The sequence below is a fragment of the Carassius gibelio genome, chromosome A7, assembly GCF_023724105.1.
Source record: "Carassius gibelio isolate Cgi1373 ecotype wild population from Czech Republic chromosome A7, carGib1.2-hapl.c, whole genome shotgun sequence".
Lineage (NCBI taxonomy): Eukaryota > Metazoa > Chordata > Actinopteri > Cypriniformes > Cyprinidae > Carassius > Carassius gibelio.
The window spans coordinates 4007983-4080071 of NC_068377.1; the positions used below are offsets into that span (position 1 = coordinate 4007983).

General features: G+C 39.3%; 1 protein-coding gene across 7 annotated transcripts; it reads left to right on the forward strand.

Annotated features, from left to right (window-relative positions):
* Positions 1 to 8344: 8344 nt before the first annotated feature.
* On the forward strand, positions 8345 to 46867 carry LOC128016460 (peroxisome proliferator-activated receptor gamma coactivator 1-alpha-like). 7 transcript variants are annotated; one of them, XR_008184180.1, is made up of 14 exons: positions 8347 to 8531; positions 11677 to 11856; positions 25166 to 25360; positions 26381 to 26539; positions 27189 to 27525; positions 29188 to 29233; positions 29419 to 29492; positions 32465 to 33488; positions 34571 to 34663; positions 35474 to 35594; positions 39600 to 39721; positions 40994 to 41145; positions 41309 to 41444; positions 45285 to 45427. XR_008184180.1 is itself a non-coding variant. In XM_052600971.1 (13 exons), the coding sequence occupies exons 1-13, from the start codon at positions 8484 to 8486 to the stop codon at positions 45386 to 45388; spliced, it is 3447 nt and encodes a 1148-aa protein (XP_052456931.1). In that variant the 5' UTR covers positions 8345 to 8483; the 3' UTR covers positions 45389 to 46867. The 7 variants fall into 7 exon arrangements, 6 of the variants coding, with proteins under 6 accessions (XP_052456931.1, XP_052456933.1, XP_052456932.1 ...); XM_052600971.1 differs by lacking the exon at positions 41309 to 41444 and having other exon boundaries at positions 8345 to 8531; positions 26381 to 26503; positions 27189 to 28353; positions 45285 to 46867; XM_052600973.1 differs by lacking the exon at positions 41309 to 41444 and having other exon boundaries at positions 25169 to 25360; positions 45285 to 46867.
* Positions 46868 to 72089: the final 25222 nt, after the last annotated feature.

Genomic DNA, 72089 nt, shown 5'->3' on the forward strand with positions numbered 1-72089 from the left:
AAATGTATGACTTAAAGGAACGGGACAGAGTCGGGAGCGAGCGAGTGAATGAGTTATAAGATGAACTACTTATTGCATTTCAAAGGAGCGAGAACTTACAGATTAGTTCTACACCCATCAGCTTTGAACTGCATCAAATAAAACAGACTAGATTTGAAATTTTTGGAAGAAAATATTAGTACTTGGCCATGCAAAATGCATTACTAGGGTACTATATGGTTGCTAAAGTGTTTCAAGAGGATTTAGCAGGTAATTAATTGTCTTGAAACATTTTTGCACTTTAAAAGTGTTTCGGTAATACTTTATAATAAGGTTTCTGTGTTTAATATAGTACAATGCTCATTGGTAATGTCAGTTAATGCACTGACAGTAACAAATGGCATTGATGTTAACAAATCAGACCTTCTTGTAAAGTGCTACCATTGTTTTCTGTGTTCGCTACTCATTGGAACTGTTTTTGCGTATCTCTGCTGAACATATATCATCTTTCCTCGTGTCTAGATGATGTGCCAATTACTCTCTAATTACATGCGTCATCTGGCTGATAAATGCTGTTTACCGTACTGACAAGCCTCCCGGTGGTCGCCGCAGTCTCTGGAGAGAGGGATGAAGTGATGGACCTCCACAAAGAGGACACAGAGAATTGGAGATCAAGCAGGGACTGTTTCTGAATATAGCTTTTACCAAGCCAATGACTGCTTTATAGAGTTTGATACTGTTTTATGGGCTGGGTATTAAATATTCACAGTTCATAGGCATGCAGCTTTATCTGAAAAGCCTAAATTAGGAACATAGGTGCCTGCTTTTTGACTTCTTTCATTAAAAATGGCCATTAACTGTCATCACTATTTAAAATAAAACATTTCACTCTAAATCCTCCCTTACCATATCTAAAAAATATATATCCATTTTGCTGACAAGAATCAGCAAACTTACTACTTTCTACTTTCTAGGTAGATGATAGATCTAGGTATCAAATGTCACTGTTATTGGATCACAGAAGTGCTGTATTAAGAACATTTCCTGGGTTTATCTGTTCACTTGAGCTCTCTTCATTTCGCCAGCTCAAAAAATTCAATGAAAACTACTAGCATTGAATCACTAAACCATCTCTACCTTAATTACACAGGAATTGTAGAGCTGGCACTTTACTGCATGACTGCTTTTAAGGCCAGCTGGACGCCACACTTTCCTCCACTACTTTAATGTACCAAACTATCCTCCAAAGACTTCATGTATCACAACATTAGTGTCATGATCCTGCCCTCGTGTCCTTGATTTTTCCTAGTCTTGAGGCAGGATCATGACAGACCCTTGTTTTGTGTACAAGCGCATGGCCTTGTCTTTGGGCCATGTGCTTGTGTTGTCTCGTTCCCTTGCCCCGCCCCCCTTGTTATCCTAGTCGTGTCGTGATTGCCCTATCTGTGTCACCTGTCGTGTCTTAATTGTTCCCCCTATTTAGATCTCCTAGTGTGCTCTGTCTTGCGTCGGTTCATTGTGTTACTTACGTGTTTCTCAGATGTGTTCCACACTTGTGACTGTGATTGTATCCTGTATACCGTGAGTGTTTGTTTATAGTTAGTGTTTAGTGTCTTTTTCTGGTCAGCCCTGTCTTGTTTGGTTATTTAGTCCTTACCCTAGTCCTGTTTTCCCCCTCGTGGGTTTTTGTTTTCCCTTTTTGTATTTAATAAACCCTTTTGTGTTGAATCCTGTCTGCACTTGAGTTCCTCCCTTGCAAACCCTGACAATTAGTGGCTTGTCTGAGAGATACTTTGTTAACCAAGGCATGGGAACTGCTGTGTAGAACGAAACTAAAGTTAAAGTTAGCACATCTCACTATGAAAATGTTGTGGTTAACCACTCTGGGAAAGATTTAACATTAACCACAGGCTCATGTAGTAATTCATACATGCATTCTTCTAGAATGGTTCGTGTTTTTAACACTGTTACTTGAAATCACAACAATTGACCATCTAATAAATCTGTTTGTAACATATTTTTCATGATAATGACTTCTAGACTGAAAATGTTTTGGGTTGAGAATTTGTTTGAAATGCCCCAAAAACCTGCATATGTACTTTTATATACTTGTTTTTATATACTTTTATTTTGTTATCATTAAGAGTACACTCATTTTTATGTGTTTACTAACATATTAAAGTACATGCAAAATATTTGATTATCATTTTATCTGCAGTGTGTTATTCAAACGTTAATAAATTTAAATGTACTAAATTGCAACTGCATCAATACAAATATGTAATAAAAAATGCATGTAAATACATGACACACAGTATTGACCTAAAAACGATATGTTTCCATAAATGCATACACTTGAACCATATTTCAAAGACAATGAATTGGACATATAAAGATGTACTTAAGTCCTACGTAAGTGAGCAAGTTTTTGTTTTCCAATCCTTTTCTGTGATGGATGCACACAGAACGGTTTGAGAGTCAGGGACCATGGGACCATGTCAGTGCAAAAGCAGCATCAATGTTTTGGTTTCGAATCTTCCTTAACTCTATCAATCCACTGTTTGGCTCTGATGCCGTCTGTTCTTATATATCTGTCATGATTCTGCCCTCGTGTCCTTGATTTTCTTCTAGTCTTGAGGCAGGATCATGACAGGCCCGTGTTGTGTGTGCAAGCACATGGCCTGGTCGTTGGGCCATGTGCTTGTGTTGTCTCGTTCCCTTGCCCCGCCCCCTTGTTATCATAGTTTTGTCGTGATTGCCTTACCTGTGCCACCTGTTGTGTCTTCATTAGTCTTCCTATTTATATCCCCTTGTGTTCACTATCCTGTGCGGTTCGTTGTTTCTTTGTGTTATATTGTTACTCTTTGTTGCACATAGAAGAAGACGTTGTGGTACCTGTGATCGTTTATCTGTAGTTGGTGTTCTTGTGTTAAGAGTCTTTGTTTATTGTGTCAACCCAGTCTTGTTAAGTCATTTTTCCCCCTCGTGGGTTTTGTTTTCCCCTTTGTCTGTAATAAACCCTCTGTGCAGTGATTCCTGTCTGCGATTGAGTTCCTCCCTCACCTCCACATAACACCATCAGTCTCTCCGTTGTGACCATCTATGAATTCATGTCATTTTATGTCTCCGTGATCTATGTATGCATATTAAGAAGCAGTAAATCTGCATGTCTTCACTCATAGCCCAGGTAAGATGAGGCAATTTGGGAAAAGGAAATTCCCACTGTAAGGGGAAAAAAAAAAAGCGATGATGATACACTCTTTTTTTATGATGCCGTAAGGGCTTTTACCTGTATGCAAGCCAACAACTCACATGTGATTTTTCCTATCCCCTCTTGTGCTCTAAGAGCAATTAGACTGTCCACATTTCAGTAACATTTCTAAAACCTGCTACCTGTGCACCTCCCCTCCCCCATTTTTCACCATGTCATGATACAATTTTAACGTGGAGTTTCTTGCAGGCGCACCACTCAAATAGTGACCCAATTCTTCCCAAGCATGCCGAAGCTGTTAAGAGACCAAGAGGCAAACTCATCTTCTCTTACAAAGGGAGTTTGAGTTCTAATCATATCAGAACTACATAAGAACGCCTCCATTAACTCCTCCGTTTAAAAAGTATGACTGTTTTGATGTCATGGCTTCAATCAGTTTAATTAGACTTATTCTAGAACCGTCCTTTGAATTCTGTCATGATAAAGTCATAAAAATATCTCCCCCACATGCGAATGCATGTCATTCAGAGCTTGTAAACACATCCCTGCTAGTGCTCGACTTCTTGCCAGACTCATGTTTTTCTCCATGCATCTTTCATGACTGCATAGTGATTCTAACGAGTCATAATAACTGCCTCAGATGGGGGAGTATTTTTCCTCTGACAAGAGAATGAGACAGTTTTATTTATTTATTTATTTTTTTGTGCTTGACCATGGTATTTTTGTGCATGGGAGGCTTCGTTCCGTCAAGGTTTCTCTTTGAAAAAAATATCACAGGGCTTTCCCACTGACCGCATACTTCTCTCTTGAGTTATGTCCTTGGTGTGGATATGCTGTTGTGTCCCGCCATTGTTATTTCCAATTTCACAGTCGAGTCCTGGCTAGCACGCCCCAGCCTCGCCATGCCATTTACAGCAATAATACACACCGGGCCCTCCAAGGTAGCAATCGGCCACACTTCAAACTTCCTGTGAAATGGCTGAATTCGTCAATAGAAAGCCTTTTGTTCTGATAGACTAGGCTGAATAACTTTCTTTGTTTCCTCTCTCAAGATGACTTCCTTTCAGAGGAACTGTCTTCCATTTACTGCTTTTATTTTGGGTTTTATTGTATACTTGGTACGTTGTGCGGTGAGGTGATGCATCTTAAGTGTTAAGTGGATTTCAGAGGACCTATTATCTCTCAGGTTGCTTTCATCTGGTGTTCTTATTTTGCAGAGGAGATCTAATGATGAGTACTATAAAAAACTGGAGTAAAAAAAAAAAAAAAAAAAAAAAACCTAGTCATGTAGTCATTTGTTGCTTCTAGACATCCTTGACTACCAGATATGAAAATAACAGCAATGCATTGTGTATCTATCATCTATCTGTGTCTACAAGCAGATATGAATATTAGAGCATATTTTAATTCAGAAGCATTGTTGTAAAACCAAATAATACTATATTTGAAGAAAATAGTATGATGCACACATTTGTTTTTTCTCCATGTTTAAATAAAATTTGAAATACTATGTATATATATGTATATATGTATACACACACACACACACAGGAAGTATCAAAAAAATAATAATAATAGCTTTGCAAAATAAGCACAGATGCCTTCAAACTGCAAGGTAAGCTCCCAGGGCTTTGCCCCAAATCTGCCTCCAAGTCCACGTTTATAAATGTTTTACAGAGCTGGTGTGTCTAAGCCATATCCAACATAGCTATAAATGTACATTCCGATGCAGTATACCAAAAGAATAATAAAACAGTGATTTAAAGTGTGCTTGGAAGTAAAGCTTTTAATTTCATGTTATTACAAAGTGCACTTTTTAAAAGGCATATAGTCATGAAATTGTGAAATCTCTCTTTTTCAGTCTTGAAGTACAGTTAGGTGGCCTTTTATTTCATTAATATACTATCTGCAAGTATTATATATATATATATATATATATATATATATATATATATATATATATATATATATATATATATATATATATATATATATATATATATATATATATATTTAAAGTGCACTACAAACGGACATTTAATACTATTAAGGCCACTTCTTTTTTTCACTACTATACTGTATTGGATTATTTGAATGTGGCTGTTTGGCATTTGTTCATTGACAGTTTGGCCATTAATTTATGTTCAAAATGTGATGTTCATTTACACATTTCATGCCACCATGAAGGGTTGTATGCTAGTTCTATCTGGAAAAGAACATCATCTCTCGGAAACGTTCAGCTGCCAGCACAAGGAAGAAAATGAAAACAAATCAAAATCCATTTAAAAAGAACTCACAACAGAGCCATATTTTTAGCTCGCAATTTCTTAATTCTCATAAAGAGAGCGATCAGATAAAGCTTGCAGCTTGTCTGTGTGAGTAAGAGAGAGAGAGATTGAGATAGAGAAAGAGAGAGAGAGAGAGAGAGAGGGAGGAAGCAGAAAGCAAAGGGACAGAGAGGGAGTCACGTGCCTTTACTACCATACAATGAGCAACCAACTATTTTCATCCCTCCAGCTCCAGCCTTAGATACAATGGCATCAGTGTGTCATCTTTGTGTTGCATTAGTATTGTGTTTACGCTACCATGTAAGAACCATCTGAGATAAGAGTGGTCGCCTGTGGATAGAGCACATGCCTTACACTGACATGGGATCAGCTTCCTGAAATACATAAGACACACAGAATATAGCCTTATATTTGCACTATTGGTTATGTATATTATACTACAATATCATGAACGCCTAGCAAAGCACTATTTGTTCATACCTCACCAAGCACATATTTTGCACTCTTTTCCTCAATGTTTTGGTCATGAAGACTGAAGGAGCAGCTGATACACAGTGGGCTTTCAGCTCTCAAAAGTGGGCGGTCATGAGTGGTCGAGCTGTGTTTTGCTTTGACTGTCTACAAACCTCATGTTTTGGTTTTCTCTGTCCGTGTTGCGTATACATGAACTGTTGACACTGTACACCTCGTCACCTGCTTTTCCCTGGCATCTGAGGGAGGAAGAAAATCAGTCGTGAGCGCATTACACACTATCTTTCAGCCGTTATGACTCTCCAGAGCAGTCAAGCCGATGATGTTGCTTCGTTTGCGATGCCTCGATGTATGGGAGCATTATTTGAGAGTATAAATCGTGTGAAGGGAGAGGGCTGGGGGTGCTAAATGTGACACGACATCGAATGAGCTTGAAATGAAGCCAGTCTCCACTCAGTCAGCACACACACACACACATACCATGAAACATTTGAGCTCACACCAACCTCCACGCACACTCCTGACCGGGAGAATTCGAGTAAAGAAAACGCCTCAGGCTATAGATTCAGAGTATTCTATGAACCACCACAGTCCTCACCACTTATCGACCGTGTTCTCATATAGCCAGCCCATTTATCCTGTCTTTATTTACATTATTTTCCGTTCGCATTGCTCTGAGATGAACGATACCGCCACACATATATGTTAAAGGGGTCATATGATGCGATTTAAATTTTTCCTTTCTATTTGGAGTGTTACAAGCTCTTGGTGCATGAAGAAGATCTGTAAAGTTGCGAAGACTAAAGTTTCAAATCCAAAGATATATTCTTTATTAAAATTAAGACTTTTCCACGCCCTCCTACAATGGCTCGTTCTAACACGCCCCCACATCTCTACGTCACTATGTGGGAAGATTTGCATAACGCCACCCAAATGTTTACGCAAAGAAAGAAGTTCTAAATATTTATATTTAAATAATTGTCCAATGATGATTCAAACGCGAGTTTTGAGCAGTGTAGAGGAGGCTTGTTGTTTGTTGTTTCTCCGATCACAAATGGAGACATGGTTTTATGTTTAAGCTGCGCAATACGCAACACAACGCTTAAAAAGACAGTATACGTCATTATAATCAGTAATTATGTCCCCACTTGATGCAACAAATGCTTCGTTTGTAATGGGTTTTATTGGTTTTGTCTCTTGTGTCTGATGTCCGGATCGCAAACGAATCTTTCTATTTAACCGGATCTTCTTAGCGGTTGAACCAAATCAAATGTGAAGGCTGTTTGCAAGAGAGAGAAAAAAAATAAATAAAATAAAATAAATAATAATAATAATAATATTATATATATATATATATATATATATATATATATATATATATATATATATATATATATATATATATATATATATATATATATATATATACATATATATATATAATAAAAGGAAAAAAAAATATATATATATATATATATATATATATATATATATATATATATATATATATATATATATATATATATATATAATAAAAGGTATATATAAAATAGCATATTTGATGGGTAAGAAATCCCTTCAGTTTTGTAAATCAACCCTCTGACTGCAATGACACATATTAGTATCTAAACAGAGAGGATTTTTTATTTATTTATTTATTTCTGTTAATATTTAGATTTTCTAACTACAGCGATGAGCTAATTGTGTCAGTTCATTCTGAATAGAGTCCCGGATGCTATTTTACTATTTTCCTTATGTTACACGTTTATGTTAAACTAATAACTGTTGCTGTCATTGGTGTCTAACTGTTGCTGTCATTGGTGTCTAATGTAGTTCACATTAGACACCAATGACAGCAACAGTTATTAGTTTTCGTTTCGAGTCGATTATGAAAGAAACAGTAGCGTTGTCAGTAGCCTCTCCAAATGATTCACAGTGTTTCTGATCTAACCTGTGCCATACAATCAGGAATCGAACTGAGCTGGGCGCGCGTTATACGTTTGATTTACTAAAAAATAACTGGCTCACAAGAGTCATTCGTTCGGGAATCGATCTACTTTGGTCACTGTATGTTCGGCGCTGTACATTCAGTAGCGGTCTTGCTGCGCTGCTGGAAAGTCAGAGCACTTTAACACGGACTCCAGTCCGCCTCGGAGGAACAATCCACGCATAATGCAACAGAAAGGCATGAGACTTATATTTACTGTATAAAGCAAAACGCAAAACGGGTTCTTGGTTCCCAACCCTAGCCGAGACTAGAGGCATGTTGAGAGAGGAGCGCGTGGTTTTATAGTTAGGAAAGATTTACTATGCGCGTGCCAGACTCCGCCTCCCTTAGAGTACGTCATTGGCGAGTAACAGCCAAGGGGAGTCACTCCCCTGCCTACTTTTAATAGCTTTGTCATGTGATGGAAAGCAGTTGTAAGACAGGTGCCCTCGGTTCATTGTCAGTGAGGGGCGTCCGGGAACGAGTGGATTTTCTCTTTTGCCCGTGATTTCTATTTTATTTTTTCGTGCCGTCATTCAGGGGCTGGATGGCGTGGGACAGGTGTAATCAAGATTCGGTGTGGAGAGAACTAGAGGTGAGAACTGATGTGCAACTTATTTTTTTTCCAAGGCTGGGACACTTTTTTTTTTGAGGAGATTGATCGTTCCCGTTATGTGAAATTCGACCGATCCTGTAAGATGCGCGAAGACACTGAGGCTCTGAATGCACGGGAATACACCGGGTGGTGATAAAGTCTAATTTGTTGGCAGAAATTGTATGTGCAGCAGTGGTTTATCTGGTGATAGCGTGCGGCTTCTCTCGAGCTGTGTCGGAGTTGAACAGTGCCAGTCTACTTAGGATGTCTTGTCGTGGGAAATAGTGTTGACGTGCCCGTGGATGGAGTGCGCTCGCTCGCTGTAAACGCAGGTGATGATGAGACAGGTATCTGCTTCAGCGAGAGCCTAGTGCCACTGCCGATGTGCTGGAATTACTATGTTCTCGCGTCAGGTATTGTACATTGCAACTTTCCTATTAGGCTAGAGCACAGATACAGTCTCGAAGAAGGCTATTTGCATGCAAGCGGAGCGCGTGCTGGATTTATTATTGGACAGTAGGCTATGTGCTGTAAAATCGGGGTCCAGCAAAGAAAAGCTGCTGATCCTCGTTTACTTTTTTATTTATCAAGACCTCATCGCAAGGTTAAGCGCTGCTCCATAATGAAATAGCTACATCAATAACGAATGCATAGCTGTGCATGAAGCTTATCCTTTTTTTTAGTGCGAAGCATTGCGATTCGAGACATTTTGGTTTATTTAAGCGTTTTACGTGTTCGTTCGGCGAAATGTAAGATATGGATATCATACACTCAGTGCTATCTATCTATCTATCTATCTATCTATCTATCTATCTATCTATCTATCTATCTATCTATCTATCTCGTCGCGTATTGGTTTATTGCAGTCTTAACCATTTCAGATATTCATAAATCAGCGTGCTTACCTGAAACTTTTATTCACCAGGCTATATAGAAAACACATCTCTGCACTGTATTGGCACCTGTCTAGGTTGCAAGGTAGCCTATGCACGTGCTCTATTGTTACATTCCTTTTAAAAGATTAGTTAAGTGTCTCAGTCAGAGCATAAATCCATCTAAACACAATCAGCAAATTGCTTCTCGGTTCCAATTCTAATCATAGCATTTCCAGGTGACCACAAGTCTCTCTCTCTCTCTCTCCCTCCCTCTCTGCATGTGCTCGTGATAAAGCTTGTCCATATTTTTGAGTGGAAAAGGGAAGGCTTTTTCGACAAGATGCCGAGGCAGAAGCATTTGATGCATGTGATTTTATCGTTTGCTTACCACTGGTTTGCCGGCGTCTATAAATCTGTGACAGCGGAAGGACGGGATTTGTGTCATAAATAGATCTAAACTAAATCAGACACCGATGATCAAGTTTGACGCGCGAGAGTCTTCTTTGATTTATTTTGCTGCTCGGCACAAACTGTGTCGTGCTGCCCTCGAGCAAAGTCTCGCCTTTTCATTTTGATTTCTTATTGCGACGTTACATTTCTGTCAGTAGGCTAGTACAGAGAAAAGAGCAGAGTAATAGGATTTGGGAAGCGGTATTAAGAGTTGTAGTAACATTTTGTACAATATTTGTATTGCTTTTTCACAAAACGCATCACTCTGCAGCACTCTCCGCCGTTTGTCAAAACTCTGTCCACCTGTGCGCACAGTCTCTCCGCGAGCTGCTGTTGGTTTAGCCTCCGCTTCGCCTCTTATTTTACTCACAACATACTCGGTGATATGAAGTACAGTCTCTGACCAACCAGAGGGCGTGGCTGTGGCGCTCTTCCCCACGACGGACCGCCCCTCCCCTCCCTCGGCCAATCACAGAATTGTTTGTTTTCCGGTTGGTTATGTTTTTGGAAATGCAGCAGACGCCATGTACACAGCTGAACACGCACTCTGGTTAGATTTATGTTCACTTCATTTGGTCGTTTGGATAGTATTTTTAATGTTTAATAACCAAACCACCCAGATGAGTATTAGTTATTCCATTTATTTGTGTAAATATTATATTTTGCATGCTAGACACAAAGGTATCAAACACGTAGCAAAGTAACACCCCTTATGAATCAAATGAAGGAAGAGTTATTGGTTACATCAGACACACACAGGTGGACAGGTGCAGAGATTTGAGAAGTGATAGGGCATGATGTGGATCAGTTTGACTATGTATACTGCTAAACTGATAGCATTAAATGTTTTAAGTGTTTGGGAAGCTCAAATATTTGGATTATTATTTTTTTTTTATTATTATTATTTAAATGTAATGTTTTGCTTTCTGTATTTTTCATAGTTCATTGTAGCCTTCAAACAGATATGCTCAAGGAACACTGTGGGAGTACCTGCTACCAAATATCCCTTTTAAAAATGATCCCATCTTGAATACCAGACTGCCTCAAATGCCATGGTGCCAAAGGTTTCATTTTCATAATATGTCAGATTTATTAATGATAATTAAAACAAGCCTATGTTGCTGCAGGAAGCTAAGCATGTTATGTGTATTATAATGCATACTGTTTTAAAGCCTGACAAAGCATTATTAGCCAAGTTGTACATGTCATTGGATTTTTAAAAATGAAAAGCGATGGGTGAAAAAATATGGACTTCGGCTTAAAAAAAAATGGAATGGAAAAAGTTGAAAATATACAGGTTTGAGAATGAAACGGTTGTTTTCCAGTATATCAGTGGCTTTGTTATCTCACATATATCTAAATCAAATTTATCTCACATTGATTTGACATCATTTGTTTGCATTAAATACATGGGTTTGCAAGCTTATTCCAGTAACATGTCTATATGGATACCACTGTCCAGATACAAGGTGTTGTAAAACCTGACCAGCATTGAATGATTTAATATCCATTGATCCCACCATTAGCCATTTGAAACCATTTATAGTTAGCGTTTGAGATCACACAGCTGCTGCAAAGTTAGAGTGGATAGTAAAGGTAAACAAATGGTCACACAAGGTGAATTCCATTGAACTAATTCTACTCAAACTGGTCCTGCGATAAGATTACACCAGGCCATCATAAATTAAGAGAATAGTGTGTGTTAAGCCCTGCAATATATGGCTTTTTAGGAATCTGAGCACTCATTTTTACAGAAACACTGAATGAAGATGGTTAAGATTTTAACAAATACGTGCTCAATGATCTCCTCTCTCTTTCAGTGTGCTGCCTTGGTTGGTGAAGACCAGCCTCTTTGCCCGGACCTGCCTGAGCTTGACCTCTCAGAGCTGGATGTCAGTGACCTCGATGCAGATATTTTTCTGGGAGGACTCAAGTGGTACAGCGACCAATCAGAAATCATTTCCAGTCAGTACGGCAATGAAACATCGAACCTGTTTGAGGTAAAGAGGGTCATGCAATGTTTTCTTATCTGATTGTGTATGCTTGTATATTGTAAAATTAGATATGATTCCAGCCTCATGCAGTTTATTGCGCAAGTGAGGAATTCTTCACAAGCTGGGATAGTCAATCAGTGCAGTTTATTAGTTCAAAACTTTACTCAATGGGAATGAGCATTTATCCACGCTGTCTGATAACTGGGGTGAGGTTTAATGATAAGCACCCAACCTTTGTCCAATACTTAAGATCAGTGTTTGTACCTTTTACTACAATCTTGGGTCCGAAGCGCTAAAATTTATGGCTGTTTATATGCACTTGTCTCCTGATGTTCCAGAGTAATGATCAGTAATAAAAGAAAGCAACAGTGTCCAATCACTTTTTCTGCTCCTTTGGTTCCAGAAGTAATTTTCCCATTCATTTTTCCCATTGGAATAAAAAAAACCTTGGATTTGAAGCAAAAAAGTATTTGAAAATCAGTACAAGACTGTACTTCATGGCTGCAATGAGGGAAAGAAAGATCATGCCGTGACGCATGACACAAATTAAAAAACATGGAGCAATATTCAACAATATCTTGCATTTATTGCAAAGTCTGTAGTTTTTTTTTTTTTTTTTTTCTTTTTTCATCAGGCATTTCACTGTTAAATACTGTCAATTTAAAAATAAAGCTGACTGGGGCTTCAACAAAATACATATACAATTGATTAAAAGCCTCATAACTCACAGTAGGTCTCTCTTTAATGGCTTTTAATTACTGTTTAAAATCAATTATAATATGGAGAAGATGAATGGCATTTTTACTTGTTCACTCTATGGTGGTAATGATACCATAAAATCAGTCCAAATCTGATCCACTGAACTCAATTAAACTACTGTTTTCATTTATTATGCAACTAGTCTTCATCCTCACCTTGATCTATTGGGTCCGCTTTTAACCAGCTAGTTCCTGCCCGCGGTTGTCATGTTGAAAAAGGGAAGAGGTAAAACTTTAAACCTGTTGCAATCGCGCTTCTCCGTCACTGAAAAAGGAAACAAAGTCCAGAGGAAAAGAAATGAGGCGGCTGACACAAAGCAGCCCTGGCTCTGGCTAGTTCATTAAAGCTTATCTGTGCAGATAGAGAAGGGAAATGATAATGCTGCATTGCTCTGAGTGCTGGCAAATATTGTGCAGGGTCCGTTGCACGATTTTGGGTTTTGTGCCACAGTGTGATAGTGAGTTTTCGAAGGACTGTGTGAGACGCTTACCTAGACCTTGTGGTGGGAGCATGATTGTATAGGGCCAGCAATTATGGGTGGCAAAATGAATACTGTGTGTGGGTGTGTGTTAATTAACATGTCAACACTTTACATGTATCACTGCTCATGTGATAGGAGTGTATTTGAGATTCCTTTAGATATAGAAGGTTTCAGAATGTTATTGTGGACCCTGATTTAAAATTTCAGTTAAAGCACAATGTGCTAAAGCAGCTGATCCTAGTTCAGTGTCAATAGTGATGAATGTGTGTATTATATATGCATTTCCAATACAGGCCTATGTGGGTCAGTACAATGGCCAAGAGCAGCGTGAAGACAGGTTAATGAATGGCCAGGTCTTGTGTAAAGTTAGCTGGCAGGACTTTTTCTTCCTCCCGCTGCACTCATTCAAACCCCTGGTAATGTTTTCTTAACCTGTCTGACTGCAGTTTAGTTAAAGGGTGGCCTGGCGAGTCCTGTGATGTCACACAAAAGGAGGCCACACAGTGCTGATTAGGGTCTGAGAGAGCTTAGCTTTTTTAACAGTTTTGCATTATGTGTTTTTAAGCATTTTTTATTTGTATCAATACATCATAAAAACTTTAAAAACCCACGTTTAACAGTCATATTTTTTATTTTTTACGTAGTTTATTGAACCATTGCACAAAACACAAACATATATACATATTCTGGTATTTATATGGTCAAAAAGTAAGATGAAATTCTGATAGCTTGTCAAAGAAATGTACAGTATAACATACTACTAACATAAAATGCATATAAATATCATTTGTCACTCTATATTTTAACAGTATGCCGTAGTATGATATTTAATGCTTAGTTCTGTGACCAGTTTCAAAACATATAATGCAATGCATTATGCAACACAATGAGAGATAAAATAAACGTTCCTCAAAAGCGTGATGATCATATTTGATACAGTTTAACATGATTTTTCTGGAAAATTATGTATGGATAATCAAGTGTATCCAGGTCTCTTCAGTCCAGTAAGTGTCCATCTTGAAATATTACTTCTAATTATACTCTACAAAGTTTATAAAAACAGTATGAACCATCAATCAGATGACAGAAGGCATGCAATAGATTGCGTACAAAAAGAGTGATAATTTAGAGCCCTTTGATGCAGGCTTAAAAACAGAAAATTACAGCCGCATACACGCACACACACACAAAAGCACCATCAAATAAGCCATGTATATTTTGATATGCACAACAGACATGCTCGTAAGTGTCATGAAGCTTTTCTCGCAAATATGATTCATTATTTCACGTCTTAGGCTTTCCTGACATCTTGTACATGAAGTTCCATTATTGCAGGGCCGTGTGGGGCAAGCCAGCAGGCAGATGAGACAGCGATTGCAGCGGGAAGGGAACGTGACGCTTATGCCTTTCAGTGGCAGTTCAGCCCTAGTTATCAAGCCCATCTCAGGGACTAAAATGGATCTCTGGAGGTGGGGGCCGACAGGCAGCTCGCTCTGCCCCAGGGAGAGGGCCTGACAGCACGGTCAGCCTGTCACCAGCAGCCCCTCTCTGGGGAACAGGGCCTTGGGGAGGGAGGTTAGAAGCACTCAGACATGTAAAACCATGTTTTGAGTCAAATAGATTTGCTCTTTTAGGCATCGGTTGAAAGTGTAGGGCTTTTCTACATTTGCATTGAGCTGCTTGTATTCCCTACATAAAACATTTACTTCTCATGCACAGTGATAAGTGTTAATCTGCGCAGGAGTTTATCATACAGGATGTTACATTTCTTGCCTGTCATGCAAGTAAGACAGCATTTTTAAAACAATCCATTGGAAGCCTTCATTTTTAGGCTGATATAATAAATACCGTAGCTTGTGCTTACAAAAAAAGTGTATTGTGTTCAATTAGACATGGGAGTAGAGTGGCGCTAAAGGTTTTTTTTTTTTTCTCTCTCTCTGATTGTTGAAGATTTCTCTGCAGGATCATAAGTAATTTAGTTTTTAATCTAGAATTTTGATGTTAAATACAAAATAAGTTGAAATAAGGCTGACTGAGACTTTATCAAAAATGTGCCATTGATTAAAAGCCTCATAACTCACAGTTGGTCTCTTATTAATGGCTTTTAATTATCATTTAAAATAAATTCCACTATGGAGAAAATTAATGCTATTTTTACATTTACAGTCTATGGTGGCATGGAAATGGTAGAATTTCCCAGTGGACAAATCAGTCCAAATCTGACCCACTGAACTCACCAGTGCTGTTTTAGTTTATTATAACTAAATCTACATCCTCACCTTGATCTAAAGGGTCCAAAAAATTAATGTAGAGGCACGTATTTACAGTAAGCCTATGTTGTTTTTATTATTGATTATAAATATATAAAAAAACATAGTTTCTATTAAGTTATGCTACACATTTTAAGGTCCACCTTTGTCCATACATGGCATTACTACGATACCATATTCAAAACACTATGTAAGTGAATGAGCAAAGATAGCAGAACTGAAGAAGAATATAACAGTTTCCACTTAGGCATTATGTTGGCTAGATTGGCAAGTGAAAAATTTTGTTAATTGTGTAATATTCATATTTTAACATGTATTTGTTGGCAAAATAACTTAGAATTTTCAGCCATCAATTCAGTGTAATTCTGCCCTAAACTCCAGCAGTTATGAACCTATAACATGGCATAGAGATCTTAAGCAGAGGTCTAGTCCTGATGTAGTCCTGATCGCTCTCTCACTTGATAAACAGGTGACCGGAGTGTGACATGCTGTCTTTTGGATGGCCTTTAGCTCTGAATCCAGGCTAGAGTTCTTGCTGTTCTCTCCACTGCATGGACAATGTGTGGAATGGAACGCTCCCTGACTCCAAGTGATTGCCGCAGCCTTTCATTTTAAGGGCACTTGACACCTAGTCAAAATAACTTGCTGCTAAAGACTGTACTGTATTAGGTCAGCCAGGGCTGTTCGGTCGGGTTGTGTGATGTTTATATCCAAACATGAAACTCTGCTGCCAGCGAGTGTTTGGAGTTACAACTTGTTCATGGAGTAAAAGCACTGGCTGTGCTTTGGAAGGTGACTGCAGTTACCGATGACCGGTCAAAACTTTGACCAGACTTTGACCTAGCTGTTGGAGATGAGCCAAAGTGTGGGTCGGATATCTAAGTGTGAAATAAATTGCTGAAATAAATCACTCACACACCCAAGTACACACATTCTCACTTACACATAAGCCCATCCATGTAAACAGGTCCTATTTGCTTCTTGCTCGTCTAGTAATTGGTAAGTCTATCAAACAGTCAAAGAGAAATCGAGATCAGATCGGCCAAATGTACTCTTAGGTCTCTTAGAAGACAGAAAAACGTTCAAGAGCACATCCACGCCGAGACACACGCACATGGTGTTAACGGTAACTGCTGATGGCATCTCATTTTTCATTTGCAAATTTATGCTGACATTTGAAAGCACACCATCAGTTTAGCTGCACAAGTTCAGCTGGGCCAAGCATATTATCATTTTGTGCTGTATAATGTGATTTCCTCAAGTGAACATTCACACGCACTTGCACACGCACACACACTCGATACTTTGACTTTTCTCCTGGCCGTGCATCTCAAAGCGCAGACAGTTTTCATGTTGTCACGCATCAAAAGCATCCTTAAAGCTGCTGCTGTCATTTTTTTGTCAAGTCTTATTTATCATTAGTATTCATTAATATTTTGAATCAGCTTTTATTTGGATATTTTTAGTTTTCATTTTTGAAAAGCTTTCCGTGTTCTGCATTATCTGCGGGTACTAACACAATTAATATTTTCAATTGATTTTTTTCAGCTACGAACAAATGATTGTAATAGTTTGAGGATTAGTTAAGAATAGCAATAGTGTTTTTTGTCATTGATGTTTGCTGTATTATGTTTATCCACCTGAAACCTAAATTATTTAGCTATTCTGTTGCTTCAGAGTGAACCTGAATGCTTAAGTGAATTTTCTTGGTTGTATCTCTCATGTTGCATGAGCTGAAGGTATATTTAGCTGTATGTCACGACTCCATCCTGGTCCCAGAGGACCTCTTTCCTGCAGAGTTTAGCTCCAACCTCCTCCAACACATCTGCCTGGAGGGTTACAGTAATCCTGACGACCTTGATTAGCTAGTTACGGTGTGTTTAATTAGGGTTGGAGCTGAGCACTGCAGGTTAGTTGCCTGCCAGGAACAGGACTAGACACCTATGTAGTAGGTAGTACAGTATTTATGTATTTTTGTCCATGAGAGTAGTAGCATTGGTGCCGCCATTGGTCAGTGCAGATAATTGCTTAGAGCTGTTTCGTCACAATTTTAAAGTCTGTTCCTCATATGCAGCGCATCAAAAGGAGTTGGGCAATTTCACAGCCGTACCAGGGTGCCCTCTTAGTTGCAATAGTCTCGAAATGTGACAGAGCCCTGTCATTTATAGGGAACCTCTGAAGTTTTGGTGTTGAAGCTTGTCAAACTACCGTAGAGAGAGTCTGAAATCCAGCAGGCATAACCAAATATGTTCACTTTGCAATGAAACGAGCAGAAAAAAGCAAAGGAGTGAGGGGAAAGAAGACGGAGGGTAACATCACTTGCAGTTTGAAAATAGTCCCCGCAGGGCATGCTTGGAGAAGCACAAGTTAACATAAAGCTTGTTGCATTCTCTTGCATTTTGCTTTTTTCTCAGGCTCTGGTTTCCTGTCCTGTATTCATTTCTTTCTCTGTCCACACAGCCATTTTGTTATTCCTTCATGCTTGCTTTCCCCTCCCTTGCTGCCTAAAGCGGTGGTTGCATGTGAGATCTTTCTTTGGGGGCCTGTAGCCTCAGCTGATCTTGATACTTCACCACCTGATGCTCATCACAGAACCAATTTAACACCCCACACACCCCTGCAGGGGAGAGAGTAGAATTGAAGTCTGTGCTAGAGAAAGAGTAGGAAATAATATTATAATTCATTTATGTGCCTGTTATTGGTATTTATTGAAGTAAAAGGCCTTGTTTGTTTGTTAGTATTCAAAATTTCAGCATGCTTTTTTTATATAGTTTTTTTAGTTTTCATTTGGGGGAAAAAGAAAATAACATTTTGGTAAATAAATGTGGTTAACAGTATAGAGCTGTTCAGCGTGTCTGGTTCACAGGTGATAAACCAGTTGTATTATATGTTTTATCCAATCAAATGTTCCTACTCTAGCTTCATTTTTGGTGTGTAGATATTGCTAACATGTTTAAATCTTGTGGTTTATTGGCATCATCCACCAAAAATCTGAAAATCTGTTAGCTAACTTAAAGGCTTTTGGCCCTCTAAAACTATTTCAGCAAAACCTAAAATAAAATATTTTCATGTTTCCTACAAATATTTTTCAGTTCCCGAACTTTCTGTGCACCACTAATCACACTCATTACAAATGTGTTGATAAAGTGAAAAAAGCACAGAAAAGTCAGCAAACTCTTCCTCCCTAAATATATCTCATTCTAAGCACAGACAGAGTTGAATATGAAATTAACCTTGTTTTAGAGCAATGCTTGATTGACAGATGAGTAGGTGGCCTTTACTGTTGTCTGAGGCATATGAGGGCAGATTAGCATTTACACTACAAACACAATGTGGTCACTCGGAGTGAACCGATACCATGCTATTCTTTGAGGTACCATGTAAATTCCTTTGTATAAGAAGTACCAAAAAGTATTATCTGATGCTGTACCATGTTACAGCCAAAACAATTCTGGCTGTCATCATTATGTTATAGATAATTAGATCCCACTTTATCTTAAGTGGCCTTAACGACTATGTACTTACATCAAAAAAATAAGTACAATATACTTATTGTGTTCATACTGTATTGCAAAATACTTTTGCTGCTATTGAGGTGGGATACATGTACGGTTAGGGACAGGTTTGGTGGTATGGTTTATGGGATGGGTCAGTAGTGTAATATAAATGTAATTACAGAAATTAATTTCAGATGTAATTACATGCAGGTATTTTCTTAAAAAAAAAGTACAATGTAAAAACATGTACACAATAAGTGCATTGTACCAAACCAAATTCAAATGTAAGTACATAGTAGTTAAGGCCACTTAATATAAAGTGGGACCGATAATTCTTTACCAAGACTTTACATCTGCTTACAAATATGATCAAATTTCTTCAGTCTTGTCTTTACCTTAAGATTTGACCTTAACACATATATCCCGTGTTTTGTGTGGCATGTTGGTACTGTTCAAATGGCTGTAACAAGGTTTAGCTTCCTTTGCTCTGGGACACAGTGTGTTCTGCCAGTTCAGTGTCAGCTGACAGCCTCTACCCAGAACTGAAGCACCACAGGTGGTCACACATGAGACCGTTTTTCCATGTCTGAGGGCAAGTTACACATGGGCTTTTCCTTGGACATGGTGGACATCCCTTAAATCATATTTTATGAGTCTAGCTGATAGTGCCCTGATCTGGTGTTGTTGTAAATAATTTAACGTGAACAGTACAACCAGTACTACTCTGGGATTTAATGATGGATTATATAATGCTTGTATGTTCATGCTTTGAACATAACATTATTGACTGTATTGATGTGTGCGGGCATCCAAACACACAGAGGCGCGCAGACGGTACAGTATTTTTCACATTTTGAAAAGCGTGTCACCAGTTGTAAGTGCGGGATAACCATTGTAGGCTATTTTTAGTCTGGGACGTTAATCTCTTCTAAGAGCCTTTTAGGGCCTGTCTCTTTCTAACCTGGCCGGAAACGCTAAGCCAATAAGCCCCAGGCGTCTGGCTCAACTCTGGGCCGGGAGAGAAAGTGAGTCCCGGTACAGGCGATTCCTGGATTATTTAATACTTCATCATGGCAGGGAGGGGGAGTTTGGATCTCTGAATTCCAGGAACGCTGGCTCTTTTAGGGCTTATGCACTGCAGGGTACAGAGTGTTTCGGATGTAGCTTAGTGGCATCACACTGCATGATTTTATGGAGGAGGTAAATTAACAAACAAATGCTACTTTTCTGCAATGAAGAATGAGCTGATTGGGTGCATTGCGGGAGATAAATTTGTTGCATGCTCAGACTTGCATGAGCATTTTCAATAGTTCTGTCTGCCAGGTAAAATGAAATGATGTAACATATATTCCCAAAGTTTTGATTGAGGATCAGTTTTCCAGTTGCAGACAGTCTCATTCCTCCTTACATCTATAGTTCATCCTGCATTTCCATGATATATTTATCATTAATATTAAGTGTGAGCATACGTTTGAGAGTGATGCATCATTGTCACTTTTAGATTTAAAGTGGTAAAAAGATGTAGATGAAAGTGAAAAAAGGCTCTTTATAACACACACACACACACACACACACACACACACACACACACACACACACACACACACACACACACACACACACACACATATATATATATATATATATATATATATATATATATAGCCTCAAAAGGATAAGGGGAAAAAAAAGCATCATGGGAATAATTGTCTCACAAAGTCAAGGTCTGGTTGATCTTCCCTCACCTACAGGAGATGGAAGTCAAGGTAAAAGATAATGCATTTATTTAGTAATCAGCCAATAGCTTTTATCCAGTGGGGTGAAAGCAATGCTGTGGGTTCTGATAGGATCATTTGCTTTCAGGTGTTTTGCTGGCTACTGTACTCAGCATTGAGTGTAAATTGAATAGCATGACCTTTTGCAGCCAAATCAAATTGACTGTATTTCCACACACATTTGATGGTTTCAATTACCATATTATTATTATTTTTTTTTATATTGGATGCTGTAACCTCACTCGTTCCTCATGGAAACTCGTCTGAGAGCAGGTGTTTGCAAAAAAATGTACACGCATGTGGTCATGCAGTCTGTAAGCAATTTTTTGCCCTTTGCCTTCATACAGACGCAACTGACCCTTGTGCAGTTAACAAACATTTTAGTATTAAAAAAGTACTGTAGTTTCGTCTTTCTCCTTTGTTGTTGCTCCGATGCCGATGATGATGTGTCCCACTGCTGAAATTAGGGTGACAAATGATGGGCCGGTGTGCCAGTGTGCTGCTCATAAGCCTGCAGGCAGCTGAAAGGTCAGAGGGGGATCAGGAGGATAACAAAGCACTTTTAACAAGAGAAAAGGGTGACTTTACACGCTTAAACACCAGCTTTATATGTCCATGTTTTATTGTGTCCACATATATGGCAGTTCCTGCTGCACTGGACTCTTTTCCTTTCATCTGCCTCCTCCTGCTTACTTGTATTTTCTAGCACATCATAGCATGATCACCATCCCGAATATGTTTATTTTCACAAAAGTTTGCCTACCTCTGCAGATTTGCCACCTCAGACTTAAGCGAAGTTCTGCTTTCATGCACGTTCCAGAAAGGAATAACGATGTGTGTTTTTCTTTTCTCCGCTGCATTAAAATATTTAGACTCCAGCTCTTTAGGAATCCGAGCACCCTAGTGTCAGCATTATTGGGTGAGTTTCTAAAATAAGCAGTGCATCAATATGTCTGAGCACCGAAAACGAAGTTTATTCTAATTGCATTAGAAAGAGAGCTGTGGGCCATCTGTTGCAACACAGCTAAAAAACAGCATGCAAACTCCTCTGTCTCTCTCTGTGTTCAGTGCATCCATTTAGATAATGTCAGTTTGCTGCAAGCCTTTTATTTTTCACTTTCAGCTTTTTCACTTTGTGTAAGAGAGCAATTATTTCTAGGTAGATTTTTTGGTTTGTTTGTTTTTTTGGGTGGGGCACTTACAAGCACATATTAATTTATCAGTATTATATTTTAATCTCCCTCTTCATTATGCATTAATCTGGTTATTTGCATGCAAAAACAACTTGTACTTGTTGCTGATGAGTTTGATTGCTGCCTGTTCAAGCTTCTGGTCCAGACAGAGTCGGGGGGTGGTAATGTTGGTCTGGGCTATGAAAAGTTAATCTTTGCCATACTCTGTTTCTCCGTGATCATTGCCTCCGGAGCAGGCATGCCTCGGTGCCCAGCTTGCAGGATCATTTGCGAGGGAAATGGGGTTTGAAATAGTGCTGGTGATTCCACTGACAGAATCCTATTTTTGAGTATGACATATGACTGCTGTGCCATGTACGTATGCTGTGACATGATCTAAAATGTATTTGTTGACATGTGTTCTCTCTCTTCCCACCCAGAATACCATGACCAGGCACAGACAGCACAGTGTAGAATATTACTTGGATTTGTTAGCTATGGAAACAGATTCTAATGACACAATATACTAATGAGAAAACACCTTTCGTTCTGTGTGTGTGTCCTATAAACCTTCATGTTTCTGAATGTTTCTGAATTTTCAGATGAGGCTTTGCTCTTGACAACTTGCTTTTCAAGTTAAAATGTACCGTTTTTCTTAATTACAATTCTGCAGTCTCTATTCAAATTCAGGAGTTGTATTAAAATGTAAAAGACATGCTCAATTCAATTCTGAATGGTTTGCAAACGTTGCTTGTGTCACAGCTAGAAGTAAAATTATAGACAAATAATGAATGGAGCAAAACCATTTTAGAGCTGTGAACAGTCAAAATGAATATTTTTTCCCTGTCAGATGAAAAAAAAAAAATTTTTTTGGTTTCAGAGAGAACAAAAAGAGAAAGAAAAACATATCGATCTTCACTTTAACCTTTCCCCACACATTCTAGGTCATTTAATGTCTTCTATGTCGATGGTGCAAGACTTTGGTTGTAAAATGCACTCTGAGTAATTGACTTTCTAGGTTTTATTACTGCAGAGTTTTCGCTCTTCGATACGGTGGAGATGCTAGGCCACAGAAATGATCAAAATCCAAAACTCACAATTTACTATTTTTATATTTGTTCGTTACCTGTGGGGTATTCGCACAGATCTTCAAAAAATATCGGACCGATTTTTTTTCTAGCCGCAAAATTGGAGTAAAAGAAAAGGACAGGAATACAATGGCTTAGGCAGAACACAACAAAAGAGTTAAAGCAAGGACGATTTCAAAGCCTGTCTGATAACAAAAGAGCGTACCTTATAATGAATGACTGGTGAAGGCTGGTGCGCCTCTGAAGTACTGGGGGAGGGAGGGGAGCTAGATAGAGAGTGACTGCCGAGATCTTGCCAGTGTGTTTTATGGCTAATTGAAGCATTTGTGGTAAAACAGCCATGAATGGCACCCTTTAGAATTAGAGCAGGTTAATATATTGTGATCCCACAATTAGCCCACGATTCTTAAGAACTGTTTAATTAAGTGGGGTCCATTAAGTGGAATGGAAAGGTCCTATCTATTTTTCTTTTCTTCTTACCCAGACTGTTTCTCTTTAGATTCAATCGATGGCTGCGGACACGGTTCTAAAAAATCCAGTCACTCTGGTACTGGGCTGGATGTAGTTTGCTAGTGTTGGTTGGTTACGCTTTGAATTATGTGCCTGAATGGAGGACAAAGGTTATTGGGTCTGTTTAGTAGAATACAGAGAGATAACCAATGTTGAAAGAGGAGTGCCGTTTTTGGCAGAACTTTTGATTGTCGTATTAACCTCGGAGTACATTCTTTCATGCTAGAAAAGGTCTGACTGTTAGTTCACACTATAATGAGTAGTTTTACTAACCATTAGTCCTTATTTGGGTACATGCTGAACTGTTTCCGAAAATAAAATCACCAAATGAATAAAAGCTTTCCTCTAGAAATCAAACGATGAACTTCTATGGGAAGTTATCCTAAATAAGCAAGATTATAATTAGCTCGAAGGAAATGCTTATTGTTATTGCCCTCTGTTTTAGTGGCTGCCTGGGTTTTTATGAAGTTGCAGAAGACAAATTGCAGGGAGACAGCAAAAGCACAGCTCACAGAAAGGGCATTATCAGCCAACCAGATTAAGTCACATGCTGTGATTTCATTCTAGCCGCTTTACGTCAGAACTCAGGTGCCCCTGCGAATGTTTTGTTATCTCTCGGAAATATGCACTGTTATCAATTCCAGGGCAGAATTAGGAAACATGTCCCAAGGAGGGTATTATGAACTCAACGAAGCTGGGCTTAGCATTTTCCTTCCTGTCAGTGGCTAATCAAATGTTAGCACTATCAGTACTGCAATCTCTTAAATGGAGTGAGATAAGTAAAATAGCCTTGTTCTGATGTCTCAAAAGCAGCTCCTGTGAGCAAATGAACATGATGGTGTGAAGTCGAGAGAAACTATTAATAGAAAAGGGATCAATCGGGGTGATTGTTGCACATGGGACCGGAGGCTAAGCACTGCAACACTTCTATCTAAAGAGGACAGTCCCCCTGCAGCCACCACAATCTTGCCCGAATGCTATCAGCAAGCGATTCTAATCCTATGGTGTGCATAAAAGGATTTGTTCTTGTTGGCTTGCATGCACCACGTCCCCCCAGCAATTTGGTGTTTATATTCTGCAATTTCTAAGTCCCGTGGGCTTTGGTGCTGGAACTTCCAGTGCCTGCGACTTTTCCACAGCCACCGCTCCATAGATAGTGCCCCTCCTGCGTTACCATCTGCAGAAGAGACAGAGACGGGAACATCAAAGAGTTTAGCATTCAGCATTTGATTCTGTAATCAAACTTCATATGCTCAAAAAAAAAAAAAAACTGCATCTATTTCAGTTCACAATAAGGCTCCTTATCTGTGGATTGCCAGCTTGAATTTGGTTGATGAGCCATTTGAGACATCTGAGTTAGGGATTGGAAGAACTTAACTTCCCTCGTATTGTTTCTTACCTCTTTGTCACTACTTCCCTGGGTAGTTGCTATGTGTCAGCTCAGTTAATGGGTTTCTTATGGGAGATATTATTTTGGTCCAGTAAGCTGCATGTTTAATGTATGACTGACAGTGCTGACTCTTGTGGCTTAGGCCATTTGTATTAGAAAGATAATTTGTTGTAAAAAAAATAAAGAAATAAAAGTATATGCTGCAAAAATAAAATAAAATAATAATAATAATAATAAATCAAATCTACCCTCTATTAGCAATTATGGAGCACTGCTCCACCCAGCCTGAAAACAGACTAAATGTCCTCCAAACTAAAATGTCCTATTTTCTTCCACTGTTCTTTCTCTTTCCCATTTGTTTTCACCCCTTAAGAAGATAGATGAGGAAAATGAGGCCAACTTGCTGGCAGTGCTCACAGAAACCCTGGACAGTATCCCAGTGGATGAAGACGGGTTGCCTTCGTTCGAGGCCCTGGCAGATGGGGACATGACCAATGCCAGTGATCAGAGCTGTCCTTCCACCCCAGACGGCTCACCACGCACCCCAGAGCCAGAGGAGCCTTCCCTGGTAAGAGACCCTCACAGTCCATGCATTCCTTGTGCCCAATCCTATTTTGCCATGAAGCATGGCCCTCTCATTCAGTTTCCTTCCTTCGCTCTTTCTTAATCCCACTGTGTTTCACTTTGCTCCCTCTGTCTGGTCTTCGCTATCACCAGATAAGGGGATGCTGCAGGCCTGTCACCAAAAATGGGTACAGACTTGCCAGACAGCAGCTCTGGCTCCTATTGATGTCTGAGCACAAAAACATTGCCACAGTGCTCTTGAAACAGCAAAACTAATTAGATCAGTCTTCCCAAGGTGCTAATTGCATTGTTGATTACTGCAAAATGGAACACTGTGAAGCTGAAGCAATGGAAAATATGCTGAAAGAACTAGATTTAATGAAGTATACTATTTTAATTAGCATTTTGTTTAATAAACCATCAGTAAACAGCAAAAGTTGAAAGCCACCTTGCATTTATTTTGTAACGTTAACACCGGGCTCCAGAACATTCTGAGCATCACAGAAAAGGTGTTGCACCTGCTCTGCTTGACATTCTGCAACACTATTACTCTAGTATATCTCATTCATAGCCTGCAAAATTAAATAATTAAAGTTTAATGTTGAAGCATAGAAATAGTCATATATTATTTTTATTTATTTATTTATTTTAATTTTTTTTTTTTTTTTTTTTTTTTTTTTTTTAACATCAAAATGTTACTACTATTATCGAATAAATGAGTTGGTTAACTTACAGAGAGAATCCTATGAACAATGCAGGCAAAAATTTGCTTACAAGAGACCATATTCACAAACAGCAAAGAGTGCTAACAATGCCAATATCATGGGTTTGATTCCCAGGAAATGCATGCAATGATAGACTGTATAGCTTGGATGCAATGCATGTCACTTTGAATAAAGCATCTGCCAAATGCATAAATGCGATGCAAATGTAAGTGTTGTTTGGAGATTGTTTGCATTATTTGCATTTAGTTTTAAAATTCTAGCTGTAATCCCTGTGATCTGTTTCTCTGTTCTGTTTGTAGCTGAAGAAGCTCCTCCTGGCGCCTGCTAACTCCCAGCTCAGCTATAATCAATACCCAGGTGGCAAGGCACAGAACCATGCAGCCAGCAACCTACGGATCAGACCAACACCTGCTGTTGCCAAGGTAGCTGCTCACTGCAATTCTTGCATCAAAGGCCTGGTGTGTGAGCTCATCTGCTAGTTCCATGTAATTTTTCCTTTCTGATAAATTATACAAATAGTCTGCTCCCTCCAGGGAGCTAAAGCTTGATTAAGTTTTGTGTGTGATGGAGGTGTTGTGGCTGTCTCATCTAAAGTTACCTTATCCTTGATGACGTTCAGGACTTCTGAATGGCACAATCTCATTTGAATGAAAAAAAAAAAAACACTAAGATGTTTTGATAGAATTAGCAAAAAACAATGATTTGTTTCCACAGGCCCAATCATGTTGTAAACTAGAAGAAAATTGTTTAGTTATTTTTTAGGTGATCGTTTCTCTCCTCTCCACTCAAACATGCTCATGCGCCACTCTCTTTGCGGAGTTAATTTTCCATAATGACTTTGACTCATCTGTTTCTGGAGCACTGCACATGGCAGGGTCCCAGAGGACACCACCGCCTCTTCCTCCTGCTGCCTGTGTGCAGATCTTTCTGGAGCTGCCCCAAGACCTCGTAATTAAGATGATGGGCAAAGCACACTCACATTGTCTTTTGGGAGACTAAACCACCTCTGCGCTAACCCCATGTTCAAATCTCCCTGTGTTACCAATGTCCCCTGTTGCATCCCATGCTCATTCTACTCCCTTTCTCTCTCTGATTTCTGTTCTTTAGACAGAAAACCCCTGGAACACCAAACCACGAGGGGCCTGTCCCAACCGGTCTGTGAGACACCCTTGCACTGAGCTGCTCAAGTACCTCACCTCTAGCGACGAGGCCTTCCAGACCAAAGCCAGGGAAGCCAAGAGCAGCTGGACAGGTTGTGGCAAGGACAGGGGAGGGGCTTGCACATCCTCCTGCTCATCATCTTCCTCTCCTTCATCCTCGTCTACCTCCTCTTTCTCCTCCCTGTCATCCTGCTCCTCTTCCACCTCCAAAAAGAAGACACCCTCTGCCTCCCCTTCATCGCAGCAGCAGCAGGAGCAGCAGCTGGCAGTGCAGGCCCAGCGAGGTGAGAGCCAGGCAGCCGGCACGTGTAGTGTGGCTGGTGAGGGGGCGGGGAAGTGGCGGCGGTGTACTCAAGGGGAGCACTCCGCACCCTTTGGGCTGTCCCACAGAGACCATGCCTGCTCCGGCGAAGAGGGGAGGCAGCCAGGCCTGCAGCCAGGTGTTGACTCAGGCAGCTTGGCCGCTGCCCACTTTATTAGGTATATGCACTCTTACTCTCTCCCGCCTAGAGAGACGGGTCATGCAGGCAGCTGTGGTCATTGCCTTGAGGTAGGCGGCTTAGCTGAGGCTGGCTGTGCTAATAGGCATGTAACAGTGACCATTAGGAAAAGGAGGCAAGAGCTAGAGCACCCCATGCTCAGTCAGCTGCTCACCTCCAGGCCCAGGCCGGCCCGTTACCAGGCCCACCTGCAGTTGCCCAGTGTCCCCCAGAATAAAAGGCGAGACCTACCTGACACAACTTCTAGAGTCCAAGAGATCCATGGAAAATTAGAGCAAGCTAGTAGTGAGCACCCTAGAAAGGCACCTAGCTTAAACGAGCAGGCATTTAGTGTGGCTGACCAGAGCGATCTTGAGTGTTCAGCAGAGCTTAAATTAGACCTAGAGAGCTGGTTAAGCATGCCAGAACAGGTGACAGGAGACAGCTTGCATGATCTAGTGGGCCAAGCTGGGGAGGATGTTTTTGATGATGTCATAGGCAGCCCTATGTCATTCTCACAGGGCCTGCCAAGCCCATTGTTCCCAGACTCTTTAGTTCCAGAGAGCACACCCTCCGACTCACAAAAACAGGCACTCCGCAAGCACCTCGATGACCAAGTCCCACCAATGTTAGGTAATCATTGCTGCATCCCTACCCTCTCTCCTTTGCCTCTCTTCTTTTAAATGCTTCCCAGTTTGACCACACACTAACCACAGTGCTAACACAAACCTAACATTTACTCGGGAGCAAAAACTGATGCAGTTCCAAAGCATTAACCTCTGAATCGGCATAAACCTTTGTCTGTAGATTAATTATAAATGAAAGACGGGGAATGCTTGCAACAATTTAAACTTATCGCGTCGCCCAATTTCAAACTCAGATCTGTGTTGAAAAGCTTCTTTCTCAGGCTGCCTTAATATAGCTGTTTAACTGAAAGGTACTCCCTAGCTGCAGTTGGAGACGGTCGCTGCCTCAGGCAACTGCACACGCTTCCTTGACTCTTCTTTCTTCCTCTGCTTTGGTTTCAATTGCATGCAAAATATCTTCTTGTTAGAGTTAACTTTAGCTATATGAAACACTAGGTCTGTGTTTTTGTGTATTTTTTTTTTTTTTTTTTTAATGTCATAGTCTGTTTTACATTTTCTACTCATTCTGACTGTTGGAATGTGGTGGACCCTGTATGATGGGTTGGGAAACTGAACACATGCCATCACTCCATCCTGCCTCACAAAGTATGCAGTCAGATAAAGACAAATCAATGGGGTCAAGTTAGTCCAATTATTGGTTTTACCCAAAATTTATGTCTGGCTGGAGAGTCATCCGTCCTTTAAGTGCAGGGTTGGCCCTGCAACACCATTGCTGTCACTCATTGAGTCTAAGATATTTAGTTGTAGATGTGGACCTGAAATATATTGGGCACAGTGTGAATTAGTAAATTAATTATCCATGCTCCTTTGTGTTCTGCAGCCAAACCAACCATCTTGCCACTTCCTTTGACCCCAGAGTCTCCAAAGTAAGTGAGAGTGTTTTTACACAACTTTTGTAGAGCAGACAAAATCAAAAAAAAAAAAAAAAAAAACACCACTGATGAGGCATTTTGTTAATTTCATCTCCATTTTTAAGCTCACACAAGCACTTTCAGAACTTCATCCCTGTTCTCAGATTATTATGATTTTTTTTTTCCTCTTTGTGTTACAGTGACCACAAGGGATCTCCGTTTGAGAACAAAACCACTGAACGCACACTGAGTGTGGAGATCTGTGGAACCCCAGGTAAACAAACACATGGTTTATTTCGTAACAAAAAAATAAAAATAATAATAATAATAATAATGATAATAAAAAGAAAATGAAATGAAAATTGTACTTAACATAGAGAGATGAATGGCACAAAAGCTCCCACTTTTTCTTTTTTAACTTTTTTTTTTTTTTTTTTTGTCTTGTAGGTAGGTCATCATGTTTGAAACACAATTGTTTTTTTTTTTTATTGTTTTTTTTTTTATGATTGACTAGTAAATATAACATTTCTTTGGCCAAGGGAAAAGTCTCCTGCAAGCCTAATTTGATAGTTTAATTAAAGCAAAAGTTTCAAGGTGAACTGATGGAACATGGTCAGAATTTTACACAGTCCTTCATTGATTGCTTTTTTCATTCTTTGGCTGATTTATTGGAAAGTTTCACTCTTCACCTTTGAAGAGTTAATATTCTCTCTTTCTCATTTAAACTCTAATGCTTTTTGACTGGGCAGCTCGCTGCTTCAATACATCAGAGATAAACAGTTGTGACATTATTATTGTTTTAATTGGTTTTACCAAGCAATTTCTTTTTGCCAATATTATCTGGATTCTTTTATTTATTATTTATTATTTTTAATATTATTAGTTTTTTTTTTTTTTTTTTTTTTTTTTTTTGAAGTCAGTCGGGCAATATGATTAGAGACATTAAGCTAATTTCCTTAGTAAAATCTGTTTACTGATAATATATATATATATATATATATATATATATTTTTTTTTTTTTTTTCAACACATGTTTGATGACCCAAAGTAATTAAACTCAAATGAAGTGTGTGTCAGCTGGGGCTGAAACACTACACTTCAGCAGTCCTCCCCTTTCTCACTTTCTTTCTCTCAGCATAAATCATGCAGGTAATTATTTCTGTATGCCCCATGCAGAGATTAATCATTCCAGGTCAATAAAAACAAAATGGCTGTCCTTTCCCTCTCACAATGTGTCTTGGTGAATAGGTCATTTGGTATTCACTTACTGCAAGGTGTAATGGCCCTCAGTGTAAAGGTATGATTTAGCCTGGGAGTACAATATAACCCTGTGTTTGGTGTTTTTGCTCAAATGTGGATTATGTCATAGCTGTTTAGTGAAGCTACACATTTTGAGGAATTTTATGACTTTTACAGTTTTTTTGACTTCTTGATTTCCTTTATAGAAGATGTCAGTTAAGAGTCATGTGAGGTCACCTTTATAGCCTCTTATTCAAGGCTAAAGGCTTAATTTATCTCTGTATATAACGCATTAGCTTGTGCTTACTAACCTGAGGCAAAATCCAGCACTGTTTAATGCAAAACTAAAGAAAGCTACACAATGATTTTTAGCCGAAACCCTCTTTTCAGATTTGAGATTGAGTGCTGAGGGAAAGTTATTTGTTGGAACTCTCTGATGAGCGTTAGTTTACATTCTCTTATAATGTGTCTGCTCTTCTATAGACTACCTTAAACCCTTCATACTCATATGTCTTTACTGACGATCACACCAGATTAACTGATTACACTGTAAAACCAGATTTCCTTTGGGGTTTGTGCCATCATGACAGCAGTGTGAGAAGTCATTTTTATGGTGCTGTTGAATTAGAAAATGCCCAGGAATTACACCGAAGAGCAAAACATCTTGACACCTGCTGAATAGCCAGCGCTATGAAAGTGCCAGATTTAATACCGTTCCCTAATCCCCATCCCTCTAATAGATTAACTTGAGCGAGGGTTCTTTTAATTATGGTATCATATGACACCCAGGTCAGTCTGTGTTACGCTCTTTGCGTGGCATTTTAAGATTACCATGGGGATCAGTTCTGTAAGCTTGAAGTAATAATTTGTTCAGAGGTCCCTGTGTAATTCACACACTGCCAGAAACAGACGAGAGAACCCACCCGTATATGATTAGTGTTTGTATCTGTGCACATTCATCATGGCGGCCTTTACATAGTATTACATAAATATGCACTGTTCAGTTAACGTAATTTATGTAATGTAATGTAAAGGCAATAATGGTCCTTAGTTTATGACCCTTCGTACATTGTATGCCCAAATGGTGTTTGGTTGGTGCAACAGACGTTTCTTTGGCAGTGCATGCTTTCTTTTCACAGCTCATTGAATTGGCATAATGATAAATTTAGTCATGGCCACTGTTGTTTTGTATGCCGAATCAGGCTTGTGCTTTACGTTTAGTGATTTACGTAGAATGATGAAGAAAGAATAAGAGCGATTCCGTAAAAGGGACATTCCTTTAGCTAGTGGGTATTTAGTTTCGTAGTTAGGTATTTTAGTTAGATCATTTTAAGGATGTGGTCGTAAAAGGATGTGGTCGTGAAAAATATTCCCGAAAATAGTTTGAAAATAAATGTATAGACCGGTTACTGTCGTAATGTGTGTTTGGATCAGGAAAACAGAAATCAGAGAGATGACGAAATAAAAAGATAGAGGGAGAAGTAGAGGAAAAAGAGGAACTACCTCCGGTTGTTTGTGCAAGTGCATTAACCATGCCATAAAGCAGCACATCTCAAGACTTCCCATATAAATGCCATCTGTTGGCACATAAATCTGTCAAGATGGCTGGGGGTTCATGAGAAGAAAAGGTGGCAAAGATGAAGAGAATGATAACAGCTTCTGCATCACTGTGCTTTCATCATAGTCCCAGGAGTATGGCATTCATGCATCTGTCGAAAGCACCAATATCATTATAAGATCTGACTGTTTACTTTCTAATGAATGAGGATTGTTTACGGTCTGGAGGAAGTTTAATTGAGTAGCTCTGTCTGTATCATGGTGCGAACTCCGGTCACATTAATCTGTCAGGGTTTCAATAAAATGTGGATAAGGATTAGGTCTAAATGAAAGGGGATATTTTAATCAGGCTCAAGTGGATGCTTGTTCAATCACTGAAGACAGACCAAGCACTGTTAAGGAATGAGAGGTATCTCGTTTGGTAAATCTTTTGTCTCTTCTTCCCTCCAGGTCTGACACCACCTACCACGCCTCCTCACAAAGCCAGTCAAGAGAACCCTTTCAAAGTATCACTCAAAAACAAGCTGTCTTCATGCTCTCCCTCGGCCCTGACAAGCAAAAGGCCCAGGCTGAGCAATGGGGGCTCTTGCCCTCAGCCAACCAGTGGCACTATTCGAAAGGGCCCAGAGCAGACCGAGCTATATGCCCAGTTGAGCAAGGCATCCTCCACAATGCCCCTAGGGGGCTTGGAAGAGCGTCGGGGCAAGCGGCCCATGCCCCGCGTCTTTGGCGATCACGACTATTGCCAGTCTACAAGCACAAAACGAGACAGCACCACTACAGCTGCAGCATTAACTTGGCCAGTGGAGGGCCGGCATGTGGAATGTAAAGACTCGAACATGCCAACCTCCTCTGCTTCTACTTCATCGTTGTCTTCCGCCTCCCCTTCGTCTTCCTTTCTGGCCAGGCAGCTTCAGGGCGTTTCCCCCAAAGCTCAGGGGGCTTGTCCGGACATGGATGCTCACGGACAGGACCACGACTCCACTTCGGGCTCCAGAACGTCAGTAGATGGCAGCTCTGCTGGCAGGAAACTACTTAGGGACCAGGAGATTCGGGAAGAGCTCAACAAGCACTTTGGAAAGCCTCCACAAGCCTTCTATAGCAGGATAGCTGGAGAACAGAGGAGCATCCGGCCTTTAGAGGACAGAGTTGGATACCTCAGTCTTCTTAATGATTACATACACCCGGGTCTGCCTGACTTTGACGACCTGGAGGTAGGCCGGGAGCACCTGCTCTACTTGGGGGAAGGTTCTTCACTTGAGCTGCTCCTCGAAGGGTCGCCCTCCAGCTCCCCTTCCAGCAGTTCATTCTCATGGAGCTCTGTCTCGCCTCCATCCACTCAGCTCTCACCACAGCACCTCCGCTGGCCACGCTCTATCTCCCGCTCCTGTTCCTCATCTCACCACAGACGCAGATCCCTCTCCAGGTCTCCAAACTCCCGCTCCGAGTCCCCTGACAACTGTTCTCCCTCTTGGTAAGTTCCAGTTTGAGAATTCTGCACGTCTCCGAAACATGTTTACCTAGCAATCTTTGTGGACACGAATCCATGTGTCCCAGCAGGAGGGACTGTAAAGAAGGTAAACAGCTTTCTGTGGCTGTCATTGCGATGAAATGCGAGTCTGGGTCTCACAGCATGGCCACTGAAATCATTACGGTGGATTTTGCACAACCAGAGAAAAATCACGTACAATAGACAGTAAACAGTGGCTTTGAGAGACAGAAGATGAAATGAGCTTGGAAGACAAAACAGTGTCCTAGGTGGTAAATTTCTCATCTGCACACTTGCTGTAACACCAAATGAGCCATTCCAAACCTGAGTTCAGACATTCACTCACCATTATAGCAATACTTTTTATTACTTGCAGAAACATCTTCAGAGGAATTTTGAAGTTTAATTTAGAAGTTTTTCATCTCTCATCTTTTGCAAACAGCACGGATGACAAATAGAGTCCAGCAGAGTCATTTCTTGTGCAAACTTGAGAGGCTTATGGAAGTCTCACATTGTTTCCTCAATGGACCTTCATCGCTTTAGCTTGAATTTTAGATTAATTTCTCTCCAGCACTCTTTGATGGGGCTCTGTTGTTTTTAGTAGCAGCTGTTGTTTTGCTCAACAGCGTTGCCCGCTCCATCCCTGCGAGATGAAAGAAACGCCCAGTGAGTGAAGTCCTGGACAATTTATGTGGGTTACATCCAGATAGCATGCCAGGAAAACAATATTTACAGTGCCTACTTTTGAGATACATAGTGATATTGCACTGATAAAGGAGACTCTAAAACAAAATACGGAATATTTATTCAATTTTTACCCCCTTTTAATATCAAGTGACATTGTAATTGTTCATGCTTACAAATGTCTAACTTTACACCTATACGCCTGAATTTAGTCACACTAGCATTTTTTATTCCATGTTTTTCCCTTTTAGCTCATGCCTTTTATTTAAAGTTATGCATACATTTCAGTTGCCCGTGATCCTTTAGAAGTAAAGACAATGTTCAGTGTTCAGTCTTGGTTTTACATTTTACAAAGACTTTTGTTGTCTTTCTGCTTCTACCAGGTCTCCTCACAATATGGACAATAGCACTTTTATTCCCAGGATTTATAGAAGCCCTCAATCCCAGGCTCATTCTGTTTTTGGTCGGAGACCCAGGTAAGTACTTGTGCATGGAAAAAACTTATCCATTTGTCACTCTTCAAAATACTGTGTATGTATCATGCTGCACTTACGCTTCAAAAATTAATAAATGCTAATATTATAGACCTACATTATACATGAGACAGACTTAAATAAGTGCTGCAAGATAATGTACTGTGTCTGCAATACTTTCAGAGTATGTCCTTATGCAAAAGAAGCAAGTCACTTGCTGACTCTGTCTAATTGATATGATGAGTTATGATGATACATCATTTCAAGGCCTTAACTTTTCAAACTTTTACAATAAAGCTTTCGTTGGCAAGAGCAGCTTCCATTAGGGACCCACTACCTCCTAGCTACACCTTTTCCCTGATGGTGCTTTAATCCGCTCATTTTGTGCTTTTACACCATGTTGCCTCTATTGCAAATTACTGTAGAAAAAAAGTTGCACTTATTGGACGTAAAGTTCAAGCTAAGCAAAAAGTAATGGCATGTGAAGTTGTGCTGACTGACACAGCTGCCAAATTTCTGCCGTATTCCCTTAAGAGTCCCGCCATTGGGAGCTGTAACCTTTTGCAATGTAATGAGACAACTTATTAATGTGTTTGTTTGTCTTCCACTCTTTTGGAGACACTATTTCTGGGGACTTTTTTTCAGAAAAGAATCTGAGAAGCAGGAGACCTAAACCTCTATCTCAGTCTGCTCTCTAATCTCACCTTGGAGAAACAATTCAGATACTGAAGATAATCTCTGTTTTATTTCTTAAAGTTCTGTGTTTAGAAAGAAGTTGATATGATTTGTAATTTTTTTTTTTTTTAACTGCAGGTATGACAGCTATGAAGAATACCAGCATGTGCGTCTGAAGCGGGAAGAGTACAGACGTGACAATGAGAAGCGGGAATGTGAGAGGGCCGAGCAGAGGGAGAAACAACAGCAAAAAGCAATAGTAAGCACTCTCACCTAAATACTTCATTTAGTTATTGGATGATTCCTAAATTATGGACACATTTATATACCTGGGGTTGTTTTTTAGTAAAACTGGCATGTTTAAACTTCAAATAGAGCAAATATAAGAAAAGTTATTTAAAACTTAATTGTTAACTTTTCCTCTGCTTTTACGACTTGCTTTTTATACTTTTCAAATGCTGTATATGTTTAGATTTTATGACCCTGACTTTCAATCTAAAAATGTTTGGTATCACTTTTGATTAGGGAACACATATTCAAGATAAGAGTTTTCCCTCAATAAATTCGTAGTTTACTGCTTATTGTTAGTAAGTAAGGTAGTTGTTGTAGCAGTTAAGTTGAAGTATGGGGCACAGTTAAGGGATCTACATGGTCATGCAGAATACTTGTACTTTATAAGTACTAATACACAGCCAATATGTTAGTAATATGCACGCTAATAAGAAACAAATTAATAGTGAATGGTGTTTCTTAGTCTAAAGTGGTCCTAAATGTTTATTTAAAAACATTGATTGATTTTATAGATTAAAACATAATATGAACAGCAGTTAAGAGAAATAACTAGCAACTGTGCTGTAATTTCCAACAAAAATAAAATGTTTCAGAACGACATTTTTTAAAATTGTATTTAAATTTAAATGTTTTTGGTCAAATGTCTGTCCACTGTTGGACATTATTAGTAGACAATTTAAACAAACTAGTGAGAGTGTGTTTTAAAGCTGTTGATTTTCTAAAAGTCCACTGGGCCAAACATGCCCATACTTAAAGAAAACCTATTTATGCTTGGAGGTGTTTTTCAGTTGTGATCTCTCTCCTGCTGGCGGGAATCGTACATTAGCACAGACGTTATCCTTCTCTCAGGCTTTCTCTGCCTCCATCACTGTGTTTGCCTACAGAAAGCTCGAAGCACACAGCCATCCCAGTGCTCTCCTTCTCTCTCTTTCTCTCTCTCTCTCTCGCTCAAAAAGTGAACTCATGCAAAGACGGTGCTCTGAATCATTCAGGCTACACGCGTTTCCTCTTTATCTTCCAGTTGTGTATTTTTAACATCTCTGTGGCATTTCCGAACGGTGCCGGATTCTATTAATCACACCATGGGCTAAATGCTTTCGACCAGACAAGGGAAAAGTTAAAATACCCCCCCATCCCCCCCTTCCCCAAATCAAAGGTATGTTAATGCTTGGGCTCAAAATGAGCAGTTTCATTTCGCACTTGCATATTTGAGATGCAGTTCTCTTAGATGAAATATCAGTTTTGTTCTCTTTCGCTGTGCCTGAACAGTCTGTGAAATGAGACGGCTTTCCAACTCAGTTCACTGATAAATGCACACGTCAAATAATGCACGCATGACTCGGCCCCAGCGTACGTTTTTTTTCTTCTTCTTTTTTTTCCTCTTTTCTCCGTGTTTTGCGGCAGCGAGACAATTACCAGCAGCGGCGGCTGAGCTGTCAGAAGAGGTTTTCGGGGGGGCAAAGGATGTGAGAGCTTCATATGAAGCGCTAGTTTCAGGGTGTCATCTTTAAAACCTCACCACATTTATCAGCTGTCAGCAACAAAACCACCAATTCAGCAAACACTTTTGTCTCCTATTGTACATGATGGAAGCACGAGGGGAGCTTCAGAGGAAATACAAAAAAAGAAACAGCCCTCCCAGGTGATCTGGCTCATTTGTAGGTTTTTGTTTTTGTTGTGACACGGTGACATCATGTACACGGGTGAATTATGACTCTGTTGAGGGCCAATAGATTTGTGTCATAATTTTATGTATGACTTACAAGAGACCTCTGGTTATTGTTGAGGATCATAAGTATATTTTGTCACACATAATGGCAGGTACATGAGCATATGAATAAATAATGCCACATAATAAGGCCTGAGGCTTGTGTTTTATCTCAAGATTAGCAAACTGAATAAATACCTCCATTTTTATTTATTCAGCCTGGTGGGGTCTTTACGTTTTTTTTTTTTTCTTCAATCAATGTGTTCTCTCTTGTGCTTCATTGAAAAATGGAACAAAGTGATGTTAGCCTGTGGCTAAAATTGATGATAAACGCACACCGGAGGCTGCGCATCAGTTTAGATGTGATGCATTGCTTGGAACACCCTACTTTCAGGGGTTTGAACTAGATTATTTGGAATGAAAGAACTATTAAAAAATAACTAATTATTATTATTATAAATACATGTTTGTACATAACACTGCTTTAGCTCAGTGAAAATTTTAGGATTGTCCTATAATTCATGTAAAATAAGCAACATCCTGAATATCAAAATGATTGTAACACATTTTATTTCTTAAATTTCAGTTGCATATTATAGTTCTGCAATCCTTTGCCATGCTCTACAATATATATCTCTGTCTTAAACATAAAAGTTTGTACATTAATCAGTTATTCCTGTCCATTTGATGCAGAAATCCAATGTTTATTAGCACAGCATTTTTCAGAAATTAATATATTATAGTGTGTACTTATGTTTAATAGAATTGATTTGATATTTAAAAAAAGTAATAAAATAATAATAATAATAATAATATTTTTTTTTGTTCACCTACATGACATATATAATGAAAAACAATGAACATTATAAACCTTTATTATTTGTAAGTATTTATTTATTACTATTTTTTATGTACTTTTTATTTTGTATTTTATATATATATATATATATATATATATATATATATATATATATATATATATATATATATATATATATATATATATATATATATATATAGTTGCAATCAAAATTATTCAACCCCCTTGACATGCATTACAATTAAACAAGGCATCAGTAAAGTATTAGAGAAAGTTTGTAAATACACTTTTGAGTGATTCTGAGAATGGAACATTAACGAATCATGATAAAATTCAAATTGGCTCTAAACCTTCATGTTCAAAATTATCCATTTGTGCAGAATCTGTCTGTAAGTGCTTAGATGCTTCTGTCACCTCTCTACTACAGTCTTGGCCCATTCCTCGCCTGAAAAAGCTTCTAGATCACTAATAATCTTTGGTTTTCACATTGCCACTGCTTTCTTTAAATTTAACCAGATATTTTCAATGAGAATTAAGCCTGGAGACTGAACAGTTCACTCATGTACATTCTATGACTGACCACTGATCCATGGGCCCAAAAAGTTCCTGTTTGGTCACATCACTCCATAAAACATTCTTGCAGATCTCTACAGGTCTAAACAAAAAGTTGGCCTTTTGTTATTCTTGATCAAGAGTGGTATTCTGTGAGATGTCTTAACATGAAGGCCATACTTGTCTAGTGTTCTTCTTACACACTGCATTATTTATTTTTTTGTCTGCTTGGCAATGATGCTGTTTGTTCAAAAAGGCACCCTTTAAACCATTTTGCACCAAAAACAAAAATATCAAGATGTGTATTGAATTTATGTCAAGACTGAAATATATTGAGATTATTATCATTTATTTATTTATTTATTTAGCTGAATCACCCAGCTCTACTTGTAAACACAGTAGACGATAAAAGATTGATGAAAGTTATCAACTTGCAAGTATAAGACATTCTGCACATACCGTATAATAGATTTGGACCCAGTTTCTCAATCCAAAACACGTCTGCAGCTTTTTCAGAGCACAAAAAAACTATTTAGTTTATAAAAATTTGCTATAAAATCAACAGAGACCAAAGTTATATTGTATCATAGCGCTACAATATGATTCCTTCATCCTGTTTGCACAGTCCCATGGAGAGTCCACATTTTACACATTTCAGTTTAGTTTGTTCTTATCCACTCACACACATACACACACAAAACAGAGTGAAAATGATAAAGGAGAGTCCTCCAGCCATTTCCTCCAGACTGTTCTTGGCTTTCCCACAGTGCTGGATGTTAATTACAGTCATGGGGTGAGGTTGAGAGAAGTCAAGGAGAGGGGGAAGAGGGAAAAAAGAAAGCAGAAGCACTATGTTAGACTAATCTCTTCTCTCTCGTTCCCTTTATGACCAGGAGGAGAGGCGAGTGGTGTATGTGGGACGTCTTCGTACCGACAGCACACGCACAGAGCTCAAACGCCGCTTTGAAGTCTTCGGCGAAATTGAGGAGTGCACAGTCAACTTGAGACATGACGGGTAAGACTGTGGGCCTGTGTCTGTGTGATTTTCTGGATTGTGTGTGTGTGTGTGTGTGTGTGTGCCGAATGGTTAAAGGGAGTCAATACTTTCCTTCAGCATAAAAGAAATCATCTTAATCTAGTTAATGATGTACTTGCGGCCATTGAATGGTGATTAGACTTCACTGCTTCTCATTGCACATGCAGGTGCATGTCTGAATACAAGAAAGTGAAAAGTCACATATTTAGGGTTACATTTAATAACAGTTTGTGCCAGAGCAAACCCTTTCTTGCCGTTAAAAAATAAATAAATAAATTAATTAAATTAATAAAAAACTGCTGCCAGGATTTACTAAAGATGCACACTGAAACTTTTGTGATAAATATTGCTTTTGTGACCCTGGAGCACAAATCCAGTCTTAAGTTGCTGGGGTATATTTGTAGCAATAGCCATAGATACATTGTATGGGTCAAAATTAAAGATTTTTCTTTTATGCCAAAAACCATTTAGATATTAAGTAAAAATTATGTTCCATGAAGATATTTTGTAATATATATATATATATATATATATATATATATATATTTTTTTTTTTTTTTTTTTTTTTTTTGTTGTTTAGATAGTAGATTACATCATCAACTGTTGTTTGCAACTGATAAAAGTTTTCTATGGCTAAGGCACTTGCTATGTGAAAAAAATGAAAATAAATAAATAAAAATAATCATGGACATGATTAGAAAGGAAAATGGTGAAAACTGACCACTTTGGAAATTAATGAGAATCAAATTTCATCTAGTGGAAACGTTTGGTTGTGAGCCCAATCAAAATTTTACTGAAAGTGCATTTTTCTTGAGATATCTGACTTAAATTTGGAAAACAACATGATTTGATTCACGGCTTTGAAAAAAAATAAAATAATAATATATATATATATATATATATATATATATATATATATGATCAAACTATAGTCTGATATTCATCAAAATATAGTACATTCATTTCACTGGGAAAAAAAAAAAAAACCCTGTCATTTCTGACCACCATGTTAGAAGCTTCCGAGGTTTAATTTGCACATTGTCAGTAGATCATTAAATCACCCAGAAAACTTTCATTCCCATCTGTGCTATTATGGGACTGCAGTATCACACTAATTTGCCCTGTTTAGTAAATCTGGCCCCTTACTGATTCCAATTTTGCATTTATATATTTTGAAAGGCAGCTGAAACAAGCACACATAGTTCCAGTACTCTCTTCGACTGACATTTCATTTTCTATTTTACAACGCAGGGATAACTTTGGCTTCATCACCTACCGCTACACTTGTGATGCGCTCGCTGCCCTTGAGAATGGGCACACCTTGCGCAGGTCGAATGAGCCTCACTTTGAGCTCTGCCTTGGTGGACAAAAGCAGTACAGTAAATCGAATTACACTGACTTAGGTAAGTACAAAGACTGGCTGCATGTCTACACAACTGACTAGAGATAAACAGATAAAAAAAAGCAAAAAAAATACAATACCGTAATGCAGAACTAAAATGGGAAAACAATAAGGTTAGGTAGGAGAGCACGGTCACTGTCCATCAGCCTCATCTCCCAAAACAGCCTTCCTTCTGCCCACTACTGGGATGTTGAACAGGAGCAAGACCTCAGCATGACACTGAAGAGTGAGCAGCCTGCAGAAAGAGATAGAAAAAAAACACAAAAAACACGGAAGTAAGAGCAAGAGCTCTCTCAGCAAGTGAGTGATTCATAGACAGCTTTATCTCCATCCGCCTCTGTCCAGTCTCTATTCTCTCTTATTCTAAGCCATGCCGGCTGACCAGCAGTTTTGGATTAATCCACCAGCTGGACCAGAATTGGAATACATGCCAATTTTTTGTGTCTTTTCCTGTGTCGTCTTCAAAGTTGTTACTGTTAAATAGAACTAAACTTATTTTTGTCCAATGAAATAAGGCTGAAATAAAAATATAATATAGATATTATACTGTTTTGGTTCATTTCAAAGCTGAAATAAAATTAAATATTAGTATTAGATAAAAATAAAAAAAAACGTTAACTTAAGAAAATAGACGTAGCCTTTGCAACTAACTGAAATAAAATACATTTAAGATGATGTACTAAAATTACCAAAATTAAAACTGAAATAAAAATAAAGCTAAAAAGAGTACTTAAAATAAATCTAATAGAAATGTGACAAAATTACAAAAAACTAAGTATTGTTGTTATTGTTAAATAGAACTAATACTATTTTCGTTAACTGAGATAAATAAAATATAAATAGTTTTGGTTAATTTCAAAGCTGAAATAAAATAGAATGACATACAATATAAATATTAGATTTTAAAAAAAATAGAATTAAAATGAAGTAATTTTGAGATAAAAATACAAAAAATTACTAAAAGTATAACACAAGTAAAAAATAAAGCTAAATAAAAAAAGAAAACAAATCTTATAAAAGCAACAAAAGTGCATAATAAAATGACTGAAATTAAAACGAAAACTGTCAATGTAAAAGATAATCCGAAATATTAATAATTAATATAATAGTATAAAATAATGCTAAAATATTCATTTCATCCTGATCCCATCACCCTTTTCCCCAAAGGCTTTTTAGACACCCATGCTTTCGTTTCATATGCACCGAGTCCTCTGTCCAGGATTTCCGAGGTGACACTCTAGATCAGATTGATGGATCTGTGAGGGACAAATTCCTCTGTAAAATGTGATGGGGCTTTGTTCTACCCATGATGCCTGTGATAGGATTGTGGCAGTAATAGGCATCATCTCCACCCAATGGGGAAAAGTGTCTTTTGGAGGAAGGGATGAGATAGGAGGCAAAGGAATTGAATCCTGAGGGCAGCACCTTTACATGTTAGGGAAGGGGAGATGCGGCAACATGCAATGAGAGATTATTACTTCCTATTTATAACAGGAAAAATGGGATGCTGGGGAATGGCATTCACTTCAATGTTTAGGCAATGCTCCACTTCTGTGAAATGTGAGGTCAGGGCCGTGTAATGCTCAGGACGTTGGGATGATCCATCTCAGTGGCGTTGATGGTGCTGCAGCTCAATGGAAAGGAACAAGAGCACTTTTGCTCAAATAATGAGAACATTAGCGTTCATTTCAGAAGCACGGGGTAAGGCCAAAGGTATTCAGATTGTGGACATAATACGCTCTCCAAAGGTGAGCGAGGAAGCTTTGGTTAAGGGTCATATAGCAGAGTCATTGTAGGGAATCTATCCCCGTTTCAAGGCAGGTAAATAGCTTGACCTTCATTTTCTTAAAGCCTTTCACTATACTCTGGGTTTAACGGGGAATGTAGGCTGAAACACAGCAATAGGTTCAGATGAAGAGGAAATGGCCGGAAAAAGAGGCAAGCGACTAGAATAATGCCAAGCCACAGCAGCCTCAGAACCTTCTTCTCAATCTTCTGCCTTTCTCTTCCTCTTTCCTCCTTGTTTTCCGAGACACCGTCCATTAGCTCTAAGTAGAGCGATGGGGCATTTTTCATCTTTCAAGGTGCGCAGCATGACACCGCTCTCTCCTTCACCATAGTATTAGATCACGACTGGCATCTCCTGCACGCCACGGTCATTCTCATTTTTCACACACTCCCACTGCACTGCTGTACATGGGGGCACTATTTGTGAAGCTGTCTGCCAAATAAAGACAAAAAAGACAGCCATATTTGTTATCCTGGATGCAAATCAAACTGTATGTATAATGGTCATAAGGTTCTCAAGTTCGGGAAGTTGCTCCTGCCTGTTTAATTATTAAACTAAGTGGTTCAAGACAGTGGTGAGGTATATTACAGCAGGGCTAGAAGACTGATTTTTTATATCAAATATATAATGTGGAATAATGCTTATACAAAGTGACAGAATATTTTAAAAGTTTTAGTTTCAAACAAATGTGTCAAGTTTTTAAAAAAGAAAACAGAAATAAAAAAACAATGTTGTAAAATGTAAAGCTGTAAAGCAGCTCTACATAAGATAATAATATCATTATTCAGGTAGACATTCATGTTTGATTCGATTGAGTTCAATGGCAATGTTAAAAATTTTATTAGTTATGAAACAAATTGAATCCAGGTGTAAAGCAGCTCTAAAGAAGACAATAGTGACATTATTCAGATTAGATTATTCAGATTTTTGTTTTTCAGTAACCGTATCAATATTGCAAAAGTAAGAATGAAAGAAAGCTCTGCTGAAGAAAATAGTGTCAATTTCCAGTTCAGTATCAGTCAAATCGAGAAGAAAAAAAAAGAGAAAGAGATTGTGAAAGTTAATTCACTTTTAAGTTAATTTTCAAAGACAGAAACCTGTTTGGAAACAGTCATTGTTTATGCAGTTCTATTTGGTGATGCTAATGGTATAGAGATTTATTTAAACTGAACATTTACACTGCAGATACAAACTAAAATATATGTAAGATGTCATGCTACAATTAATCTAAAAAAAATGTGCACCAAAAATGTTTAAATAAAAGAATGCCAATGTTGCAATGTCTACTTTCTTTTTCAAGTTAAATTGACATTACGTTAATGATGAAATAAAAAGTCAAGATTCTGACATAAAACGTCAAAATGATGATGTAAGAATATATTGACTAAGTACAAGTCTAAATTGAAAAAAAATAAATTTAGTTAATCTAAACTGACAAAAGGTCATAATTATGTTAGCATAATTATGTTGCCAATATTATGGCATTACGCAATATAATAAATTCATTTTATTCTGATATAAATAGTCAGTTATGAAATAATAATGCATAATTGACATAAGTAATAAATTATGTGAACGGTATGCACTTCAATGTTTAGGCAATGCTCCACTTCTGTGAAATGTGAGGTCAGGGACGTGTAATGCTCAGGACATTGGGATGATCCATCTCAGTGGCGTTGATGGTGCTGCAGCTCAATGGAAAGGAACAAGAGCACTTGTGCTCAAATAATGAGAACATTAGCGTTCATTTCAAAAGCACGGGGTAAGGCCAAAGGTATTCAGATAATTATGAGAAGTCTAAAATTACAAAAATTCATTTAATTTTGAAATCAAGGTTGACATACTAAATCGAGTTGAAATTATGAGATAAAAAGTCATAATTATATGACAGAAAATTGAAATTTACTTTAATACAATAATGAGATAAATAGTTGACATTCTGACATAAAATCAAAATTAAGAGCTAATGCATAATCTGACTGGAAATCCAAATTATATGATGCATAATCTGACATCAAAATTATGAGATAATGCATAACCGTGACATGTTGAAATTAAGCTATTCATTATGAAAAAATTCATAATTATGACGTTTAATCTCATAATTCATTTCATGTATTTATATAGCACAAATAAACACAACAAAAAGTTGTGTTGTACAGCAGAGAAAGATAATATAATAGATAAAAAATAACTTGATTTACCTAAGCAAGTTTTGTTATGCATGTGGCAGAAACAGGCTTCCATACAACACAGCTCTTACAAAATGAGTAAATCAATAGCACCTTTTAAAATGAGGCCAGCGACCCTGATTTCCACCGATGTTCAAATGTGCTGTTTTCTTCTTTCAGATTCCCATTCTGAGGACTTTGATCCAGCCTCCACTAAAAGCAAGTACGACTCCATGGATTTCGACAGCTTGTTGCAGGAGGCCCAGTATAGCCTGAGAAGGTAATGAGCTGCACCGCTGCACCGGCTGGCTGCAAAGAGAGGGATTCGCAATACCTCACTGTTGTTTCTGTTCTTTGAATACAAGACTACAAGACGTTTTACACTTTATCAAAGTGGAAAGAGTATATGTGGATGAAAAAGCTCTACGTATATGAAGGGATATATATGTATATCTACAAGCAAAGTTTACATGAACCTAGCTGCTGCAACGCTGAGGAGAAACTTTCCCTGTGGGAATAGCCAGTGAAGTGGCGGACACTACTTTAGTGGACTACACAGATATGTGGGCCGCGTGAGACTCTGGAAGAGACACAAATCTTCATCAGAGTTCGCTCCACATGCCACATCATCCTCGGCACTTTCGAGAGGTGAAAAACTCAGCTCGTTCAGTCTGTTTTAATTGTTTGGAGTTTATTTTTGTGGGCTTTTTCCTTTTTTATCTGGTTTTTGGTCGTGGTGTTACACTGTTGAGAAGGGTTTGGTTTGGGGAAGATCTCTCGGAAGGTGACATTCTACATTTATCGCTTATTTACAAAACAAATATTTTTATTTGATGTGCATATCAGCATTCTTTGTTTGTTACAGCTATGCACTGTAAAATGCAGCCTTTTTAAGATGAACTTTTCTTAATCGAGAATGTTGATCTGTAGATGATGTATAACCTACATAGTGTTTAGACGTGATTTGATTGTAAAAATACGTATGGAGATTTATCACTCTTTTTTGGGTTAGCATGCAACAATTGTCTCTGTTTTTCTTTTCTTATTTTTCTTTTTTCATTTCAAAACTCCATGTGAAGTTTTATCTGATTTTGAAGTTGTTAACTTTTAAGTTAATAACTATTAACTATTAGGTGTTTTCCGTATATACATGCAGTGTGTAAGATAGAGTTTATGTTCACTATTGTATAAAAAAAAAAAAAACAGATAAGCCCCAAGATATATTTTTTATCCTTTATATCTTGAAGGAATTAAGAGCTTTTATTTAATTTCTCTGTGCACACGAATCATTTTTATTGTTCTTGTTTGATTATACACTTTCACAAAGAGATAATTACTCTTTTAACACAGAATTACTCATGCTTATTTATGTATTTATCTCAGTATTCTAATCTAAATATTTATGGCAGCCATCTCACGTGATGCGCCTTACAAATTTTGCTATTTATATTATTTGTTATTCAACAATGACTGGAAAGGATGTAAATTTAAAAGTTCTAAGAAATGTCTTTTTTTTTTTTTATAAATGCCTTCAGAGATAGAACAAAAAGAACATATTGTATAGGCTCATAATGAATTTTGCTGCTCCAAACTTGTTTTTCTAGCTCTAAAACACTTTGATCCCCCTTTTTCATCTCTTTTTTTATTACATGAAGCAATAAAATAATTTTGCAGGTATTTTGTTGTACCACAGAAAATCTGTCTTTGCTCCACACTGTTGATTATGTGAATGCCAAACTAAAGTTTACAATTTTATTTCCTGAATTTTTATAAATATATATATATATATATATATATATATATATATATATATATATATATATATATATATAAACAAAAATGTATTTGATGTAAAAATATATATATATGATGATGCTAAACTTGACATTACTCACAATAACTCAAAATAATGAAAAGTAATAATGGAATATGAAAATGTGAATAAAAAAAATGCTAATAACAATAAAGCAATAAATTATTTTTTTTAATTACAAAGCTGTATTTAGCTCATGTTGTTGTATGGTTTTAGACATGACAAATTACCCAGACTCTGTTTATTCCAGTGCCTCGACACGGATCAAAAGACCACCGCTGGAAAGAGAAATTTTTTGTGAATGCAGCTTGTGTGTGAGATCGAGTGAAAGAAGTCAGAATTTGAAACAAGCAATGACATAAAGGGTTAAAAAGCCAAAAATTGCATCTATGAGATCAAGTCTCTTTCCAAAGCGAGAGCTATTTTTGTCTTTGCTGTGGTTTGAAGGTACCTCAGAGGAACTGTAAATTATTCAAAACGGCCACAACAGGACCTTGTCAGTGACACTTAGAGTAACCTTTCTTTGTCATTTAGTGGCAGGTGTTGATGTTGTGCTGATCTGTTTTTGAATGAGAAACCCATATTCACAGTGTAAATGTCTGGTTTAAGGAACTGAAAGAGCATAATTTTCTGCACAGAGCTTGGGTATGTCGCATTCATTATGTGTGGCTTTAATCATTGCAATGTGTCTGTTGCAAATCTGCTTTGTAAATTGCTGTAGCAATATGTTACAACACATGATGGGGTGTATCTTTTGTAGTGGGAGACTTTTTACCATAGTAAAAACTACTGAAGGGTTTCCATGAAGAAGCAGATCTACCTAAATGATGCGGTGTGTGTGTGTTTCTGTGTATGGAATTGATAGTGTGTGTGTGTGTGTGTGTGTGTATCCATGAAGAAGCAGATCTATCTAAATGGGGCTGTGTGTGTGTGTTTCCGTGTGTGGATTTGATAATGTGTGGGTGTGTGTGTTTTGGGGGTCAAGGAGACTGTGTTTGGCTGTTATCTTCTTTTGTCTCCTGTCCATGTTGCCTTTTGCTGAGTCCTAACCAATGCCTTTGTAGTTGTACGTATTGTACAATCTTTGTTGTGAACTTTCTTTTTTATGTTTCATCAGCCTCACCATGCCAATAAAGGGAATTCTGTCTAATTTACTCTTTCCCTTCTTTTTCTTGTGCATTCAAATCGAATACAATTAGTAGTCGCTCAAATGTGTTTCAGCTTCATCATGATTTTAATGAAGTCTATTCTGCTTACCAAGGCTGCATTTATATGCAAAAAATACAATAAAAACTGTGAAATATTATTATAATTCAAAATGTCTGTTTAATATTGTAATATATTGTAAAAATTTATTTTTTATGTGATGCAAAGCTGAATTTCCAGCCTTATTACTCCAGTCTTTAGTGTCACATGATCCTCCAGAAATCATTCCAATATGCATTTCTTAAATTTTTTTTATGTTATTCATACAGAAACGTCTCGGTTACGTATGGTAACCCTCGTTCCCTGAAGGAGGGAACGGAGACGTCACAAATATGGGATATCGCTTCGATAGACCAATCTACTTCGAGTGTAAACTAAACGAGCCAATGCACATTGGCATGCAATTATTGCATCCAGCTGCCGCTGATCACTGCGTGAGTATAAGAAGGCAGCAGGTGCAATGCATTCCAGTTTTTCGTGAACGAGGGTTACCATACGTAGCTGAGATGTTCCCTTTCAGTCGGTCACTCTCGAAGCCACGTTGGTGACCGCTGAATATGTGATCCCTATCAAAACGTCCATGGGTGCTGCCCCTTCCAGTGCCCTGTTCGAGTAGCCTGCGCCCCTATTAGGTGTAGGCTGGGGCTCAGAACAAGTAGCTCCACTTGTTGTCAAAGCACTACCTCACTGGGTGAGATTGGATAACACTGGGAAAACGTACCCAGTCCGCTGCGGAAGCCCTACCCTTAGGGAAGGAGGTCTCGGAGGCAAATACACATATAGCATCCATTTAGGAGTATACTGAGAAAATTGAGGTGATTAAAAACCCTCTTGGGAAGGCAGAAGTCTGCTGCGGAAACACAGGCTCTAAGGCTATACCGTGGACTATTCACATACGAGAACCACATAGGTCTCTCTATAGAAACCACCCTTCCATGGTTCTCACATCATGAAAGCCTGGCGCCGGACGTTCCGCCGCGTCCGGCTACTTAGGGTGATGGAGGATCTCAACAGGGTCTACAGTACGGACACTCTGGAGCAGTTTAAGCAAGCCAACACCAACCGGGGCCTCTCAGTGCCACTACCCTTTTGAGGTGAGAACACAGGAGGATACCGGCTCTACGCGAAGACTATAGAACCTAGCGAACGTGTTAGGGGTCTCCCAGCCCACAGCTCTAAAATATCTGTCAGTGAGGCACCACGAGCCAGCGCCCAGGAAGATGCAATAGTTCTAGTTGAGTGAGCTCCCAACCTGAAAGGACAGGACACATCCTGAGCATGATAAGCCAGGGTTATGGCATCCATAATCCAGACTCACTGTCACCTTCAAATCTCCCAGAGCACTAGCCGGCGGTCCTCTGCTCGAGACAGATAAACCAGAACGGGTAGTGACAGAGGGGTCTGCTCCCTTCCCTTTAAGAAAGGGGAGACGCGATCACAGCGTTGCCATGGTCACACTCGCAGTGCGTGCATGAACCATCCACGAACGCGCCTTCAGCGTGCTGAATGCGCAGACACGGAAGACAGCGTTTTCACACAAACACTCGGCTCCGAAGCAAAAATCTAATGAGTGGATTGCACCTGTCGCCCTATTTATACCCGTTGGCACGGGGAGTGGCTCAGGTATGTTAATACACTAGCCAATTTTCATTGGCGTTTTCTCTTAAATTCAGAGATGATTGGCCTCCCAAGTGAGACCCCATTTGTCGGTCGACATAACTCGTAGTGACCGACAGATAGGGAAACACTGTTCTTTTGAACTTTCTATTCATCAAAAGATCCTGCTAAAAAGTGTCCACAAAATATTAAGCAGCAAAAATTGTTTTTAACATTGATAATATTAAGATCCATTATTAATAACCAAACACTGATAATAATTGAGCAGCAATTCAGCATATTAGAATTAATTCTGAAGGGTGACACTAAAGACTGGAGGAATGATGCTGAAAATAGAGTTTTGATCAGAGGAATTAATTACATTTTAAAATATATTTAAACAGAAAATTGTTCTTTAAAATTGTAACAATATTTCACAGTTTTTACTGTATTTTTAATTAAATAAATATAGTCCTGGTGAGCATAAGAGACTCCATCAAACATTTAAAATTCATAATGTTTCCAGACTTCTGACGTTGAAGCACGAACATCATGCGAGCCCTGCTGTTTTGTGAGGATCATCACAGCACATTGTTTTGGATGACTCACTTGCAGACTCAGTTATTTTTGGCCGATGCTCGTATTTTTGCCTGCTCCACACGAACCTGGAAAATGAGTGATGATAATCCTGTGGAGATTGTTTCTTAATTCTCATAAACTCTTCTGACGGGTTTTGCATGTACATTATTGGCTGTAAAGGGGCTCCAAGAGTTTGACGCCACATCTGTCCAGCTGAAATTTTATACTGTATCATTACTATTCAGCCTGTGAAATGGTAGAGGAGGTAAAAAAACCTTTTCTCTTCTGGAGAGATGTGGCAGGATTGAACATTAAATTTTAAAAGAAGAGGATTCAACTGTGGGTTTTATTTATTTATCTTTTTCATTAATGCTTGGGTTTAGCCTCGGAGAAAAGAGACACTTCTTTCATTTTGCCATCACAATCGCGCAGGCAGGAGGTCTCTCGGCATCTGCCCTTTTCCAGACAATGAAGCTGGAAGCTCAAGAGCTTCACTTCACCTCTGTCATTCTGTGTGATACAGGTACTTACTCCGGCAATCTGTCCTCATCTTTCATTTCACACAGCCATTGGTGAAAATCCCCATGTCTGCCGTTTTTGAGCATTTATTTCTACCTGCTGTCCTAAATACAGTATATGTGACTGTATTTGTAATATGGTGTATTTCTACACTTACAGTCAAATGTCTGACAAATTCAAATTCATTTGAAACTGAAAAGTATGGAGGTAAATTAGTAGCTTAACTCGAGAGGTTGAAAATATGAATGTGAGACCTTATGATAATAACATTTGTATTTGTAAGTTGAAATTGCACACTCACAAATCTGCAATAGGATATACATATGAAATATGTTGCATTATTTGTCTACCAGATAATACCTGAATGACAAACTGAATGCAGTTTCTTAAAATCCTGTAAAAGCTATGGATATTCAGTGAAAATAGTTTGCAGTGTTTTACAAATAACTGATACGTATGCATAAAACACACATTTCTTTCTTGGCAAGTCGCGATGGCTGGCGTTGTTCGTTGGTCGAGCATTGACCCAAAAAATGTGTAGCAAAAGTCAAATCGCTAGGATTTGAACTTGTACAGTCTGAGAGGTTGTAATTGCTGACTTGATGTTTGTGCAGCGAAACTGAAGTAAAGTGCAAAAGTAAATATGTCGTAAACATTTGTGTATGTCATTTTATTTGTGTGAATGTCATTTTACACATTTGTTACCATACATAACCGAGAGGTTATTTTTATTTCAGTTTCCAAGGCATATTTTCCAGCTTTTATTTTATTTTATTTTATTTTAAATTGATCTTCCCAGAATATTTATTTTATTTTATAAATCTTAATTGTAATTATTGAAATTATTTTAATATATGTATGTTATTTAACAACAACATTGTAGAAATTTCAAAAGAACAGTAGTTATTTTAAATGATGAAACTTATTATTAGTAGTATTCAATTTTTATTTGAAAAAAAAGTTCACTGTAACTTTTGATAATTTGAATTAAAATATGAATTTCTTTAAAAATATATGTTGTACTGACCCCAACCTTTCTGAGTTCTCTTATAATGTGTTTTACTTGAAAATACATATTCTCCTTTCAGCTGCACTGAAAACAAATAATGGCGGCAGGAATCAGGCGACATTAACTGAATTCACTGTGAGATTTATTAGGATGGAGTTCAGAAACTGTTATTGATGATGATGATGTAATATCAAAGGAACAGTGAGCTGATTCTCAGGATCAGTGAGCTCGCCAGTGTGGTATTTTGAGGCATCATCGAAACTGACCCCAGCGTCATGCTCCATCTTCTTCTCTCTGGTTATTTTTTAGAAAACTTTATAAGTGCCTCAATTCCATTGTCTCAAGGTCTATCAGATTTATTTTCTCATGTAGGGCTACAGCTGCAAGTCCCCAGCCGTTCAGCCAATCACGATCTTTAGAAATGAGTGTATGAGGAACATGTTGGATGTTTACTCAATATAAACTTTGAAAACTTTGATATGACACTGAGGGTAGCAAATATGATGTCTAATGGATAACATAAAAACCACATTAAGGTGGACAAGGGACCAGATTATTGTCACAAGGGTTTTACGTTGTTTACAACATAGCCAATGTAAACATTTCAGAAATGTCACCAGATTCGCATAATTAAAGGGTTAGTTCACCCAAATTTAAAAATTATGTCATTAATAACTTACCCTCATGTCGTTCCAAACCAGTAAGACCTCAGTTCATCTTCAGAACACAGTTTAAGATATTTTAGATTTAGTCCGTAAACTCTCAGTCCCTCTATTAAAAGTGTGTGTACGGTCTACTGTCCATGTCCAGAAAGGTAAGAAAAACATCATCAAAGTAGTCCATGTGACATCAGAGGGTCAGTTAGAATTTGTTGAAGCATCGAAAATACATTTTGGTCCAAAAATAGCAAAAACGACGACTTTATTCAGCATTGCCTTCTCTTCCGTGTCTGTTGTAAAAACAGTTCAAAACAAAGCAGTTTGTGATATCCATTTTGCGAACAAATCATTCGATGTAACCGGATCTTTTTGAACCAGTTCACCACATCCAACTGAATAGTTTTAAACGGTTCGCGTCTCCAATAAGCATTAATCCACAAATGACTTAAGCGGTTCACTTTTGTAATGTGGCTGACACTCCCTCTGAGTTCAAACAAACCAATATCCCGGAGTAATGCATGCACTCAAACAGTACACTGACTGAACTGCTGTGAAGAGAGAACTGAAGATGAACACCGAGCCGAGCCAGATAATGAACGGACGATTGACTTGTTCTCAATGTTCTTCGATACAGTGTTGTTATTATTAACTATATGGGGAAAGTGTCACGGTTTTACGCTGCCTGAAGGAATACGGAGTCGAGGATAAACAGAATAAGGTTTTTAATATATCCAACACAGGGGATATCCAACATGGAGCACAGAGGTAGACACACGTAAGTAGCAAGTGATCACAAGTGAGGACAAGTGAGCTGCAAGTGAGAAGACCCGACAAAACAGAACTGAAGGACAAGGCTTATGTACAACAGATAATTGGGGAAACACAGGTGGATGGAATCATTAAATTAACAGGGACATGGAACACATGAGGAAGATAATGGACACACCTGGGAACTAATCAAACACGGAAAGACAGAAACTGGGTCACGGGCAAAAACACATTAAATGAGTCCAGGTGTGTGACAGTACTCCCCCCTCCCGGTAGGTGCGTCCTCGCACCGTAGAAACAACAGGGGGAGGCGTAGGTGGAAACTTGGGAGGAGGTTCCGGTGGAGGACAGACTTCCAGGAGGGGGCCAGCAGACAGGGACCACAGAAGGAGGAGCCAGGGAGGAGACGACGGAGGAAGGAGCCAGGGAGGAGACAGGAGCAGGAGGAGCCAGATGGTCCACCAGAGACCAGCCAGGACGGAGATCCAAGGTGGGGTCGACGGCGGGAGGAGCCATGGTGAAGGAAGGGTCGACGACACCAGGGGGCCGACAGGCGGAGACTGCACCGGTGGGTGAGGAGCCCAAGATGGAGCAGCACAGCCGCAGAGCCAGGGTGACGTCGAGGATCCGGAGGGCCTAGGTGGAGCTGAAGGCTCAGGCGACCAAGGCAGAGGCGGGGTCCTGGCAGACCGCTGTGGAGCCAGAGTGACCGAGGATGGAGGTGGAACTGGAGGGAAGGAGGAGCCTGACAGAGCCGGAGGGATGGAGTGACGAGGTGGAACCAGAGGAGTGGAGTCCCGAGGCGGCGGATGGTCGACGACTGACCAAGGTGGAGCCGGAGGGACGAGGGAGCCCGGTGGAGCAGGTGGGATGACAGGCCACGGTGGAGACGAGGGAGCTAAGAGCCAAGGCGGAGCCGCTGGGTCGAAGGACCGAGGAGGAGTCCAGGGCTCGGAGGCTGGAGGCGGAGACAGGGCCTTAACACGCCAAGGCGGAGCTGGAGACTGGCAGTCCAGCGGCGAACCACCGCGCCCCGATGGCGCGGACTGAGGGTGAGCTGCGGGACTGACTGGCACCAGCAGGGATGACGAGGAACTGGCTGGTCTAGGAGGAGGAGAGAGGAGAAGGATGGGAGGAAGGACAGGAGGATCAGGACTGGACGGAACCAGCGAAAGAGGAGTAGAGGGACCAGCAGGTTTGGGAGGAGGCGGGAGAGGGAGGCTGGGAGGGAATACAGGAGACACAGAAGATTCAGGGCTGGGCGGAACCAGCGGTGAAACAGAAAAATCATGGCTGGGCGGAACCAGCGGAGACACAGAAAATTCAGAGCTGGGCGGAACCAGCGGAGACACAGAAGATTCAGAGCTGGGCGGAACCAGCGGAGACACAGAAGATTCAGAGCTGGGTGGAACCAGCGGAGACACAGAAGATTCAGAGCTGGGCGGAACCAGCGGAGATACAGGAAACTCAGGGCTGGGCGGAACCAGCGGAGAAACAGAAAACTCAGGGCTGGGCGTAACCAGCGGAGAAACAGAAAACTCAGGGCTGGGCGTAACCAGCGGAGAAACAGAAAACTCAGGGCTGGGCGGAACCAGCGGAGAAACAGAAAACTCAGGGCTGGGCGGAACCAGCGGAAATGGAGCAGAGGAAATGACTGGAGGAGGTAGGAGTGGGAGACTGAGAGGGTATACAGGGGAATCAGGGCTGGACGGAACCAGCGGGGAAACAGGAAAATTAGGGATTACCTCCATAGACCAGTCCATCAGATCCAGAGCTTGCACCTTATGACCTTCAGAGACTGTATACAGATCACCCTCAGTCGCAGGAGTGTGGGCAGGGCTTTCCTCCACGCCCTCGATCTCCACGAGGACTCCCACGATGCACGGTGTTGCCGGCTCACACACCTGGTCAGTCGCGCTCTCGAGATCCTGTTCCCTGTCAATGGATTGCTCGGGCTCTGCGGCTGCGGTGGGCTCTGGCTCCGTGTGGCGTGATGGTGGCTGGCTGGTCTCTGGGTCGGGAGTGGGGCTGGCGAGGTCCTCTATGGGGCAGATGGTGAGAGATGACCCATTTCTCGCCAGAGTCCACTCCACAAATGCGGCGAAATCCTCTCGAGGACCATCTTCGGACGACAACGCTCTGCATTTGGAGTTCAGGCTGGTGTTGTAGAAGGTGCAGAGCGCGCCGTCCGGGTAGCTGGTGGCATTAGCTAATAGGAAAAACTGTCTGGTATGGTCCTCGAGAGAACGTCCTTCCTGCTTCAGCAGGAGGATGAGGAATTCGGGACGATAGAGGGGATCCATAGACACTAAGAAAAGAAAAGACTGTGAAAAAACAAAAGCAAAACGGAGGGAAGAACACGCAGTTTTCTATTTTCTCTTTTTAGGTCGGGTCTTCTGTCACGGTTTTACGCTGCCTGAAGGAATACGGAGTCGAGGATAAACAGAATAAGGTTTTTAATATATCCAACACAGGGGATATCCAACATGGAGCACAGAGGTAGACACACGTAAGTAGCAAGTGATCACAAGTGAGGACAAGTGAGCTGCAAGTGAGAAGACCCGACAAAACAGAACTGAAGGACAAGGCTTATGTACAACAGATAATTGGGGAAACACAGGTGGATGGAATCATTAAATTAACAGGGACATGGAACACATGAGGAAGATAATGGACACACCTGGGAACTAATCAAACACGGAAAGACAGAAACTGGGTCACGGGCAAAAACACATTAAATGAGTCCAGGTGTGTGACAGAAAGTCAGAATGGTAAATGGTCAAAAATTGTCTTACCTTTCTCACTTTAAAAATTATTAAAATAAAATAAGAAATAAGAAAAAATACATAAAATAGATCATTTTTGAAGAAACAATTTAAAGTATAATTACTAAGAAAAAAAGGATGAATAAAGCAAAATAAACCTAAAAATATATTTTTTTATAAAAACATACACTTAGAAATTAAAATAAAAACAAAACATTAAAATAAAAGCCAATTTGAAATACGAAAATATAGAATACAATAGTATACAACAAAAATAAAATAATTGCTAAAACAAAAATAAATATAGATTAAAGCTAAATATATATATAACTAAAAATGACAAAATATTGATTAAAATGTAAAGTAAAATTGAATTAAATGAAAAACTTAAAATATAAAAAAAAAATCAAAATGTTTAAATATAATATAAAAGTCCTAAAAGTACTACAAAAAAGCTAAACAAATGATTACAAATAATACAATTTACAAAAGCTTGACTAAAACATAAACTTAAAACACAGTAGCCTATATAAAAAATTAAACTTACAAATAAAAGTTCATTTAAAACATTCTAAAGGACAAAAAAATAATAAATAAATAAAAATAAACCTTAAATAATAATAATAATAATAATAATAATAATACAATTATAATAGCAAAGTTTGATTTAAGTCCACATCAAATATTTTACTAAGTGTGTTAAATAAGCCGATAAAGCGATATGCAAAACCAAACAGTTAGTGAAGTATTGAGCAAAAGGCTGAGTGTGTGATTTCTGCTGCTTTCTGCCAGCTGCTCAACAAAAGGCGTTCTCCATCTCCATCCACACGCTGCCAACGCACGCTTTAAAGAGTAATGAGCGACAGAAGGGAGGGTATTCTTCATCTCCCAAAACTATCAACTTTGGGGACCAAACGTAAACTTCGCTTGATAATTAATGACACCAGACTAATGGCGGCTGATTGAGCAACTTGCCTTGATTGTCAATCACCATCTGCTCCACAGCACCAAGGCAACACAGCGCTAATTACCTTGAGTGCGCTTAAGATGCCTTTATTAATTAAAAGTTAAAATAAAAAGGGTTATAGGCATATGGGTTTGAAGTGTGAGTGTCCAGCGGCGGGAAGCATCACGCCTTGAGGCAAACACAGGCCTTTCAGATTGCTGACCGAGGGGACCTCTGAGGGGACCGGCGCTGTCAGAGTCTGTTAATAGATGGGATGCTTTACCTAGGGGCACGATGGGGGACGGATGGATGGATGGATGGATGGATGGAGGGAGGGAGCATGATGGGAACAATAGGATGGGAATGAGAGATTTACAGAAAGGTGTAATAATAATAACAATGTCATGATTATTGTTATATAACAATATTTGTAGTCAATTATGAAAAATTCTAAATAAAAGCATTATTTGGCTTGTAATATTTCATTGTAAATAATAATAATAAAAAAAATATATCTATAATCTAAAATATGAAATTACTAATATCTATGGCTGACTAAATTCCTTGATTTTTAAACATTAAACTGGTGGAAAACTGCAGGGAGCCCTTAAAGATTTAATTTTGTTGATAATCATTCAACATTAATTGTAAGGAAAAGATTTACAACAATGGACAATGTAGGGTGGTACGATTTGGAGAAATGTTACGATTGAGATTTTGAAAAGAAAATCCGTCTTTGTTGTGCTTGTTGGTAGAGCTTTCATTATATATGTATAGTACCAATGTGACATTACTATTGTAATATTTTAATGTTAAATAAAAGGTTTAGTAAGTCAAACATAATAATAATAATAATAATAATAATAATAATAATAATAGTACGTCACAACTGTAAAATTACAACACAAATATTTATGACTATTAGTGTATTTTATTTTAAAATAATAAATTAGTATTTGAGAAAAATTAAATATTAATAATAATACATTTAGTGGTAAAATTATAGATGCTGTGAAAATATCAAAACAAAATCAAAACTAAAAATCAATTATTATTGTTATTGTTACTTGTATTTTCATGGAAAGCTCATGTAAAAGGACACAGTGCTGCACTTTCCTCTGAAGCACACCACACATACATTTCTTTGATGAAATTACAGCCTTTGCCGTTAAATAATCGCAATAATCCATATTGTGATCCTGGTTTTATTTTGATTAATCATGCAGCTGTTGGTGCCAGATCCCCTCCTCTTGAATAAAACATGCAAATGTAATGATGTGCAATTATTTTCCATATCATCAGTAATTTGGTTTAATTTGGTAATTATCAACCGTCATCAGCACTCATTAATGTAAAAGCAGAGAGTCGCATTTCAAATGACAGGCCAAATGACTTCACTTCCACTACGGGATGAAAGTTGGCTTCAGACCGAGAGGATCCATCCATCCATATATACAACAACATGCTGCAGAGCTTTTAAAAAATGTGAATATTTCCAGACTGTCATAACTTGAACACTTTGACATGAATAATTAGTTGACATGGTTACATCCTTAGCTTTCTGTCAGTATGAGTTGGCATCCAAGGACGAGAGAAAATATCACACTGACTGCCTGCGCTTGATTGACGTTTCAGCCACTTCACTGGACGCTTTTTACTGCATTTCATTGATGATGTGTCATTTCATAGTTGTTTTAGAAAAAAAAATGCCTTATATTCTACAATATGCTAAATGTTTAGCATGGCAAAACAGCAAACAGAAAGCCATAATATACAAACCGCTGTGAATACATAGACAGTTAAACCATAATTGCATGTTAAAAATATTGGTGACCTTAATCCACATGCTAATGACATAATTAAAGTGGGGTTTCACGGACTTCGTAATCTTCTGTGACAAGGCTTAAAATTCAATTAACCCCCTCTGAACACTTTTGTTTCAACTGTGTTTAGAAGGCTAATTTTCTTCAGATTTAACTCCACAATGTAATTAAGATTCAAAAATAATTTGGTCTTTAAGTGCACAAGCATAGGATGTTTATGTCTTTAGCACACTGATTTGCTTTGCTTTCTAATATACGTGATGGCAAAATGTCTATATTGTAAGATGTCTTGAAATTAAATCCATATTAAAACCTCCGAATTATCAAAAGGAATCGTAAATTAATCTAAATTATACATAAACAAAAGTAAATGCTTCAATAAGAGCAGGTGCGATTTAAAGACATCCTGTTAAATCTGCAATGGGTGTGTTTGCCAGAAATTCACCTTAAAAATGCAGTGACGGTGTTTTAATTATAATAATATATGTTATTAATAATAAAATAAAAATGTACCAATCTACCATAATCTGAGTGTTACCTTTAAAATATATTAATAAGCGAAAATGAGAAGTATTTAAATAAAATATAATCATACGATGTGTCAAGCAGTGGTAAAAATGTCCTTTTACTGCTTTTAACTTTACGTTACACAATAAATCTTACATTTTACTTAAAAAATAAAAAAAATAACCTGTGTTTACCTCCTACCTGTTATTGCATTTATATATATTTATTTATTTATGAGTGACAACACAAAGGCACCTCTGTACTTTTACATTTCTTTTGTCATTTTTTTGTCTTTCTTTCTTTCTTTCTTTCTTTCTTTCTTTCTTTCTTTACTACTTATAATAATACTTTTCACTGTATATGGTAAAGTAATTCATTCAGGTTTTTGCTGCTTCGAGATAATAAATTTAAATCATACTTTGGTAACACTATAGTGTTTTGCAGTGTCCTTATTACATATGGTACATATAATTACTAATGTAATAACAGCTATTTATGCATTTATTTATCTATTTTTGATTATTGAAATTGCAACTGTGATTGAAAATGTATTTAAAAAAAGTGCAGGTTTGTTTTTTGTAAGGCTGCACAATTTGGCCCATCATTTTGTGATTATATAACTATATGGCTATTAAATAATAATAATTATATATATATATATATATATATATATATATATATATATATATATATATATATATATAGCCACTGGTTTATGATGGATGGGGAAAATCTGAAAATGTAATTTTCCCAATAAAAATTGTAATTGTGATTTAAAAAATTCCGTGTTTGATCTGCTTGTTTGTGGGGCTGTAACATTTAGACAAAATCCTTTTATTATAAAATCATTAATTAGAATTTTTACTAATAGAGTAACTCTAAAGCAACCAACCCAAACCTTAGTACTTAAATGCACAGTTACTCTTTAGCAAGGACACCTTAATATGAAGGGTAACTTTTATATCTCATCTTACAACTGTCAAGCATACGCCGTATCATCCCACACTTTCTTTAGTTTTTCCAAACTGTCCTGCTGCAGTTTTAAAATGATCCCGGCGTCGTTCTTGTCTTCCTCTATTACCGCCGCTGTGACATATTGAACAAAGACGTTTTCCATGTTCTTCTGGAGAAGGTCGCCAGGCCAGCCCAAATCTAGTCCCCTGAAAGAGAGCCAAGATTTCCATCGGTGTCATTCAAATTAGCATCAGACCTGAATGCGGTTGGCGAGCAGATCAGACAGTGTGAAGGACGGAGCCGCAGCAGGTGCAGGCCTCGCTGTTTCTGCGCTATCAGGGAAATTAATTGTCCTCAAACCACTTTTATCACACCCTCAGGTCCATGGCTTGATTCAATAAAGTGTTTTATTAATGCTACAGCTTGGGACTTGCTATTGACATGTCAGATCGATACCGTGGACTGCAAAAGTGAGTGTGCTACTAATTAGTATTGATAGACAAGGTTATACAGGAGTGTCTTTTTTTCCTGAGCAGTTCATCTGTAGATGTAATTACATTATGCAATATTTTAGTACCATTATACTGAGCATCAATTGCGACCAAAAAGAGACAAAATTGTTTATCATACAATACCTGTCAATATATATATCTGTTGCTGTAAATATAAACCTTACTACATTTATGTTATTATTAGATTATTTAAATATTAACCTTTTAAATGATAGTGAATCACAGTTTCTGGACAAATATGAAGCAGATGTTGATGTTGATAAATATCAGAAATATTTTTGGTTAAATAATTGCTGGATTACTTAGAGTTATTTTAACATAAAAGATAATAATAACAATGGTAGCACTTTATTTTACAGTCCTGTTCCTCATGTACATACTATGTACTTATTATAGTAATTACAATAACTATGTAATAACTAGGTACTAACCCTGAACCTAGCCCTAAACCTAACCCTACCCCATGTAGTTACCTTAAATTACCAGTACTTTCTTAGATAAATACACTGTAAGTACACTATAAGTACATGTTAGTACACGTACTGTAAAATAAAGTGCAACCATAATAATAATACAAAATAAAAATATTCCTTACTTTTTACCGGCAATGTGCATAAACAAATAAATATCCTTTAAAGTCACATTTTTATATTTCTAAACTAGACAGGAAAACTGTTAATTCTATAAACTTACTTACTTTAGAGGCCAGAATCATAAAGTAATGTATAACTTGTGTTTTTGGTTGCCAGGGCAAGACAGCCCTGCACATATTACCAAAGAAAAAACAGCATTAAGGGACCAGTGGATGGAGTTTATTTTTACAGAGCATCAACGGAGTTGATTTTCCAAATTTTTCAAGTGTTTGTTCCCTGCATTTCGAAGATGCTTGTTTTACAAACAATGCCCAGTTTGACGACGGATTTGCGTATCGTTTATTTCTTAAGGATGATGCAATCCCAACGAAAAAGGGTCACGATCGTGTGTTGGAACCGCAGGCGGTGAGTAAAACTGCTTAAAATATCTCTGCCTCCTTGTTAGTGTGTCCGCCTCCCATGCCGGAGACCCGGGTTCGAGCCCCGCTCGGAGCGAGTCGTTGCTGCTGCTGCTCTTGTTCAGTTTCAGCCTCGGGATCTGATTCTGGATCATAAATAAACGGCTGAATCTGACTGTTAGCCATGGTTTGTTTTGGATGATGTTTTTTTCCTCACGGTAATGTCACAGCTTCCAAACGCTCTCAACGCAAAAGCCTACTGGCGCTCGTGATTCTTTAGCTCCGCCCACACATCACGCCTCCAGGCGGGCGTGTTTTTCCGGGAAAAATCAGTACAGACTATCTATCTCTTATGAATATAATAAAACTAAAGACTTTTTGGAGTTATGAAGGATGCAGTACTACTCGATAGGTACTCAAGATTAACAGGATATTGAGTGAAAACGAGCATTTCACCCCCCCTTTAAATATCAAATGCACCTTAATATATGTCCTTGTCCATCATATATTCTATAAGAACAGGCTGTATGTTCCTGCCTAGAAAGCAGAATAAAAGGCAGCTCACATATTGGATGGGTCTATTTTTACCAAGGCCAGGAGTGCAGCGGGCAGAGCAGGTGAGGTGAGGTGGGACCAAGTTTTTGGGGCCCGTATGGGAGAGTGAAACGGCCCACGTTAATCATCCAGACAGCAGAGACATTAACTGTGCATGAAGCCGAGTCTCTGGACATCACACCAGAGAACACACTCTCTGTACGGGGGAGAGCAGGCCAACAACTCTGGGATTCACACAACGCTGCTGTTTCACTGAGTGCTATCAGAAGCTTGTGCTTGCAACTTTTTCGGCCACTTTTGCTTTTGTGCTTAAAAAAATAAAATAAAAATCTTTAGAGTCATACTGTCTGTATTCAAAGCGAAAGTTAAAGAAAAGCTCCACTCCTGACCTCTGCAGATAAATAGACATCTTCTAATTCATAAAAATAAACTATTGTCAATATTTAACACAACAAACAAACACCATGCAACCATTCTTTTTATTACTTTTATTATTTTTTTTGTCCATACATATTCAATTATGTGTATATATAAATGATGTATATATGTCATATCCACTGCACAATAAACATATTTTTCAGTAAAATCTATATTCTATAATCCTTAAAACATCTGAATAAAAAAATAATAAAAAGATGGCAATGCATCTCTTTATTATTTTAATATTTGACATATATCTGAAACATCTCATGTCATGTATATATATACAGGTGCTTCTCAATAAATAACATTGTTGGGGAAAAGTTCATTTATTTCAGTAATTCAACTCAAATTGTGAAACTTGTGTATTAAATAAATTCAGTGCACACAGACTGAAGTCTTCGGTTCCTCTTCGGGAACTCGAGCTGCGTCGATCGCATTTGGGGAACGCCTTTGGCAAGAACAACTCTGAATATCGTGTGCAATCAGTTCAATGGAAGAGCGTGACGTCACGGACGGGGTGACGTAGCGACCAGGAAGCTATAAAGGCACGTGCCACGCAGCTGGCTTCAGCTTCGCGTCTTTCAGCAAGCGCTCTGTGTGTGCATGTTCTTAAGTCTGTCTTGTAAGTCTTATTTACTGTTGTCTGTCCAGTATCATTAGACTACGATGCCTAAGTCTAAAGCTAAGACGAGACATTTGAAGGGCGAAACCAAATCGCGCTATAAACTGTGTGTTCCTCCATGCCAGCGCTACATCACGGCTGGGGACACACATGATTTATGCGTGGTTTGCCTGGGATCGGAGCACGCTGAGTCGGCTCTCGAGGGAGCCGACTGCCCGCATTGTGAACGATTGCCAATGCGGGCGCTTCGATCCCGGAGGGCTCTCTTCGAGGAGGGAGCCTTCGCCAGCGTTCCCCGCGGCTCTGGCCCCGCTTCTGCTGAGGCAGAGCGGCTGCTGCACTCGTGGGGTTCGCAGGTAGATCTGGCAGAGGGAATGGAGACGGGCACGTCCTTATCTCCTTCCTCATCTGCTAGATCTGGCGCCCAAACCCTGGGATCGGAAGCACGCTCGTCGGTTTCTTCCGCCCAGGGCGAGGGGTCGACACTCCACCTCTCTTCGTCTGATGAGGTGGATGTGGAGACAGTTGGCAGGGATTCGCCACCCCTTTCGCCCCAGTATGAGGAGCTGCTGGAGGTGGTTACTCGCGCAGTCGAGAAGTTAAAAATAGACTGGCCCCCACAAAAATCACATGAACCGCAGAGAAGTAAATTAGATGAGCGGTATCTCAGGCCCAGACAACCACCTCCAGCCCGGAGCCTTCCCTTTTTTCCCGACCTCCATGATGAGATAGCGAGGTCGTGGAAACACCCATATTCCACCCGTCTTTTCGGCCCTGATTCGCAGTATTATGGGAATGTGACAGGGCTCGATGAGCGTGGTTACAGAGCGATGCCACGGGTTGAACAGACGCTTGCGGGCTATCTGTCACCCGGTTCGGCGTCGTCTCTGAAGGCTCCGGCCTTGCCTACTAAAGCATTAAGAACGACATCAGGGTTAGTGGGCAAGGGCTATGTGGCAGCAGGTCAGGCAGGGGCGTGCCTTCACACCATGGCCGTCCTTCAAGCATATCAGGCCGACCTGTTGAGAGATGTAGACGAGGGAGAGGGGATCAAGTCCGACGATATTGCAGAGCTTAGACGGACCGCTGATCTCTCCCTCCGCGCCACCAAAGAGACCGCTCGCGCAATTGGGCGGTCTATGGCAGCCTTGGTGGCCGCGGAGAGGCATTTATGGCTGAACCTGTCCCAAATTAAAGACCGTGACAGGTTCTGCCTCCTGGACGCCCCGCTCCAAGCCTCGGGCCTGTTCGGCGACACAGTCAATACTGTCGTCGACAGGTTCCAGGAGGCCCGTAAACAGGCGGCGGCGTTCCAGAGTTTCCTCCCTCGTCGCTCTTGTGGGTTATCTGGACGGGAGATACCCACGCCACTAGCAGGCTCCTCATACCGCGAGGCTCAAAAGCAGAGCGTCGCCACTCGTGCTCCCCCACGCCGGGACCGAGGGTCTAAGCGACGCTCTGAGTCGGGGGCTCCTAGATTAAAATCAGACCTTCGTACTATTATCGAAGCTAGGAAGTCCTCGACAAAGAGGTCCTGACGCCATGCTACCAGTGACCTCGAGGGTAGCCCCTACGGGGTCAGAGCGGTTTCCACCTCAGTATACGGTGCCCGCCTCTCCCCGGTACCCTCCGGAGGCCGGTCTGCCAACCCTGCCAGTGTTTCAGGGCGCAGCGGTCTCCCGCGAGCGTCCCTCCCAGTTATTTCCGCCCGTGAGCGTAGCGGAGCTGGGAAGCTCGCCTCCCCTTCGGGGGCCTCTTACACCAGAGATCAGTCTCGAGAGACTGATTCCCTTAATACATTTTCGAGCAGCGTGGAAACTTCTGCCAAATGTTTCTCAATGGGTCCTGCACACAGTAGAAAGAGGCTACGCTATTCAATTCGGCCGTCCACCGCCGAAATTCAATGGGGTTACACCGACAGTCGTCGGCCCCCAGCAGGCTCTGGTTATGGAACAAGAAGTGAATACCCTATTAAGGAAGGAGGCCATCGAGGTGGTCCCTCCTCTAGACAGGGAATCCGGGTTCTACAGCCGGTATTTCATAGTTCCAAAGAAGGATGGGGGGTTGCGTCCGATCTTAGACCTACGTCAGTTAAACCTCTCAGTTATGTCACTGAAGTTCAAAATGCTTACTGTCAAACAGGTTGTAGCTCAAATCAGATCCGAGGACTGGTTTGTCACGATAGATCTCAAAGACGCATACTTCCACATATCCATCCTTCCACAACACAGGAAGTTTCTGAGGTTCGCTTTCGGGGGCAAAGCTTATCAATATCGAGTACTTCCATTTGGCCTTGCACTCTCACCCCGCACATTCACGAAGTGTGTAGATGCGGCTCTGGTACCCCTCCGTATGCAGGGCATCCGCATTCTAAATTATATCGACGATTGGTTGATCTTAGCTCAATCAGAGCAGATGGCGGTTCGACATCGAGATGTCGTTCTCGCACACATGGGGGAGCTGGGTTTGAGACTGAATGCCAAGAAGAGTGTACTTTCTCCAGTTCAGAGAACCACCTATCTAGGCGTAGTATGGGATTCGACCACGATGCAGGCACGTATGTCTCCTGCTCGGATCGAGTCGATCCTCACATCAGTCAAGAGAGTCAGAGAAGGCCAGTCACTCACTGTGAAGCAGTTTCAGAGACTGTTAGGGCTCATGGCAGCTGCGTCCAACGTGATACCTTTTGGTCTCCTGCACATGAGGCCCCTTCAGTGGTGGCTCAAGACCAAGGGGTTTTCCCCGAGGGGAAATCCTTTCCGAACTATTCAGGTCACGCGGCGATGCCTTCGTGCCTTAGACATATGGAAGAAACCTTGGTTCTTGAATCAGGGCCCGGTGCTGGGAGCTCTTGGTCGCCGTGTAACGCTAGCGACAGATGCGTCCCTCACCGGTTGGGGTGCGGTCATGAGTGGCCACCCTGCCCGCGGTCTGTGGAGCGGTCGCCATCTAACATGGCACATCAATTGTCTAGAAATGCTAGCAGTGTATCGAGCTTTAAAATATTTCCTCCCAGACCTGAGAGGCTGTCATGTGTTAGTGCGCACCGACAACACAGCGGTAGTCTCTTATATCAATCACCAGGGGGGTCTGCGTTCACGCCCCTTGTACAAGCTGGTGTACCAGATCCTCCTGTGGTCCCAGGGCAAACTCCTCTCGTTAAGAGCAGTGTATATTCCTGGGCGATTGAATGTGGGAGCAGACATGCTATCGAGACAGGGGCCAAGGCCCGGGGAATGGATGCTCCATCCCGAGGTGGTGAAGCAGATATGGCAGATATTTGGCAAAGCTCAGGTGGACCTCTTCGCGACTCGAGAGACATCGCAATGTCCCCTCTGGTTCTCTCTAGTTCACCCAGCTCCACTGGGACTAGATGCCATGGCACAGACTTGGCCGAGGCTTCGTCTGTATGCCTTTCCCCCCATCGCTCTGCTCCCGGGAGTTCTGGCGAGAGTACGCCGGGACGGGGTCCGTCTGTTGTTAGTAGCCCCGTTCTGGCCGGGCCGAGTATGGTTCGCAGATCTGATTTCTCTCCTCGACGGCTCTCCATGGCAGATTCCGATCAGGACAGATCTACTCTCTCAGGCGCAGGGCAAAATAATTCACCCTCGCCCGGAGTTGTGGAAGCTGTGGGTGTGGCCCCTGAGGGGGCACATCTGTTAGCAGCTGGTCTCTCAACCGAGGTTGTTGAGACCCTACTCCAATCCAGAGCTCCCTCTACGAGGAAACTGTACGCCCTGAAGTGGAAACTCTTCACTTCATGGTGCAGAGATCGCCACCTTGACCCTGTTAACTGCCCAGTTGGTACAGTTCTGGAGTTTTTACAAGCTAGGCTCTCTGCGGGGTTGACCCACTCCACCTTAAAGGTGTACGTGGCGGCCATAGCTGCTTACCACGTCCCTTTCAGTGACCAGTCACTGGGTAGACACCCCCTAGTTACACGTTTCCTCCGAGGTGCACTGAGGCTGAGACCTCCAGTACGGTCCCGTATTCCCCCATGGGATCTGGTTGTGGTGTTAGAGGCTCTCTGCAAAGCTCCATTCGAGCCAATTCAAGAAATATCAGACAGACATCTGACACTTAAGACTGCCCTATTATTGGCTATTACTTCTCTAAAGAGAGTTGGAGATCTCCAGGCCCTCTCGGTGGCCCCTAATTATCTAGACTTTGCCCCTGGTATGGCCAAAGCATTTATTTACCCTCGAGCGGGTTATATTCCTAAAGTTCCCTCTGTCACACCACAACCTGTCGTACTGCAGGCCTTCTGTCCTCCTCCCTTTCGGGAGCCAGACCAGGTGAAGCTAAATTGTATGTGTCCAGTGCGAGCACTGGACGCATACGTCCACAGAGCTGCCCTGTGGAGAAAATCCGACCAATTGCTTGTATGCTACGGTCCTACTAACAGGGGTTCTCCTGCCTCTAAGCAGACCCTTAGCCGTTGGATAGTCGAGGCTATCAACGAGTCATATGAGTCCTCTGGTCTTCCCCTTCCTTTGGGAGCCAAGGCTCACTCTACGCGGAGTATGGCTGCCTCTAAGGCCTTCCTGGCAGGTGTGTCCCTCTTGGACATCTGCAACGCTGCGGGGTGGTCCACGCCCTCTACATTTGCCAGATTTTACAATCTCGATATGCGAGCCGCTCCTGGCTCTTCTGTCCTCTCGTCCTAAGCTGTGCTCTACGGATACACACTAGGCAGGGGTTTGGTAGTCTGGCAGCGTTGGCACATCGTTCCCCAAATGCGATCGACGCAGCTCGAGTTCCCGAAGAGGAACGTCCCTAGGTTACGTATGTAACCCTAGTTCCTCGAGGGAACGAGACGCTGCGTCGCCGAGCCATACTCCCGGCACCCCTGCCTGCGCTTGCTTCCCTACTCGAAGCTGAAGCCAGCTGCGTGGCACGTGCCTTTATAGCTTCCTGGTCGCTACGTCACCCCGTCCGTGACGTCACGCTCTTCCATTGAACTGATTGCACACGATATTCAGAGTTGTTCTTGCCAAAGGCGTTCCCCAAATGCGATCGACGCAGCGTCTCGTTCCCTCGAGGAACTAGGGTTACATACGTAACCTAGGGACGTTCTTTTAAATGTGATGATCTTGTCTCACATGTAACAAAAACCCACCAATAGCAACAGTCCAGCTCTTCTTCTCCTTAGTCAAAGTAAGATGCTTCTGAAATTGTCTGTGGTTCAGGAGTGGCCTAACAAGAGGAACTAACAAGAGGAATACGACAACTGTAGCCATATTCCTTGACACATCTGTGTGTGGATCTTGATGCCTTGACCCCAGCCTCAGTCCATTCCTTGTGAAGTCACTAAAATTCTTGAATCCAGTCTTTTTCTTCCACACTTTTTCATTCTACTCAACTTTCTGTTAACATGCTCGGATACAGCACTCTGTGAACAGCCAGATTATTGGCAATGAATTTTTGTGACTTACACTCATTGTGAAGTGTGTCATTTTGAAGGCTCAGGAAACCTTTGCAGGTGTTTTGAGTTGATTGGCATTTCACCATATTCTAATTTGTTGAGATAGTGAATTGGTGGGTTTTTGTTAAATGTGAGTCAAAATCACCACAATTATAATTATAAGAACAAAAGACTTAGTCTACTTTAGTCTGTGTGCATATAATTTATTTAATACACGAGTTTACCAATTTGAGTTGAAATACTGAAATAAATGAACTTTTTCCTAATTTTAACTAATTTACTGAGATGCACCTGTAGTATATGAAAAGTAAAAGTAAATATTAAATAAAATATAAAAAATATGTATGTTATAAATGTATTTGAAAAATTTCTAAACAGTTTCTAGATCGCAAAACAAAGCAATATAGCCTATACATTGTAATTTTTAGTTTTTTTAAATATAAGCCTTACTACATTTGTATAATTTACTTTATAAAAAGGGTTTTACCAATATCACAAATAAAGCCTAAAAGCTGCATTCATCGTGTGCTTCTCCACTGTTCCTCTGGCCAGTCTTCATACCTGTTCAAAGCTGGGTCAGTCTCTATTATTATTGCAAGAGTGGATGATTCTCCATGACCTACTTGAGCTGAAGGAACCAATGCGCACGCATGCATTGAATATTGTGTGGTGTATTACCATTACAGTTCATGAGGACGAGGATAATAATCATTTGTATTCATGGTGCATGATGAAGACAGTTTTAAACACATCTGTGTCTGTTACATTTCTCTGCTTTAACGCTGATGGCAGGTGTGGCTGTCAGACTAATGGCGGGTGTATAATAAGCAAATGTTTCCTGATTGATGGCTGGCATGTGACTGCTCTGCTCTCACAGACACATTGCAGACCTTTCTGTTTGAAAGTTCGGAAGACTCAAATGTCAACACTTGAATGCAGATGAAGATCTCTACAGGGGGATGAGCTGGAGTGAGACGATTAAAATTTAGACAAAAATCAAACACCATTAACTCATCCTCGTGTTGTTTTGCATGACTCTTATAACTGTTGTCAGTTATATCATGGCATTTTAGTATACGATTTAGCTTTTTTCACTTTTATGAATCTTCTGGGTTGTTTTAGACATATTTTAAATTGTTCTCCCATTTCCAAAAAAACAATAAACAATCCTGGGTCTAAACATCCCTCTTTTTAACCTCGTCAAAATAAAATAAAATTATAAAATCATCTTCCCTAGCTAGAGCTTCAAACAAAGACAAAGAAAATTACAACAACAACAACAACAACAACAACAAATGGTATCGGATACCTACAATCAAATAAACCAATATTTACAAGAATTTACAAAGTATGAACAAACACTACAAACAACAACAAAAAAATACAAACATAAACACAAAGCAAATACGAAATAAACAAAAACAAAGGAAAATAACAAAAGAGAAACTGAACCAAACATCTAGGTGAGAGTTCAAAAAAGCTCCTGAAGAAGGTTAAAACAAAACACATACATAAACATCAGAACGAAAAACAACAACAACTGAGCTTGTAACATACATTTTTTCAAATATTTATATTTTATTTCAGTTTTACTCAAATAAAAATATTTGTAATAATTTTAGTTTTTCTTATTGTGTTTAATATTTGCTATTATTATATTTATTCATATTTATAATTAGCCTTTATTTTTATATTCACAGTTTAAAAGCTATTTTTGTTCTTTTTTTCTTCAGTTGGAATGCAGCACTACTTTCCACAATTAAAATGCATTAAGAATAAAATGAGTTGTACCTGTTTAGCAGACTTAGTATACTAAAATTACAATTGCTGGGTATTTGATTAAATATTAAAAAAATATTTGTAGCGTACTTAACATTAAATAAATGTATTTCAAATACATTTTAGTATATTTATTTTATACTATCAGATTTTCACTTATCAGCTTAAAGAGCAGCTTCAACTAATCATTGAAAAAAAAAAAAAAAAAAAAAAAAAAAAATATATATATATATATATATATATATATATATATATATATATATATATATATATATATATATATATATATATTTAGTTTATGTTTTAGCAGTTGAATTATGTGTTTTTATTTAGTTTATTTTTTTATATTTAAATTTAAATTTTGCTTTCATTTAATTTTCTTTTACCTTGTATTTTAGTAATTTTAGTATTTCAACTTTACTTTCCTTAATTTTTTTAATATTTATATTTTATTTCAATCACCTATTTTTTTATATATAGTTTTAGTTAACTTTATATTATATTATATTATATTATATTATATTATATTATATTATATTATATTATATTATATTATATTATAAAAACAGTATTGGAATGACATGTTGGTAAGTGGTGACTTTTAAAAAAAAAATCTTACTATTATTATTATTATTATTATTATTATTATTATTATATTGTTTTCAGTAAATTATCCCTTTAAAAACTGTGTCGAGAAGTCAATACCATGATCTGTCATAGTAATAAATGTAGTAATCAACACTGCTTCAATTAATACGTGTTGAGGTTTTTGTGACTGATCGGAGTTCACTCTGAAAGCTCTCATTCAACAGGACATTTATAGCTCCAGTCATTCAGCATCAATCCTTTCTGCATCTTCAGGTCTTATTTATTAGCCTGCCGTTCTCTATTCTTACATGACAAATGCAATCTTGTATGATTGCATGACAATGTAATCTTGATGCCGCATTCGTCTTGTGCCTAAAAATAATGGGCTTTCAGAAATCGTCTTCAGCAGAGAGCCCAAATCCTGTCATAGTTTCCTCCTGCGACCGCATGAGCTGTGGAGAAATTCATGCGCTGAACTTTTCACACAGCGGAAAATGAATAATTCTCAGCAATACTTTCCTTCTCCGAGGCTATGAAATATTAGAATGTGGAGAGGCTTTTATGATAACAGAGCTGTCTCAGCACACTTTCAGACATTACCTTAAGAGATGTTTTGGTGAATGTGCACGAAGACACGTGCACAAGACTAAGATTTACAAGAACAATAGGGCTGAATTTGTATACAGTTGTCAAATTCTCATTTCACAGCACTTCTGACAGAATCAAAGCAGAATCTGTTCTGCTTGAAAGCCTATTTGCAAATAAAACATGATTTATGAATGCCAAACCATCCTCATTTTTCTCAAAGCTTGTGTTAGACAAGAAATAAGGTCGGGGTGGGAGAGAGCAAAAGAGAACCGGAGAAACACACAGGAGTGGCAAAGAACAGAAATATAGTTTGCAGCTTTTATATATCCTAATAATCCTCTCAAGGTGCTACAACATT

Excerpts from the sequence above, each read along its gene's own strand:
- LOC128016460 (XM_052600971.1), top strand. The coding sequence starts at position 8,484 with ATGGCGTGGGACAGGTGTAATCAAGATTCGGTGTGGAGAGAACTAGAG. Across the intron at positions 25,361-26,380 it reads AGCCAGAGGAGCCTTCCCTG|CTGAAGAAGCTCCTCCTGGC; the intron begins GTAAGAGACCCT and ends TTCTGTTTGTAG. Across the intron at positions 28,354-29,187 it reads CCAAGTCCCACCAATGTTAG|CCAAACCAACCATCTTGCCA; the intron begins GTAATCATTGCT and ends TGTGTTCTGCAG.